At 53.0% G+C, this 71,900-nt stretch overlaps 4 protein-coding genes; 1 reads left to right on the forward strand and 3 right to left on the reverse strand.

Moving 5' to 3' along the window:
- Nucleotides 1-3,495: 3,495 nt before the first annotated feature.
- CHC_T00002967001 (hypothetical protein) lies at nt 3,496-3,594 on the reverse strand. The gene has a single exon (XM_005714025.1). It carries the CDS (start codon nt 3,592-3,594, stop codon nt 3,496-3,498), a length of 99 nt encoding a protein of 32 aa, XP_005714082.1.
- Nucleotides 3,595-3,601: 7 nt separating this feature from the next.
- Nucleotides 3,602-5,566, forward strand: CHC_T00002968001 (hypothetical protein). XM_005714026.1 is given in 2 exon segments: nt 3,602-5,461; nt 5,462-5,566. The coding sequence occupies 1 exon segment, from the start codon at nt 3,602-3,604 to the stop codon at nt 5,459-5,461; it is 1,860 nt and encodes a 619-aa protein (XP_005714083.1). The 3' UTR covers nt 5,462-5,566.
- Nucleotides 5,567-24,976: 19,410 nt separating this feature from the next.
- On the reverse strand, nt 24,977-25,957 carry CHC_T00002969001 (hypothetical protein). The gene has a single exon (XM_005714027.1). It carries the CDS (start codon nt 25,955-25,957, stop codon nt 24,977-24,979), a length of 981 nt encoding a protein of 326 aa, XP_005714084.1.
- A 9,712-nt stretch (nt 25,958-35,669) lies between these two features.
- Nucleotides 35,670-36,602, reverse strand: CHC_T00002970001 (hypothetical protein). Its single transcript, XM_005714028.1, has one exon. The coding sequence runs from the start codon at nt 36,600-36,602 to the stop codon at nt 35,670-35,672; it is 933 nt and encodes a 310-aa protein (XP_005714085.1).
- Nucleotides 36,603-71,900: the final 35,298 nt, after the last annotated feature.

Genomic DNA, 71,900 nt, shown 5'->3' on the forward strand with positions numbered 1-71,900 from the left:
ACTCTTCACAGAATACCAATTGCAGCAGCTTAGTATGCCTCTGGACGAGTTTGAAGGGATTTGGAGACTTTGGAATTTTATGACGGACGTCATGGCCAGAAACTCTGCGATCACAAGCTTGTGATCGCAGAAATGGTCACTCGCCAAAAATGTCGCCACGTGTCACAGGTGGGGCCACGGCCTCGCAAGAACGTGGTCAACGTGGCCACGTGGCGAAAACCCCTCCCCAGGCCACACATTGGCTGCACACTGGCAGGCGGATCAGCCCCCAGCCTTGTTCTGAAAATATCCCTGTAGCCATATACTAAGTCCTGTAATTCTTCGTGATATTCTTCTGGTAGGCCGCCCTGAATGGCTTCCTGAATTCGTTCTTTCAATTGTGAATCTGTGTCTGACTCTTGATCGATTCCAAATGAAATGTTAGAATCTTTGGAGACGGGGCCATCATCTGGAGTGTCCCCATAAAGAATTGGAGACTCATCAGGTGAACCGTTTTCCGAGTCGCTGTAAGAGGTACCGTCATCCGAAGAGAACCCTGAATTTACCTCCTCTGAATCAGTGGAGTTCTGGGTATGGGCGTTAGACGTGTAACCGCGAAGTAGTATACGTGACAGACGTCCAGGAGTTTTTGGGGGAGTATCCTCTTTGGTGGAAAGTGCTGAAGAAAACCCAATGTTCGAAAAGTCTGCGTCGTGGAATTGATTTCGCACACGCTTCAGATGCTCGTCCAAATTAAATCCTATCGCCTGAAGAACTGGGCGAGCGATAAGAATTTCGGGCATGTACTCCTTGAAAACAAGGAATTCCAAGTTGCGGAGACGGAGTGGTCCTTCTGGAGTATTGAGAGTAACAGAAACACGGACCTTTGTGTGGGCGCAATAAACTTGCGAATCTTCTTCCGCATTTGCTCCTATAGCTAGACTCATTCTGATTGGTTCGCGAAGGGTTAGAGTGTTAACATATACACCATCATCAGCGCACTGTTTGACGTGTTGCTCGCTGAGAGCAGAATGGTCCGCACCGTAATCGCCGTTGACGATTACGTTTACACTGTCCGCCAATTTTGCGAAGTACCGTCCTGAACCTTGCAGCGCATGACATGCTTCCTGTGTTTGCGACAGAACGCTTAAACGTCCCTTTTCCGATCGAGTCTTGTAGAATTCTTTTAACAAAGAATATTTCTCCTCGTCTGTTGAAAGAGGGCAGTCCTTCACATAATGTCGTTTCTTACATTTGGAAACATTTAAACAAAAAGGTAACTCAATGACACCCCCCGTGTTTTCAGATCCGGCGCCGTTCGAACGTGAATCTGTGGAGTTGTTTGAACCTCTATTGCTGTTTCCTCGTGTGCCTTGGTTGCTTCGGCCGCCTCTGTTCCATTTCCGCGTGGAACCATATGTATCGTTTTTCAATTTGCCATTTCCGTTTCCTGACTTCGCAGAACCGTCTCTTGTCTTGTCTTGCTTTTCAGCGCCAATCTTCGTAGTTACAGAATCAGAATCTCTCGTAGTCTGCCGAATGGATACAAATTCGTCGCATCGAACGGCTTGATTAACAACGTAGCGATAAAACTGCATCCAATCCTTTTTCAAATCATGCCTACTCAAGGAAAGGTCGTTTTCAATTTTTTCCTTGAGTGCAGGAGGCTTCAGCAGTGTACAAATGTGTGCGGTGGCCTGTTTGGGATTTTTCTGAATGAGGTCTCCCCACCGTCGGACACGAAGAAAAGTTTTGTAGTCCATGAAGAGCGCTTTGATGCGGAGTTCAGGATTCTTTTCGTTGATGTTCATTCGAACAGATGACCGAATAGAATTATCCAGCTCGGTAGTTGTCAAAGTATCGAAGTTCACTGTCTTCTTCTCGTCCAGCCAATTTTTTAACGCCTCTTCAGAGAGTTCATCAACGGAGGTCACCCCGTCAAATTCGTCGAATTCTACAAGCGATAGGAGAAGGTCTGGATCCAGCGAAGACTTGAGAGAAATTGCTGAAATGCTGCTACCAGTAGCTTGGGCATCATTGATGCGTAGCAAATATCGCTCACGCTCACGCAAAAAAGCATGGATGCTCTTCTGTCCAAGCCGACGTAGTTCCGGATGAGCAATGGGCGTAAATAGATGTTGACCCTGTAGCTGGGCCTGGCTGGAGTTTGAGTTCCCCGCCATGTTGAAAATTACAAGCAATCGTAGTGATCACTGTGGTCAGCTCGTAAGTTGAAATGTTGAGAGGTGGAAGTGCTCTATCTTTTTTCTTACTAGCAATGAAGTGTGGCATTACTTATAGGGGATGTAGGGCGGTAGGTAAATTGGGACCTGTAAAGAATAACAGGAACTAATACGGGCTAAGGTTGACAAAGACTAAAGTCGACGGAGCTTGACTCAGAAGGATGCAGCAGGAATCACCAATCAATAAGTCATATTGATAGCAGTGCCGCACACTACTACCACTGCATACCCTTCTTTTCGTGAGTGCTATGTGGGATTCTCACAGTGCCATCCACAAACAAAAAGGGAACGGTACAGTAATACAGTAGTTCCTCCTTATAAGAATGCCTCATATAAGGATATCCTCGGTATAAGAATGCAAAACGCATCCACTGTTTTCGTTCCTGCAAAATTGACCCCAATTTCGAACATTTATTCATACTCTATACAAGAATACAACGAGAAAGATTTTTCAAAAATCTGGTACAGAACCAGCTACTTTTACAACAAAAATAAGGGCCAGTACAATATTCAGAAACCAGTAACGGCAGGAAATCCACCCGTTTCCTTTGGGGATGGCCGAATCCCCAAAGGAAACGGGTACTTACGTCGCCTGAGGCGCGATTTGCAGGCTGAGGAGGCCGCGGCCGGGCGCCAGAGTAGGATAGACGACTTTTTTAAGTTACAGTAATAGCTTAACTCTCCTGTGTTAGTAGGACCAAATCCTCATTAAAGAATATCTATCCTCTATATAAGAATGGAAAACCCGCCCACCGAACATATTCTTATACCGAGGAACTACTGTACCTTCTTATCTTCACTGCTGGAAAGCGGCTCTTCAAATGGTCCCGAGACCACCAAATTCTGTCGTTTTCCGTCTCGACCACGTCCCCCCATGGGCAAAAGGTCCAACCATGGCCATCAAGTGATCAACTCGCTGCCTCACGGGCTTGTACAGTACGCACCCGTATATATGGCGCACAGCCGCCGATAGCCTCCGGCGTAAAGCCAATCACCGCTCAGAATTTTTAGCCATCCAAATAATACGTACTGTACAAGCCCATGGCTGGGAGAGCTCCTGCGCCGGACGCGGCGAATATGTGCTCGGGGATAGGCTCACAGGGGGCAGGTGTCCCCTACCGCAGCTGAGACTGAGGGGGCCGGGAGAGTGGCAGCGCTACCTAAATAAACGACTCTGCCAGCGCTTCTCCAAGATGGAGAAGGCAGAGGGGGATAGACTGTCCCTGTACGACTTGCCGCGGCGGAACTGAGGAGAAAGCACGAGTACGCAACACTACTCTTGCAAACACACTACGCGCGCGATGATTTTTGAACTGGCCATAGGGGTCCCACTGTGGAACGTCGTCCGGTTCGTTTCTTTGAGTTTGGTCATGACCACAATGTTAGCGAAATTATGGTCTTCAAATGTGGCATATAGAGCAGGTTCTCGAGTATCCTCGGGTTCTCCCGTCCAACTACGACCGAGGCCGTACACTAGGAGTTCTCTGGTGACTGAGGAGGATGGGAACGACTGGCGTTTCAGGCTGGTTATAGCTTTTGTCGCATTTATCCTGCTTTCTGCCGATTTATTGATCGAATTCGGCTCGGGTTCGTCTGACGTCGCGTCGGGGAACATGATCGCCACTGGGTACGGGGCTGCCGGGAGGTCACAGCCACTGGATGTGAGAAGGAACAGTGACGGAACGTGGAGCCCGGCATTACGCTCTCAACGTATTGTGAATGCTACGTACCAAGTCTACGAGGTGGACCTGGTACCTGATGAAGCATGGGGAATCACTGAGCGGGACATACAAGTCATTAAGAGCACCAGAAGTGCGGTCGAGGTTGAGGGACGAGTCATCAGTTCGGCCATTCCGGATCAATGGATGCTAACAGGAAATGGCAGAGAGTTATGGTTCTCAGGCCGTGCCGGGGCGGCGTTGGTGAAAGACGACAAGTTGCTGATCACTACTGGCCTCGCATCATTCGTCCTGCTGGAAACAAGCTGGACAGGGGAGGCGTCAATCGCAGTCACTGAGATAGTGTCCAATCTTCTATTTGTCACTTATTTGCAAATTTGCAGTGACTACAACATCACTGTAACTGTTAGGATGGACAAGTTACCACAGTTGATGCTCGACTGTGACGGGAACACCGAATATCCAGCAAGCTGGCAAGTTGTTTGTGTGGACGTCAGTATTAGGCCAAGTGAGGTTGTAAGGCACGATGGAAACCTGTTGCCGCCCGCCTTGACAACCCTCAAAAGCCAAAGTATCAAAATAGACTACGGCAAGAGGGTCGAAATGAAAATACCATGGGCCATATTCGACGAGGTGGACAGCCGCCCGTCTAGTTCTCCTGACCGCAGTATACGCACAGAGACTTTTAACGGGGAGAATGCCACTCTCGTCGTGACAGAGACGGGGGGAATGCTTATGATGCGAGAGGGGCGTCAGGTGACATGTTGCCTTAGTGTGATAGGCGACATGGACAACAAGGGGCTTCCTGCTTGTAGAATGCAGGACGGGCGCAGCGAAAATGAGGCGGATGCCATGTTCAAAGCGTTGCAGTTAGCCTCTGCGGACTACAACAAGATCTGGCGGATATATCATAGTTGGATAAAGGGGGATGAAGAAAGGTCTCAGACTGAGGTGAATTGGATATCGACGGAGCTACAGACTGAACTGGGTAGCCTGATCTCGGACGTCAAGACCGTGGCAACTATCAATATTTTCTTCATAATCGGGGTCGGTATAATCCTCGTTACTTTTCTCGTAGGGGCGTCTGTGCATGTGTTTTACAGGTTGAAGCTGGTGAAGGTGGAACCGAGCTGTCGACGCATCACGCTAGAGACTAGCCGCAGGGTTTTGGCGATGTCAGCAAGTTGCAAATACAATTGCGGCATGGTGCCCGGGGCGCCGCCTCGAACATCAGTAGTCCGGAGCGGTGACAAGACATGTCACTTGGACACGTCATATTCTTTGCAGGACGACTCGATAAGTGCAACCGAGGCTGCAAAGGAAGGGCTAGTGCTGGTGGGACGCAGGGTGCGAGCACGCGACGGAGAAGAAGCACAGTCGGAGGGTTCCCTGCCTCATTCCTGTGCGGTCGGACGTGTGGCTGCGGCATACCGCTCTCGGGGCAGGGGAAGGCGGAACGACGAGCACAGGATTGCGTGGGTGAAGAGCCCAGGTCGATCCAAGACGCTGCTGGCGTTGGTGAGGAAGGATGGGCGGATGCGTCCTTTGGAAAGACTGTGAGGGCGGTAGGGATGATATCAATTGATAGCAAGATTGAATCAATCTTGATCGGGTGACGGAGGACTTGATGTAAGAATTATGAAGTATAAGGCGTTTCCAGTGTAATCTAGAATTATCGGGAACTGTTGAGGACGTGTAAGCAACGGCGCTGTACTGCGCTGTACCTTGCTGTCAGCCCGCACGCGGGTTGCAACCTTAATTCGCCAACGCATCCAGCGCACAGTATCCTTGCTGTAATGGTTACATTTTGTGGTTCCATCCAGATAAGGCAGCCCTCACAGATAAGGCATACAGCCATTTAGGGCTACCATAGCAAACAGAATAAAGTCGCCGTCGCCTCCGCCACCTTCGGGGGTCGGAGGCATCGGTTTGATCTTGGCATCACAGGTTATGGGCACCACACACTACCACTGACAACCGATCCGCGTCACAACAACACCAATCCACACCGCGATAAACAGCAGCGCAACGACTAACCAACCTCCCACATCCCCGCACACAGGAAACCGACATGAAAGATCCACAAACAACCACAGCGGGACTGTTTCCGCGCCTCGACACAACCAACTACACGTTTTGGTTCGACGCACTGGAAATCCACGCACGGACAATCGACGCCGTCGAACAGATCAACGCACCCCACACACCGGACTCCGATCCAGGCACGGAGGCCTCAAACCAACAAAAAGCAGACCAACTACGCCGAACCATCATGCAAAGCCTAACACCGGACATCATCAGGACACTACCACCCCACGTACTCCGATACGAACCGAACGTAATATGCCGAGTCATAAGAGGAATCGTTGACACAACATCAACCGAAAATCATGAGATGTTGGACGCTGAAGCCAGAAGCATCAAATACGAACCCGGAACCCAACTCAAAGACTATGTCAGTCAGCATCGGGAACTCAGGTACAAGATGCAAGTTGCACGCTACCCCAATATAGATGACGAACGCACGACCGTTCGATATATGATACAGGGGCTCACCCAGCACCCAAACATGAGCATCCTCGCCATGATCATGGCAGGGCACCCACCCGTCACCATACAGGCTTTCAACCACCACGCACAACAAGTGCAATTGATGCAAACACAAACCCCAGCAGCACCCGCCACCACAGCACCACAGCACGCACTTCGACACAGAACACCGCGGGCGCGCTTCCCACGACCAGCCCGAGGCAAAACAACATACCCTCCACCAAAAGGACACCAGGGGCCATGGTGCATACATCACGGCAGCTTGACACACACCACAGAAAAATGCTACGCGGGTAGAAAAACACCCCGCACCAACACAGGCAACGCGCACGCAGCACAAGCCTACGACAGCGACGCAGACCCACACCAGAGCGCCTTGCACGAGTTGCAAGAACGCATACACACCCTTGAAGCGACACTTACCGACGTAGACACAACCCATGGTAAGCTAAATTTCATCCTGGACTCCGGTGCAAACCCCACGCATACCGCACGACCCCACGCGAATATGCCACGCAGCACCGGGACACTAACCACGACAGCCACGGGACACCGCGCGCCAATAACACACACGGGACGCATAACCATAACACAGAAGAATAACAAGCTGACAATACCGGCAGTCCACACCCCGCAAGTCAAGGAAAATCTACTGTCCGTGCACGACCTCACGAAGCACGGACAAGTAACATTCGCAAGAAACAAGGCAACCCTCCACCAACCAATCCGCCTCCCGCCGCCAATCATGACAGCTACATTCCGCGACGGGCAATACAGGCTCGACCAAGACGCCACAGCCAAAGGGGCACGCACATACCACCGTAAAAACAAACACATTACAAAAACAAAACCCCACGCCGCCCCGCGCAACAAACACACCACAACTGCCCCCACCGAGCATCGCAGCAGCTACATACCATTGCGCACACCAAAACCACGAGCACCCAACATGCGCACAGCCCCAGCCCCCCCACCAAAATACAAAAAGTCAACACAGGCACAAAAAAAAATGTCGGAATGGCACCTTAAGCTCAATCACGCCAACCCCAAAACAATTGCGCACATGTCCAAACACAGGCTACTCTCAGCCCTACCCCAAGGACTATCAGACACCAGCGCAACAATAACATGCAGCGGGTTTATATACGGAAGGACAGCACGACGACCGCACAAAAGGGCAACGCATACAGTCGACAAAGGCGACAGCCTGTCCTCAGACGTCTGCCGCCCCATCAAACCCACGTCGGCCCACAACGCGAATTACTTCCTCACAATTATCGACACGAACACGAGATACATTTGGGTACACTACCTAAACAACTGCGCACAAGTCCCGCATGCCGTAATCACAGCAATAGATCAAGTGGCCACCGAGAACGGCCAACACGCCTGCCTCCTGATCACGGACAATGCAAAAGAATATCTCGCGAAACAAGTGCAAGACAAACTGCGGCAAAGAGGTATCAACTACCGAGCAACGACGCCGTACACGCCACAAGAAAACGCGCTCGCAGAACGTATCAACCGAACGCTGATGGACAAAGTACGCGCCACCCTCTCGCACAGCAACCTCCAGGCAACACACTGGCAAGACGCCCTACAAGACGCCGTGTAAAAGTACAACATCACGTACCATCATGGAATAGGAGCTCTACCGCACAAAAAATGGCATGGCACAGCACCCCGAATTAAATCGATCATCACATTCGGACAAATAGGGTATATCCCCAACCTCAAACCACACCTTCCTAATCTCCACAGCAAGGCCACACCAGTCCGATACATGTACGGCATGGATGACACGCATATCTGCGTGCAGAACCTCCAAACAAGACGCTACCAAAAAATACGGGCAATCGATTTCAAGCCCTATGTCAAACAAAGAGACCCATACAACACCACCACGGCCGTCTTCCAGGCCAAACGGAAGCAGAAACGCAACACAAACACCAGGAAAATCCCCACAAAAATCACGAGGACCACGGCACCCCCCAAGACGAGAAAGCAAGCCACCAAATTCCCCGACGCGGCCGAATGGCGAACAGCGTATGACGCAGAACTCGATCAACTCGGCAGTATGCATGCGATAGATTGGCACTCCCCAACGCGTAATATTCCCAAACGCGACATACTGCTAACGACGATGACCTACAGATACAAACACAGCTCGGCATCGGCGAACCCAGTAAGAAAAGCACGCTGCTCCATACGAGGGGACCTCATGAAACCGACCGTGCACTATGACCCGGATAAGACAGCCACATACATGGCAGACAGGACGACAAGACGAGCACTCATGGCCAACTGAAAGGGAACCTCTACGGCACACCGGCAGCAGCGAACATATATAGCACGCAACTCCATAACCACCTCAAAAACATGGATACAAGCAGCTACGCTCGGACACATCACTGTTCACAAAAAGGGACAAGCACGACATAATCCTCATAGGGATCAGCATGGATGACTTTTTGCCAGTTGCAACAAACCCCACCATGATTGACGCACTGTACAAGGTACTGCGAGCCAAGTACAAAGTCAAAAGACTCGGACGCCCCGAAAAATACCTGAACTGGACCATACAATACAGAAAAGAAGGGATCCACATCTCCCAGCCACAGCACATTGACAGCGTGGTGGTCATGCTCGCTCAAACCCAGAGCAACCCCCAACGCACACCATACCTCGACGGTGTCAAAGTAGACCCTCCCACCAACGAGGAAACCACACGAGAGGACATAGCTGACATATACAGCAGTGCAGTCGGGGAAATCAGGTACATAGCCGACTCTACAAGACCCGACATCGCCTTCGCGGCGACAACACTAGCGAGAGCGCTAAAAGGACCCACGCAGCGCCACTGGAAACTGCTGCAAAGGCTGGCACAGTACCCCCACGCGACCCGCACGGAAGGAATCCTCATGCCAAGAGGAACAAAACAGGGCATCACAACCGATGCGTTCTCGGACGCCGACTATGCCAACGACGAGACGACGCGAAAATCCGTCACCGGCTCGATCACGCTGTTCAACGGCTCCCCGGTACAATGGCTCTCGCGACAACAGCCGATCGTCGCCAAGAGCACATGTGAGGCGGAATACATAGCAGCAGCCGAAACCGCCACCCTCACAATCTGGCTCGCCAACATGATGAAGGAAACGAGCATACCGACCAGCCAACCCGTCCTGCACGTCGACAACACGGCCGCCGTGTAGATGGCCAAAAACACCGGCGCGACGCGCAGAAGAAAATGTATCGATGTACGATACCATTTCCTGCACGAGACAGTTCAAACCGGCAATCTCAAAGTATCGCGCATTCCCACCACAGAGCAAAAAGCCGATATATTAAAAAAACCGCTCAAAAACACGCTGTTCCAAAAACATAAGCACAGCATACAAATCAACCCACCCCCCGCACCGACAGGAAGCCCTCGCGTCCGGGGGAGTGTGGTTCCATCCAGAACCGCCAACGACGCTCAGACTTCCTAAACACAACGCTAACACAATGGTTCCATCCAGATAAGGCAGCACTCACAGATAAGGCATACAGCCATTTAGGGCTGCCTTAGCAAACAGAATAAAGTCGCCGTCGCCTCCGCCACCTTCGGCAGTCGGAGGCATCGGTCTGATCTCGGCATCACACATTCAGTGTAACTACTGCCTAACACGTAGTTATATGGGTAGTTGTGTATTTTGCTGAGCTGTATAGGTTTTCACCCGAGCTACTAAGCCACGGTTTCCTGTACCAGCTTAGAATTTAGAACTCTATGAAAGTCTGAGTTCGTGTGGGCTTAGAGGACTAGCCTCGCCCATTACCAACCGAACATCAACGATTATCAACGAGAAGTATTTCCTCAGAACGAACTAGCCGATCTAGTGTTCACCTCGGACAGGCTGTCCCCCACGCCCATCGGGGGGTACCTTCGGACATCGGCAAGTAAGTGTCCAATGCGAGTTTCATTTTAAAGGGGTGCTCCCGACGAGCACTTACCAAGCTATCTAATCAGCTTTACAGTGTAACAGCTGTGAGGTGGGGTTTTTGCCACACTTGAATCAGGGCTGAATCCGCATGGAAACGGTGCATGAATGCGCACAATGCGACCAGATGCAATAACAATACTAGTACTCGGGGCAGGCCGTTCCACGCTGACGCGTTCCAGGAAGAGGCGGAGATAGTGACATTGCGTGCTAAAGGGGTCCGGTTTAGCGGTGCGCAGGGTTATTAAAATGAACAGAGTGACTTACTTGTGTTGCATGGTTTTGCAAAGCGTTCTTAAGTTGGACACACTTGAGGTTGCAGGTTGGGTGGCTCTCAGGGTTAGTGAGTGGTTGTGCCTGGCCCCTTTCGCTTTCCCCGTCCGAACGCCGCGCCTTTTATAGAAATCGTAGCTGAAACTTAGAACAATACAGTACCTGCTAGACTATAATAAACTATCCTTTCACTCTACAACTAATCTCCATACAATCGCTTATGTCCTTGCCTTCAATCTCCCCGACCATCCTCTTTAGTACTAGTGGATACTGTACTCCTCCTTTGACAATTCTTTTAGGTATGGAATAGAAATTATGTTGTAGTTCTATGCCATCCTTTTAGAGAATGGAGGAGCCAGTCCATTCGGGAAGGACACGCGCAGTATGTTTATACAAAGTAAAATTACAAAGACATACATACTGTGCTTGTCCTTCAACCGTTACATCCGGGTCGGTGCAGACGTGCTCAGGCTCGCGGCAGACGTGAGCCTCGCGATGCGTGTCAGGTTTTGGTCAGCGGTCGGCGCGCTGACGCATGGTGAACTGAAACTGAAACTGAAATGCATCAGTGGCTTGCATGAGAGATAGGGAGGACGGAAGCGAGACAGCGAGACACCCCACGCTTGCCCAGACAAAAAAAAACCAACCAACCACTCCCGTTTACCAGACAACAGGGAGTGTGCGGCAGCTCTACAGTAGTGTCTCGAGTTTGACGAAAAGTGACGTCATATGAGGCCACTTTTCAAGTTGAAATTTCTTGCCTTGTGCCCGCTGAACAATAAGAAACAAGATACTCTGGGGGCCGCTGTTGAGTCGGGATTATTTTTCACTACCCTTGGTAGACCAAGGTACAGTACCAAGGGTACTGTTGCACCTGCAGGGCCACGGATGGGAAGGGTCGGTAGAGCGCCGTGTGAATTATGGCGCACTATTCAAATAATGATGATATGCATTTATTAGCCCGCCTTCTTGCTTGCATTTGATAGCAAATGCAAGAAGGTACTGTAGTGTTCGTATACTGTAACTGGTAGATGGTGTCTATTTAAGGCACCGGGCCCACGGTCCAATGGGGCCCGGCATCCAACTATCGAGAAGTAAATCAATTGTGTACTGTCAACGGTGTTGTTTCTGTTGTGGCTGTTTGTCACTGTAGACAGCTGCCTGCTGTCGCCAACCTGGGTCGCCTGTCTGGCTCCCGGGTCTACCGTCAAGGCGCTCACGTCTGTAAGACGTGACATAAAAACGTTTTTACCGCGCGTGGCTGTTTCGCCACCGGACGAGCTAGCAAGGTACGTACAGGGTACGTGAAGACATATGCGTCGTGGTACGAGGAGCAACCCGGACAACGGCGGAAACGCCGCGGGTCCCTCAGACGCAAGCGAGACGGGTGTGTCATCGTCAGGGGAGGAGTACGACATCCCCTAGACGGACACTGTTCAGCCCGTTCTCGAGCCGTCGCCGGCAGAGCCAGGTTCAGGGCAGGCCGAGACGACGGAGAAGACTGTCAAGTCAAGCCAGGTGCTCTCAGGACCGGACCCAGCACCGACTGCGGCAGCAACCCACCTCGAGCGCGTCTTAGTCGATATGACCAACGCTCTGAGAGAGGTGACGGCGCGTTCCATAGCGCAGGAGGACAGCATGGGGCAGTTACAGGAGCGGTTGAGCAAGGTGGAATGGGAAGCAAGTCAGCCGCAGGGCCCCTCTGCTCAGAAGGCCCAGGTGCCCTATCAACCGACGGAGGATGGTAACCGGAGTGATGGGGAGTACTGGCACTCGGAGCTGTCGGAGGGGGAACGCGCGCAGCGTAGCAAGTCCGCTCCACAGCCAGTAGCAAGGTCAGCAGCTGCTCGTAGTCGCGCCCATCGTCCTGTAGAGCGCTCCCTGAAAGTAGCAGAGTATGAAGTCTACCCTACCTCGGTCGCCTACAAGATCTACAAGAGCGCATTGGAGCACGCGCGTTGTAAGAAGATTGGCGACGGTTCATTCTTCGACTCCAAGCGTACATGGGAAAGGCTGCTCAAGGATTTCCCCATCATGGAATCGTCCGAACGTCGGCTGCTCCCGTATGCTTTCGAAAAGGACGCGCGTCGGGTCTACGAGGAGGTCGCGAGCATGCACACGGAGGCATCGGCTGCGGAGTTGTGGGGCCTGTTGGAGACCCGTCTGTGCAACAAGACGCACCGCAGCGCGCTACAGGATAAGTTCTTCGAGATGCGCTGGAGTGAGAAGAAGGATTCCGTGGCACAGTATGCCGAGCGTCTCCGCTCCGCGTCCATGGCACTGCCCACGCCCATCGAGGGCGACGTGCTGCTCAACAGGTTCAAGGCCGGCTTACCGCAGAAGCTGCAAGACCAGGCCGTCCTTGTCATGGGAGATTTCGATACTGTAGTCTCATCGGTTTCCCGGCTGTCCACGGCGCAGCAAAATTTGCACCGTGAGTCTATTCGCGAGGTCAAGGAGCACACGGGCCACGGCGCCCCGCAGCAACCCGAGGGCAGCAATGCCAGCAATGAAAGCCGTTTCGCGCACGTAAAGTGCCATTTCTGTCTACAGCTAGGGCACATTGCCCGGTTTTGCGACAAGAAGAAGGCCCTCAAGGGCAAGGAGTACACCGCCCGACCGGCGTCTCGTCCAGAGCAGGGAAACGGGCTGGGGGGTGCAACTCCCCCGGTACGGAAGTAGACTCGGCCGCGGAGACGGTCGGGAGGGGCAAGCGCGAGTCGGTGTGCGCTTGCCGGGAGCCGCAGTGGCGGGAGAAGTTGTCGGAAGACGACGTAGCCGTCAAGGTGGGGGTGTTTGGCGAGGAGGTAATGGTGCCCATTGACACAGCAGCATTGTCAATTTGGGTGGACCATGAGTGGTACCGGGCCCACGGCGGGCGAGTACGGGCCACGGGGGGATCCGCCTGTGCAGCGGACGGACGGGAGATTGGGGTGATTGGAACTGGGAGATTGGAGTTCAGTTTCTGGGGACTACAGTGCAGTGAAGAGGTACGCGTCATGTCGTCGCTACCAGATAAGATGTTGATCGGGAGGCGTTTCTGGCGGAAGATGGGACTGCACCTGGACTTGGAGCAGGACTGTGCTTCTGTGAAGTGGGGTGACAAACGGGTACAGGGACCGGTGGGCAGTCGCATCAACCGGAGAAGGGATGAGTCTGGGGAATCTGTGCGCGCCGTGATCGAGGATGCAGATGTCGATCAAGCGCTCAAGGATATGAATTTCAGGGCATTCTCTTCTAGTCCCGCGAAGCGCAATCACCTACGGAAGCTACTGTGGAAGCGCCGAGACATATTCAAAGGGCTGGGCAGGATTGCGGGAACGCAGCATGTCATTGCTCTGAAACCCGACGCCAAGCCTGTCTGCGAGCCCATTCGTCGCCGGTCGCCAAAGGAAGAGGAGGTGGAGCGTGCTGCAATGCACAAGCTCATCAAGATGGGTGTACTGGAACCAGCAGTGTCCCCCTGGGCGGCGAACAATGTATTCGTCCGCAAGAAAGATGGGGGGATACGCGTGACATCGGACTTCCGACGTCTCAATGATCTTACTGTAACGGACTCATACCCCATGGAGAACGTAAGAGATACACTGGACTGGCTCGCTACTAAGAAGGTGTTCTCTGTATTCGATCTAAAGGACGGGTTCTATCAGGTGGAACTTCATCCAGACTCACGAGCATGCACAGCGATACGTACTGTACTCGGTCTACTACAGTTCACGCGGCTCCCGCAAGGATTGAAGAACTCCCCCGGAACGTTTCAGAGAATCATCAACCTGATTCTGGGAGCACGTAAGGGACAAGATGTGCTGGCGTTCATGGATGACACCAGCATCGGGACCGCTAATGAAGATGAGCATCTGGAATCCTTAGCTTCAATACTGGATATACTGTACGAGGCTGGCGTACGTCTCAAGCTGTCCAAGTGCGAATTCGGTGTGCGTAGTGCGGAGATACTGGGACACGTTGTTGATGAACGTGGACTACGACCATCCGATAAGCACGTCGAGGCTATCCGACGCTTGGAGATGCCTCAGTCAGGAGACGAGCTGATGCGCTTCCTCGGGCTGGTGAACTACTTTGCTGATTTCGTAGACCACTTCGCGGAAACCGCTGCGCCACTGTATGAAGTACTGAAGGGCACAGGGTTCTCTAAGAAGCGTCGGCATGGACAACGGCTGGTGATACCGGATTGGAAGGAGCGATGGGGAGCAGTACAGACGAAGGCCTGGGAGGAATTGAAGGAATCGTTGTGCGACCCGGAGATTCTGGCTGCGCCAGTGCGCGGAGCTCCCAAGCAAGTCATGACTGACGCTAGTGCTTACGGGCTGGGTGGGGTGCTACTGCAGCAAGAGAAGGACGGCAAGTGGCGCCCAGTATCGTTTACCAGCCGGACTCTGAAGAAGTCAGAACGCAACTACGCCCCGACCGAACGAGAATGCTTGGCAGTAATCCATGCATTGCTCAAATGGCGGCACTACCTACACGGCGAACAGTTTACTGTAGTCACGGACCACATGTCGTTGAAATGGTTGCTGAGTCTAAAGGACCCCCGTGAGAAGTTAGCACGGTGGGTGATAGACGTGCAGGACTTCGACTTTATAGTTGAGCACCGTGCCGGCCCAGAATTGGTAGTACCGGACGCACTCAGTAGGGATGCTGTACCCAAGCCGCTCTGTCAGCGCTGCTACTGTCCTATTGACAAGCTAAGGATGGAGGAGCTGGGTCAAGCGGAAGCAGACGAGCAAGTGGCAGCGGTAAACGAGGCTGTCGCACCAACCATCACGGGACTGGGGGCGCCGGGAACGGGACCTACGGACGGACAGCTGCGAGCTGCGCAGGTCGCGGAGTACGGCGATTTGGAGGAGCACGCACGGACTAGCAAGAGATTTCTGGTGGACGATGTCGGGTTGCTACGCAACGCCAAGCGAGATGAATTGCCAATAGTGGTGCCGAGGGCGATGGTCAAGGATGTGCTGACGTTCGTTCATGGGTCAAGACTGACAGGACACTACGGACTACAGAGGACGATGGCTAAGCTGCTGGGTCGCTTCTGGTGGAAGGGCATGGCTCGAGACGTTGCACGCTTCGTCAAGGACTGTCTACAGTGTACTGTAGCCGAGGACCGGCAACCGGGAATCCAGGCGTTACTGGAGCTGAGGCATCCAGAAAGACGGTTCCAACTAGTCGCATTCGACGTGCAGACAATTACACCCCGGACGAAGAAAGGTAACATCAAGGTATTAGCTATAATTGATGTGTTCACCCGGTTCGTACGGGCGAAAGCAATCCCGGACGAGAAAGCTGAAACCATAGCCAGGGTGCTTATTGAGGAGTGGATATCAGTGTTTGGTCTGATGGAAGGGATGTTGTCAGATGGAGGAACGAACATCGTTAGCGATGTAATCAAGGAGCTCTACAGTATGCTGGGAATCGGACGAATTCAGACATACCCGCTGCACCCTCAAGCAAACGGTACAGTTGAACGCTGGAACAGGACGCTGACTCGGGACCTAGCCAGCTTCATGGCGACTGGGGATGCGGACTGGGATGAGCATATGGCTATGGCATGCCTTCGATACAATACTGGCATATGCGCGGGTACCGGCATGACGCCCTACAAAGCTATGTTCGGCGTGGAAGCCTTCGAGGCATGGGGGGAAGTCGACCGGGCCTGCTTCGAGGATGAGCCGGACAGTCTCGCTAAACGACTGGCACTGCTACACCAGCAGCTGCTAGGGAAAGGCAACAAGTCCAGGGCCCGGGCGAAGAAGCAGTTCGACAAGAAAGTGAACCCGGAGGAGTACCAGGTTGGGGACAGGGTGCTGTTGTGGTCGGTCAAGGTCAGCAAGGCGGAGGGCAAGAAGATTGTCAAGCCGTGGATCGGTCCGTACACTGTACTGTATAGGCTGGGACGCGTCGGGTACGAATTGAAGGCTGAGGTGGGGAACAGTGTAGTACGAGTCCACGCGAACCGTTTGCGGAAGATTCCGGATGGTGTGGTGGAGACTGGCAACCCAGAGGACGGGGTGTTTCCTGACAGCCTACGGACACTGGACCGCATCGTCACAACGCAAGTACGAAGGAACAAGGAGAACGGGGAAATGGAGCGTCATTTCAAAGTTCGTATCAGTGGGAGTCGCTCTAGCTGCTGGACTCCAGAGTCAGACCTGCCCACTACCATCATCAAGCTGTACGACAGCCGGGAGGGGGCCGCGACAGGGAGCGGAACGTCGCCAACGCAACTGGAGGCTGAGGACTCAGGGGAAGAGAGCGATGAGGCTACGGAGGCGGTCGCGCGTTTGGTCGAAGCGGTGGGCTACCGGAGGTTGGCTACGTGGGCGAACTGTGAAGGTGGATGACTGATGCGGAGGGCAGACGCGGAGGACCTGGGTGGTGCGTAAAGGAGGACCCGCGAGTTGGGCGAAGCCGCGCGGCGGACTGAGGCTACAAGGCACGAATGTTGCACCTGCAGGGCCACGGATGGGAAGGGTCGGTAGAGCGCCGTGTGAATTATGGCGCACTATTCAAATAATGATGATATGCATTTATTAGCCCGCCTTCTTGCTTGCATTTGATAGCAAATGCAAGAAGGTACTGTAGTGTTCGTATACTGTAACTGGTAGATGGTGTCTATTTAAGGCACCGGGCCCACGGTCCAATGGGGCCCGGCATCCAACTATCGAGAAGTAAATCAATTGTGTACTGTCAACGGTGTTGTTTCTGTTGTGGCTGTTTGTCACTGTAGACAGCTGCCTGCTGTCGCCAACCTGGGTCGCCTGTCTGGCTCCCGGGTCTACCGTCAAGGCGCTCACGTCTGTAAGACGTGACAGTACCCTTCGGAGGGTAGTTGCAGCTGAGTTGTGCGCGGCAGAAGGGTGGAGGTTTGGTGAGATGTGGACGTCTTTTGCAGACATTTTAATTAAGAATATATAAGAAAGAAAGAAAAAAATCGATATGTGTGGGGAGATCGTCGAAAGCAAAAGGCCTTCTATTCGATTTTACCCCTCCGGTCTTGGCACAAGTCTGCCTCGTGCGGACACTCCCTTATGGGGAGAACCGTTGGCGCTGTCATGCGTGTGCCACGTGTATGCGCAACTGAGTCTGGAGGGCCATGCGCACACGCTTGACGCCTGCGCATTTCACTGTCAGCACTCCTGACAGTGGCACAGAGGCGCTGCTGCGCCCCTGTGCCCAGCGAGGGCCAACAACTCAATTTCACACGTGTTCACCACCTGCTCCCCCGTCCTCGTTCGCCCCGCTCGTCCCCACGCTCGTCCCCACGCTCGTCCCCACGCACGTCCCCACCCTCGTCCCCGCCCTCGTCCTCTCCGTTCCCCCCCGCCCCGCCCGACGCCTCCGTCCGGCGGCCTCCGTTCCGCGCGCAGCACTTCACCCCAGCAACTGCGTACCGCCCCTCGGCCACCGCCCCGCCCCTCTTCCTGCCGTCCCACCTGTCGCCCGCGCCTCTGCCTGTCGTGGCGCGCTGGCCTCTACGCGGGGCCTCCAAATCGGCAAAAAAATAAGATGCTCAGCAAGCTCGTGCCGGGAATTGAACCCGGATCTCTTCGGTGACAGCGAAATATACAGCGGCTAAATTAACCATTATACTACACGAACGCTCGTTGCTGCGGTGCGATCTGCAACTTTTTCACAGTATTTAAGCTCTGCTCTGCCCGCCACACGTTGCCACGCATGCCACGGTGCACATCCGCCCGCCGCGATGTGGAAGAAGACGAACGAGTTGCGACCTCCGCCGTTGTCGCCGCCCTCCACCGCTGCCCTCGCCGCGCCGCCGTTGTCGGCGCCGGCGCCCCGCGTCCCGCCGACCACCACCGCAGCCCCGAACCGCGCGATGAATGACTTGCGCTCTCCGCGGTTGTCGCCACCTGAAATCGCCGCTTGCGCCGCGCCGACGTTGCAGGCGCAGACTCCCACCGCTCCGCTTCACGCCGCCTCCGCCCACAGCCGTCCGACCCCGCCGTCACCGGCGCCCCTCGCCCCGAGTCACGCTGCGGGCGCCCACAAGCGCCCGACCTCGCCCCCACACGAAACGGCCCCTCCTGTGGTCGTCACAGCGGCGCCCGCTCCTGCCCCACACCTAGCCGCCGCTCCCCTCCCCCCTCACCCTCCGCGCACGGCGCACCCCCCGTCCTCCCCGGCACACCCATGCCGTGTCCCCCCCCACCTCGCACCTTCCTGGGCCTCCGTTGCCCGCTACGGCGGGTTCGGCTTCGACTCTAGCCCTTCCTCCAGCTCTGCGCTCATGTTCACCCTCGTCTCCCCCCCGACCATCCACCTGCCAAGTGTCCCAGTGAAATCCCGTACTCCGCTTCTTACCCTAGCCGCCGCACACGCCCTGGTCGCCGCACCAACCACAGCCGCGCACGCCGCACATGCGCTGGCCGCCCCCCCAATCCCAGCCATACCAGCCGCACATGCGCGGGCCTCCACCCATGCGAGCGCCACACCCACCCCCCATCAACCGGCCTCCGCTCCAACCCCACCCACACACACCGAGTTAAAGGCCGCACACGACCTCCTCCGCACAGTGGGCCTCCCCGTCCGCCTTGACCCCAACACAGGCGCCCCCGAGGCGCCTGCTCCCGCAATTACCGCGCTCGCCGTCGCCCCCACCTCCTCCCCCTCTGGATCCTTCGCTTCTTTCTCTGCAACCCAACATGCCCTCCGCCTCGGTGGCCGCCTCGCCACCACCTCCCTCCCTCCTCATGTCATCATCCCAGGGGCGGGTAAATGGACATACATATATTTCGCTGTTTCAGACCTCGGCATCCTCACGCGCATCCTCGCTCACACCCGCCTCATTTACGAGGATCTCCAACTTCTCCCCGCACCGCTTTCTACTTTCGTCAGGACGCTGGACCGCTCGCCCGCAGCTGGAATAGCCCTCCGCCTCGCCCAAGAGTCGCAACGCCTGTTACGTCGCAGTACCCCCACCTCAGTTCCCATGCGTCTTCGAACCGCCCTCGCCGGGGCACTCCGTCACACCTCCCGTACTATCTATGCGGCACTCGCCGCAGCCTCGAACGACGGGTACTCCCGTCGACCTACCGCAACGGTTACCGCTCTGCCCGTCGTTCCTGCAAGCCCACCTACACAACAGTGCATCCGGAAATCTGCGTCGCCCCCTGTACCGTAGACCTCGCGCGTTGCGTCCCCGATTCTTATGCATACTACTGCCCCGGCCTTGGACGCCGCCCCCGCTGCGGCCCTCTGCAGCCCAGGGCCGGCACAAGATGCCAGCATGCCCGACAAAACTACCGAGGTCCGTGCCACGACACGCTCGCCCGCCGACGCCGTCACCTCTCAGCCCCCGCCGCCTCCAACCGCTGTCACCGAGCCCCCCGTTCCCGCCACCACTCCCCCGCCAAGTTTATACCGCCTGGCGCCCCTGGGTACCACCCCAACCGCCACTGTAGCTCCCCTCCCCACATGGGTCAATGAAAGTGACCTCCACCCCGCCCAGCCCAACAATGCCGCTCCGTCGCCCGAACACTCGCCTCCTGCTCCTCAAAGCGCACACCATGCACCTCATCCTCTCCACTGACCCCCTGTCTCGGCTCTTAACGCCCCGCCGCGCATCAAAAGAGCTCTGTCCACTAGCGCTTCAGTCCCCCCCTCCCAAGCGCGCCTCTCCCTCTCAGGAGGCCGCAGCACTCTCTCCCCTGGACCAATGATCTCAGATAGCCCCACCGCCGACCCCCCCGCCCCCTCTCACAGCGCTTCCCTTCCACCATCCATGACAGACGCATTCTCGCCCTCCCCTGAAAACCGACCATTCCCCCTCCCGGACGCCCCACCCCTCCCCTTGCCGTCGGTCCACGAACTCCTTTCGACCCCGATTCGGCCCTCGGACATTTTCACTTCTATCCCTGGCCCTTGCCTGCATAGCACGGTTCTACTTCTAATTCGACTCGTGCGCGCTCCCACAGCAGCTAACACCCCCGACGCCACTCATCAAGCATTTATGCGCCTTCACATGCTGCCTACTGTTGTGCTCCGAAAAGCTTTCCGTGGAGAGCCCAGATGGCGTTCCTCGCGTGGTCAAATGCACGCCCTCCGTCTCCGCCTACGTAGGGCAAGCACAGGTTGCGAATGGAGTACCTTGTGGCGAGAAGCCCTTCATGCTCACGAAGCACGGCGAGCATGGCAGCACACACACTCCAAGCTCCCTTCGCCCCACAGCTCTCGCGCCGCGCAAGCCGCCCGCGCCATGCGGCTAGCCTCCCAAGCCCAATACGGGCGGGCGATGCGCACGTTCACCAACCCTCCTCTCGCCAACCTCAACGATACGGCCACGGTTGCAGCACTGCAAGCCCTTCACCCCGACCCTCCTGTCCCCGTCATGCCTCTGCCGCCCTCCGCACAACCACGGCCGCCAGAGGTCTCGGAGCAATCCGTTCTCCGTGCCGTCAGGCGCCTCAATCCCAACTCAGCCGCCGGTCCAGACTGCATGTCGCCCAAGCTCCTGCACCTCCTTGCCCACTCACAAATTAGTCCCGAAGCAGGAGTGACCGGCATCTCCGCGCTCACAAATCTCGTCAGCCGCCTGGCCCGTGGTTCCCTTCCGCCTTGCACCATCCCCCTTGTCAGGGCCGCAACTCTGCTGCCCCTACAGCCATGCCCGGCCAAAATTCGCCCAATTGCAATTGGACAAAGCATCCGTCGACTCGTCACGAAAGTCCTCCTCCCAGCCGCAATAGAGGATTGCCGTGACCACTTCGCTCCTGAACAATTAGCCAATGGTGTTCCGAACGGCATGGACGCTATCGTACACGACGCCCGGATGCTACTTCGTCGGCATGGAAGGGACCCACACTACGTGATGGTGTCAATTGACGCCTCCAGTGCCTTCAACCGTTTCTCCCGCCAGAAAGTGCTGGACCAGCTCCCAACCAGAGCACACTCCCTGTCCCGCTTTCTTGACATGGTTTATGCGCGCATCACCTCCCCCCTGATTCTGCCCTCGTCCCCGCCCACCATGCTAGTCAGTCGAGAAGGGTCGCAACAGGGAGACCCTGCGAGCATGCTCCTCTTCTCTCTCGCTCTTCAGCCTCTCGCCCGCCGCATCTCGCACGAATGTGACGTTCTTATGAACCGCTGGTATGCAGATGACGGTACCATCATCGGCCGTATCGATGAAGTTGCCAGAGCTCTTAAAATCCTTAATACAGAGGGACCAACCCACCAGTTCTTCCTCAACCCAGCTAAGACACGTGTCTTTTGGCCCAGCCTCTCCCCAGACCTCCTGCTTCCCCTCACCACTGTTGCCCCTTTGCACGTCATCGAAGACGGCGGGTTGGAACTCCTCGGGGCCCCTATTGGGTCTGACTCGTTCATGACGCAGTACATCACCCGCAAACTGCAAAACTGCAATTCCGCCCTCGCCCACCTGGACCACATCCCAGAGGCCCGCGTACGCTTTCACTTACACAGGGTCTCCGCTTCCGCCTGTCGCATGCAGCATCTGTTCCGGCTGGTACCCCCGACCTTCGCCCTTTCGTTCGCACAGCAATTTGATAGAGATCAGCTGAAGGCATACGAGCGCTTCAATAGTGTTACTCTTTCACCGAGCCTGGCTGCTCAAGTCCGATTGCCGTTCGTTCATGGGGGACATGGCCTCACATCATTGGCCAATACTTCACACGCCTCTTACGCTGCAAGTCTCATCGACTCCGCCCCGGTACGACTAAAGGGGCCCCAGTTTCCCAACCTCAGGCAATACCAGAGCTTTGCACGAACATCATTGAGGGTGGTTCTCGGCAATTTACCTCCTTCCGTACAACCACCTCACTTCTCCCTTACATCTTCGGATCTTGGCTGCCTCGAACCTACCGCACTTCTAGCGCGTCCTGAACGCATACATACCTTTTTACTTCAGGCGCAGCATAGCGCAGCGGCCAGCCGGTTCTGGGAGAAACCCCTTTGGCAATCCTCTCCCGACCCTCGTCAGCACAGTGCAGCTTCAATTCGTCAGAGGGTACGGTTTCGCTCCCTCCTCGCTCCTGGCGCGACATCTTTCCTCACTGCCCACCCAGCTGCCACCTCCCGCATTCAGAACGCCACCTGGTCAACCATGCTACGTCGTCATCTGGACGCTCCTATCACATTCGATTCTATCTCGCCGTTGCGCTGCGCACATTGTTCCAAGCCACTCGACCCTCGAGGGGATCACGCGACCATCTGTCGCCATGGCTTCGGACTGGTCCACAGACACAATACCGTCCGAAATGTCTTCGCACGACACGTGTTCCGTGGGGCTGGACTTGCATATTCCCTCGACGTCCCTTTCCTGTCAAACTCTGCTGCACGACCGGCCGATATCCTCGTTCAACCGTCCCCCCCTGCTCCAGGGCTCCCTTGTGACAAACCTACGGCCTACGACGTCACAATCTGCAGTCCATTCCGCAGGGGCATGATGTATCCCGCTGCCCGCCAATCTGCAGGAGCTGCGGAAACAGCTGACGTTCGCAAGCGTCAGGCCCTCGAGCGGACTATTCGATCCACCCTGCTCATTGACGATCACCTTCCTCCGCCACCCCTAGACTGGCACTTTCAGCCACTATCGTTTGACGCTCTAGGCGCCCCCTCACAGTCTACAATGCATGTCATCCATGAACACGCGAAGCTAATAGCACTTCGGAGCTCTTGCACCATTGCCTCCGCTCAAGCCCGCATCCACCAACGCCTGAGCTTCGCCATCTGGTCCACTGTCGCTGCTGCGATCCTTTCTCGCCTACCGACACACGTCGCGGACATCTCATATCCGATCGAAGTGTAACTCAGCTTCCTATCTGCTAGTGTATCTGTAAGCGCACCCCTGATGCATTGATAAAATTACCCCCCCCCCCACCGTGCACACCTGCACCCGTGTCCGCTCGCGGCCCAAAAAAATAGTTAAAAAAAATCTATATATATATATGCCACGCATGCCGCCCCCTTGATTGGGCAAAAAATAAAGACAAGCCTCACACACGCCAGCGTGACCAGCTGCCCCCGCGTCTGCATGCGGCGCTCGCCGTCGCCGAGGCGCAGACGGATGGCCCGTGCCGCCGGTACGGGTTCTCCCTGGTTGTAAATATAGTTTTTTATCATACGCGATATGCACCGTGATTTTAATACAATTCCCAATAAACTTCTTTATTTACAACGAGGGTGGGGACGAGCGGGACGAACGAGGACGGGGGAGCAGGTGGTGAACACGTGTGAAATTGAGTTGTTGGCCCTCGCTGGGCACAGGGGCGCAGCAGCGCCTCTGTGCCACTGTCAGGAGTGCTGACAGTGAAATGCGCAGGCGTCAAGCGTGTGCGCATGGCCCTCCAGACTCAGTTGCGCACACACGTGGCACACGCATGACAGCGCCAACGGTTCTCCTCATAAGGGAGTGTCCGCACGAGGCAGACTTGTGCCAAGACCGGAGGGGTAAAATCGAATAGAAGGCCTTTTGCTTTCGACGATATCCCCACACATATCGATTTTTTTCTTTCTTTCTTATATATTCTTAATTAAAATGTCTGCAAAAGACGTCCACATCTCACCAAACCTCCACCCTTCTGCCACGCACAACTCAGCTGCAACTACCCTCCGAAGGGTACCCTTGGTACTGTACCTTAGTCTACCAAGGGTAGTGAAAAATAATCCCGACTCAACAGCGGCCCCCAGAGTATCTTGTTTCTTATTGTTCAGCGGGCACAAGGCAAGAAATTTCAACTTGAAAAGTGGCCTCATATGACGTCACTTTTCGTCAAACTCGAGACACTACTGTAGAGCTGCTGCACACTCCCTGTTGTCTGGTAAACGGGAGTGGTTGGTTGGTTTTTCTCTGTCTGGGCAAGCGTGGGGTGTCTCGCTGTCTCGCTTCCGTCCTCCCTATCTCTCATGCAAGCCACTGATGCATTTCAGTTTCAGTTTCAGTTCACCATGCGTCAGCGCGCCGACCGCTGACCAAAACCTGACACGCATCGCGAGGCTCACGTCTGCTGCAAGCCTGAGCACGTCTGCACCGACCCGGACCCCTTTAGCACGCAATAAGGGGAAAATCCTTAATTAAAAAGGGCTAATAGCCCTTTTTAACTAAGGGAAAATCACTATCTCCGCCTCTTCCTGGAACGCGTCAGCGTGGAACGGCCCGCCCCGAGTACTAGTATTGTTATTGCATCTGGTCGCATTGTGCGCATTCATGCACCGTTTCCATGCCGATTCAGCCCTGATTCAAGTCCTCCGTCACCCGATCAAGATTGATTCATTCTTGCTATCAATTGATATCATCCCTACCGCCCTCACAGTCTTCCAAAGGACGCATCCGCCCATCCTTCCTCACCAACGCCAGCAGCGTCTTGGATCGACCTGGGCTCTTCACCCACGCAATCCTGTGCTCGTCGTTCCGCCTTCCCCTGCCCCGAGAGCGGTATGCCGCAGCCACACGCCCGACCGCACAGCAATGAGGCAGCGAACCCTCCGACTGTGCTTCTTCTCCGTCGCGTGCTCGCACCCTGCGTCCCACCAGCACTAGCCCTTCCTTTGCAGCCTCGGTTGCACTTATCGAGTCGTCCTGCAAAGAATATGACGTGTCCAAGTGACATGTCTTGTCACCGCTCCGGACTAGTGATGTTCGAGGCGGCGCCCCGGGCACCATGCCGCAATTGTATTTGCAACTTGCTGACATCGCCAAAACCCTGCGGCTAGTCTCTAGCGTGACGCGTCGACAGCTCGGTTCCACCTTCACCAGCTTCAACCTGTAAAACACATGCACAGACGCCCCTACGAGAAAAGTAACGAGGATTAGACCGACCCCGATTATGAAGAAAATATTGATAGTTGCCACGGTCTTGACGTCCGAGATCAGGCTACCCAGTTCAGTCTGTAGCTCCGTCGATACCCAATTCACCTCAGTCCGAGACCTTTCTTCATCCCCATTTATCCAACTATGATATATCCGCCAGATCTTGTTGTAGTCCGCAGAGGCTAACTGCAACGCTTTGAACATGGCATCCGCCTCACTTTCGCTGCGCCCGTCCTGCATTCTACAAGCAGGAAGCCCCTTGTTGTTGATGTCGCCCATCACACTAAGGCAACATGTCACCTGACGCCCCTCTCGCATCATAAGCACTCCCGCCCTCTGTGTCATGACGAGAGTGGCATTCTCCCCGTTAAAAGTCTCTGTGCGTATACTGCGGTCAAAAGAACTAGACGGGCGGCTGTCCACCTCGTCGAATATGGCCCATGGTATTTCCATTTCGACCCTCTTGCCGTAGTCTATTGTGATACTTTGGCTTTTGAGGGTTGTCAAGGCGGGCGGCAACAGGTTTCCATCGTGCCTTACAACCTCACTTGGCCTAGTACTGACGTCCACACAAACAACTTGCCAGCTTGTTGGATATTCGGTGTTTCCGTCACAGTCGAGCATCAACTGTGGTAACTTGTTCATCCTAACAGTTACAGTGTTGTTGTAGTCACTGTAAATTCGCAAATTAGTGACAAATAGGTGATTGGACACTATCTCAGTGACTGCGATTGACGCCTCCCCTGTCCAGCTTGTTTCCAGCAGGACGAATGATTCGAAGCCATTAGTGAACAGCAACTTGTCGTCTTTCACCAACGCCGCCCCGGCATTGCCTGAGAACCATAACTCTCTGCCATTTCCCGTTAGCATCCATTGATCCGGAATGGCCGAAGTGATGATTCGTCCCTCAGCCGCGACCGCATTTCTGGTGTTCTTAATGACTTGTATGTCCCGCTCAGTGATTCCCCATGCTTCATCAGGTACCATGTCCACCTCGTAGACTTGGTACGTAGCATTCACAAGACGTTGAGAGCGTAATGCCGGGCCCCACGTTCCGTCACTGTTCCTTCTCACATCCAGTGGCTGTGACCTCCCGGTAGCTCCGTACCCAGTGGCGATCATGTTCCCCGACGCGACGTCAGACGAATCCGAGCCGAATTCGATCAATAAATCGGCAGAAAGCAGGATAAATGCGACGAAAGCTATAACCAGCCTGAAACGCCAGTCGTTCCCATCCTCCTCAGTCACCAGAGAACTCCTAGTGTACGGCCTCGGTCGTAGTTGGACGGGAGAACCCGAGGATACTCGAGAACCTGCTCTATATGCCACATTTGAAGACCATAATTTCGATAACATTGTGGTCATGACCAAACTCAAAGAAACGAACCGGACGACGTTCCACAGTGGGACCCCTATGGCCAGCTCAAAAATCATCGCGCGCGTAGTGTGTTTGCAAGAGTAGTTTGAAATTGTAAGAATATGGACAGAGTACCAGGGTGGTAGGTTTTTTTTTTCTGGGGAAGTGTGGGGTGTCTCGCTTCCGTCCTCCCTGCGTCTTCCGACGCTTCCCTCACCTTCCACGCTTTTATTTTCTCTCCAGTCCTTCTATCAAGGCCCTTGATTCAAGGGTAGCGTCTAGACGACCGGCAATTTGATCTGACGTGAGGGCAGCTTCTTTTTGCAAAAATATATACTTTAAAAATATTAAATCGAAACTTTGTAAAGTCAATTTGGACACCATTTCTTTAACGTATATGCCCTTGGCAATACCATCTTGAGAAACATTGGGATGGCAGTTGTCAAATACAGGCCCTGAAGGAGGCCCTGTGGGCCTCCTTTAAGACAGCATGGACGGGCATGTTTGGACATGTATGGACGTCAGCGTGCACCTGATTGGTCCATTTAATACTTTTCTTAACAGTATGATGGCGCACACAAAGTTAAAATAATGGAATCTGTCACTACCAACGTGCCATACGAGAGCACACCATTGGCTGTCGCCTACCGCATAAGTGCGATTGAATTCAATCTTGATCCAATTTAGCATACATTAAAATTCAATTTAATCATTTTATTGACGTCCCTGAATGCCAGTACACGGGGATCGCGATATAGTGCCTCCCTCTGTCAGTGGGCCGAAAACGGCACTATATCGAACCAGGCACTGTAAGATAATGAGATTTGCGGCTTTTTTGCAGCCACTTCCTTGCATCACTGCTCAGAAAGACCGTTCGCAAGACGCCATCACTCATACTTTGCATCTTCACTACAGACTCAAGTCTAATCAAGCATTTATGTCATTAGTAGCTTCCGAGCCGTCGCATTGACTTCCTCCATTTTTGCAGCAATAAATGCCAGCCTACACTTTTGCAGATGTCCAATGGCATCATCGACCCTGCCTTTTTCCGCCATAGTCTCTATTCTAGTGTCTATTGGACAATGCGCCTCATTTGAGGATTTCGCCTCATATGAGGCTCTTTTGCCACGCCGTTTCTGGCGCAAAGAGGGAGAACTGAAAGCCATAGTTACCGCGAAACAGTAACAGTAAGAGTAACAAACAATGTCCAAGTCCCTTGAAGGCAGCTAGAATGCACGGTATTTAGGAGGGTCTTTCTAATGCTCTGACAGACAGGAAAAATCCTCACAGTCAATCAAATGGCCTCTGCCACTTCAGATCTGCGACTGGTGCGAGGAGCGCACATCTATGCACTGGCAACAAGAGTCCTGAAGCACTCAGTAGCCACAAACCACTTTGGAATATCCTTTCACAAGACCAATGTTGATGCATTAAGGAATACTGTACAATAAAACGCTTCTAAGTAGCATAATATATGTATTGATGGCGACTGGACCGATGGTGGTTTACTTCGTGCTGGAAATTATAGCTGCAGTGAAGAGGCATGTAACAGGGCACTGCAGTCATGTTCGACACTTCGACAGGGCGTAACTAATGTTCTGAACCGTGAGGATGCTATTATTTTCCAAGCCTCAGATGAGGCTCTTTTCGCCTCAAATGATCAAAAACGTCCGTCCAATACACACTAGTAAGCAAGTGCATAATATCTTTCCGCGGCGGCAGCGGGTCTCGGGCAGTACGTCCATCCAACTGCCTCTCTGGAGACCCTTAGTTTTTGGCTCAAAATTCGCGCCACCCGCAAAAGGGTATCACTATATCGGAGCTGGCACTAACAGAGATGGCACTCTATCGCGACCCCCCTGTACACTTGAAAAAAGGCGGGAGGGTGGCAATCGAAGGAGATGCGATTCGTCTCCCGACAGAACCAAACCAAGACCCAAAAACACGTCGTTTCTACCCTCTTCCCTATCGATAGCCCGGTATGATGCACCCTTTGAGCCAATTTACGGATCACGGCGCGCTGACACAATACATTAAATTATTGGACATGTAATATTTTGAAAATCGCAAACATATACATCCAAACATGGCTGTCCATGCTGTCTTAAAGGAGACCCACAACAGGGTCTCCTTTAAGACAGCATGGACACACAGGGTCTCCTTTAAGACAGCATGGACAGCGTGGGTCTCCTTTAAGACAGCATACAGAGAGAGAGTAGGAATGTAAGGAAGTTTCAGTGATGAGTTGACTTTTTAAACAGGCGTTTTGGTTTCGAAGATATCAACATCTAAGGTTTTGAGGTTGGTAAAAAGGCTGCCTTTTTGGGCATTCTAAAAATGGCTGGAAAAGACGTGGCAGATCTCACCAAGCTGTACACTTCCGCAACGCAGAAGTCAACTGCGGTGGGGAGAGTATGTTTTCCATCTTGTTGAGCTACAGTACCCATGTAGCAGGCTGCAGGTTTTCTCGACTTGTGCTACCCTGCTACACCGTACTGTACTAGCAGGGTACGCAGGTCGCGAAAAATAAGTCGAAAAGTGACTTCATATGACGTCACTTGTCGTCTAGACACTACACTGATCACAGCAATTAACCTGGGGCAACTTAATTCTGAAGCCCCTTTTTCAGGTCTATAAACATATTTAAAACATGGTCCGGATTAATAGAGACACTAGAGCTACTGCTGTAAAGTACTGCTTTACAGACGTTAACATTACGCCTACGCGGCATATGACGTCACTTGTCGTCTAGACATTAGCTAGAGACACGCAGCGCCGCTGCCCAAGCCTAACCGCACGCGCCATCGAAGCCCACGGTTGCGACGTGGCGCTCATCGCGCGAGCCGCCACGGCGACGGGCGGAAAGGGCGACGACCCGCGCGGTTGCAGCGCGGCCCGCCCGCAGCCGGGTACTTTGAGTTTTTCAAAAAATTCAATGGCTTCTTTTGCCCCCACTGTAATTGACTTTATTGAGAATTGTATTAAAATCACGGTGCATATCGCGTATGATAAAAAACTTTATTTACAACCAGGGAGAAGGCGTGGAAGCGGCCGCGTGTACACGGAGCCCCTCCGCCGCCCCGCACGCGCGTACAAGCGACACCCCACCCTGCGCAACGGCCGCCCGTATGCGCCAAATCGCTACCGCCACTTTACGTGGAGACGCGCTTTCCCGCGCCCCGCACAGCGCGGCACGCAGCGAGCCGCGCCGTCGCCCCGCACGCCGCTGCCGCCGCCCGTCATGTCCCGCGCCGCGGGGGCGCCGCCCGCCCCGCCCCGCCCCGCACACGCGCTGGCGTCTCAGTGCTGCTGACATCCACAGCGGGCGTGGGCTGTCCGCCCGGCCGCGCGCGCGGACCCGGCTCGCGGAAGACGCCGGGCGTGGCGCGCAGCGCTCGCAGGCCGAAACGCACCTCAGCGCAGATCACACGTCGCGTCGCGCCCACCGCGACACCCCCCCGCCGCCCCGCCGCATCCCCTCCCCGGCACTTCGCGCGCGCACCGCGCCACCCTCGCCGCCATGCGCTCCACGTTGCCGCCGCGTCTTGTCGCCCGACCACCCACACGCCCCCCCGCGCGCGCCGCTCCCCGCCCGCGGCTGCCGCCGCCGCGCTTGTTCGTAGTACGTCCGGTACGGTACATAAAAGCCCCGCCGCGCCCCCCGCCGCTTGAACTTTGTCGCCCACTTACTCACCCTCTCATCCGCAATGTTCAAGACACCCTTTCTCCTCGCCCTCTTTGTCGCCGCCGCGTGCGGCGCCGTCGTCTCACCGGAGGCCCCGATCCCGTCCCCTGATGCCGACGGTATGAGCATGATGGCCCCCATGCCGTCCCCAGGCGACCTCATGCCGTGGGAGAGCCCCTCTGCGGAGGAAGGTTCCGCATCCGCGCCCGGCGGAGGGATGAGCCCCTTTGGGGAGGAGGGTCCCGCATCCGCGCCCGGCGGAGGGATGAGCCCCTTTGGGGAGGAGGGTCCCGCATCCGCGCCCGGCGCAGGGATGAGCCCCTTTGGGGAGGACGGTCCCGCATCCGCGCCCGGCGGAGGGATGAGCCCCTCTGCGGAGGATGGTTCCGCCTCCACGCCCGGCGGAGGGATGCCGGCCGGCGCGCCTGAGGATTGCGAGGACCCGCCGTGCGGGGAGGCCATGAAGCCAGGGAAGATGATGGGCGGGCGCAAGAAGCGCGGACGCATGATGCCCGGACGCAAAGCGGGTCCGCGTATGAGAGAGGACGCCATGCCTGAGGCTTCAGGTGAGGTCGAAGCCGCCGCGCCGGGGAGGATGATGGGCGGACGCAAGAAGCGCGGACGCAAAGTGGGTCTGCGTAAGAGAGAGGACGCCATGCCCAAGGCTTCAGGTGAGGTCGAAGCCGCCGGTCCGGGGGGGAAGATGCGCGGACGCCAGAAAGATAAGCGCAAGAGTAAAGATGCGGTACCCGAGTCTTCGGGTGAGGTCGAAGCTGGCGAGGCAGAGGAATGCGCGGACCCACCGTGCAAGGGGAAAAGTAAGTCGGCGAAGGAGAAGCGTGTCGGAGAAAAGGAGGATGGTGACAAGAAGGACAAGAGTGAGAAGGACAAGAGCAAGAAGGATAAGGGCAAGAGCAAAGACAGTGCCCCCGAGGCGTCAGCCGAAGCTGAAGTCAGCGCGTAGCCAATGAGCAGGGAAAGGTCGGTAGGCAAAGGCCTGGTGGGAGGGGAGGACCAAGGATGGCAAATTTGGCACAGAGTACGAGAAGCTGTGACAAAAAGCAAGTAGATGGATAAATCGCATCCGTGCAACGCGGTACTACCGTAGCAGTAGTGAGCCAAATACCCGTCTTCACCACAGCCTTGGGAACCTTGCTATGCAGAGTCAGCCTCTGTTTTGCCACGGCAACTACATTGAATCTTGGCCTTGCACCCTCCCTCCTAGTTGCAGATGAGGAGCGATTTGCCCCGTTTAGGGCCAACCTCTCTTCTCAGAAGAAGATACATTAAATCGCAAGCGCAGAAACTCATTTTAGAACCGAATAGTTAACTTGCTCGACAATATTTTCGAACCGAATACGGGAGCGGTACTTCCGAAGACACGAAGCACCAACGGTACTGAGTGAGCACAAAAAAAATGAGCCCCTCAAGGATTGACGTCATAGTGAGGTTAGATGTCATCTAGACACAATGCGAGGTTGTATGGCACCAATCCATTTCCTCGAGAGATGCTTTCAACGTTAATGTAGCATTATCCCCTCTTCGCTTGTCGCTATTTTCTGTGCACCTGCACGGTCCTGCAGCAAACGCGAACAATTAGTCTCGCTCGAGAACGCACCGTTACATGCAGCAGCTGTCATGGCGAGAACGAACGCACCCTTTACATACTGTAGCGGTCATGGCGACACTCCGTCCATCCAGAATCAAGACTGGCGGCGATAGATCCACGCTCTGTCAAACGTGGCGGCGATTGCTTCACGCGCCAACACGCAGTCCATGCTAGACCGCCTTCCGCGGTGGGGCAACGCAGTAGCTTCCTTTCACTAGAAACAAAAGCCTTGCAGTGCAGTGCCGTCACAAGAGATGGAGGGCAGGTTTCTTCGGCCCCAACACGGTCTACCGGACCAGTTGCTGGCCATATGGCACTTCACAGACTTGGTTGACTCTTGATGTAGTGCATATCCACACCGTTTCACGGGGCTTTCGACATCGTCGCCTTTAATAGAGAAGAGCTGCACCTAAGTAGCCTTCCTGCCGTAAAAATTTTCTCGTGCGCGCCGCTTCAAACATGATTCTCGGGAGGAGTTGCATGTGAGACGACGGATCGTCTGTCAAAATGGCTCGAACGTAGACAAAAAAAACGATACCAAATTACTCACAAGAGTAACAGTACCTTCATCATATATCTTGAGTTGCAGTTGCACTGTATCTGGAACACAGCACTTGCTTATTACGAGACTGTTGCGATAACGTCTACCGTTACGAGACTGCTGCAATATCGTCTATCGTATCGAGACTGTTGCGATAACGTCTACCGTTACGAGACTGCTGCAATATCGTCTATCGTATCGACAGCGCAGAGCTTGTGAGGTGGTTATTGCACCGTAATTGCACATGGCATCGTTGCTACAGTATCACTGCCTCAGTGTGGACATGTAGTTGCACCACGTTACTGCAGACTGCGGTATTCTGACGACTACTTTGGTTATACAGTTTATCATGGCAGGCACGTGTTCCTACAACAATGCATTAGCGCTATCAAAGCCACAATGTGAACCCCTTCCTCGCAGTTGCTACGCTATCCTTCACTACACTGTACGTAAGTGTACTTTACTGCATCGCAGTTCCACTGGACTACAGCTACACCTCACTTTGCCCTTCTGGTAAAACCACAATGACATGGATACCATATTCTTGGAGAGCGCAACTGCATAGCATCATCCCATTTTCCCAATCTCCCGCTTTCTATTCGTAAGGAAAAGTATACAAGGCTTCTATGCGCGCTCCCTGACGCCATTTATCGCGAATATTACTACGCCTAGAAAACCGCTACGAAGCAAGTCTCGTCTCGGCCAGGGGCGAGACTCTTGCGCCACGCAGCGATTAACATCGACGAAAGGTATACAGTAATTATAAACGGACTCTTTCGCGACACGTTTCTATGAAGACGCTTATGTGTTGGATGCGCTCAGAGTCCATCGATGCATTGAAAATTTACATAACCCGTCAATCAAATTGGGAGTTGTGTGGTAAAAGGAGAGCTCCGAAATTACCTGCTGCAGAGAAATCATGGAGTGCTTGCCCTTGAGACTAGTACTGATATGACCTGCGTTTGGGGATCACAGAAAGGACACTTCTCTGTGGTCAAAGACAACACCAGCCGAAAAGGCATCGAAAGGCGGTCCAGGAGGAGCCGCTTGCAGCGTACGGCTTTGTGCGTTAAGCTTCGAGTGAATTGAGGTCGCAGGCGGAGCTGCCCAACGAAATGATGTGTCCTGTGCCACGTTGGCAAAGCATGTTGAGCTAACACATCTACTTTTTGTAAAGCTTCCTAACGTCGCCTAAAACATGAATCTCGTTGTGCTTCGCCAGCTGTAGTTGTTTTGCCCGGCACTGAATATACCACAATTCCTTTCCGCGTCCACCGTGGAGTGCTTTGATAGACGCTACGGCAGGATAGCTGATTACTTATTACCTAAACAGTGAAGTCTGCTGCTGCCTACTCCATTGCCAGTCTTCGAGCCTTTCGCGGCAACAGTGCCAAACCTATGGCATCCGTAAAATACTCCACGTTTCTCAGTTTGAATGAAGATTGATGGTAATGAGGTTCGTACATCACACGTATGGAATGAGTCAGCACCGTACAAGTGTTATGCAACGCGAATGAGGGACGGAGAGGCGCGAATCATTATTTGTCATGCGTGGAGAGCCACCGGCATTGGAATATCAACAAGGACCATTAATATACCCTCGATTTCCCACTTGACAACGAACTTCGTAAACATCTTGATAACGCAGCATGTATATGAAGCAATTTGCCGACCGGTTGCAAGAAGTGGCGATTCAGCGGCCTTGCTGTTTAGAGAAGAGGACCTTTTCAAACGCATTCTTTGGAGGCGTCTTTCGTTTATGAAGCGACACACACGGTGTGTTCTGTACCTTCGTGCAGCAATGAAGATGATCCAGGCCAAGCACGGCGTCAAGGCAATACGGCTCAGCCAGTAAGAAGATGTGAGATGCCCCACTCGTCAACATATCGGTCGATAGAAACTAACATTACAACACCACCTGCTCCCCTCCACGAATCTCGCAATATCGCCCAGGAATTAATACATCCGAAAACGTCATACAATTCGCAGATCGCCTCTCTACTTCTGGTCCATGCGCGACAACAATACTAGGTCATCAGCACTGTCGGCAACATTTACAGCTGCACGTTCTGTCTCAATGTTATGAAAACCGGCCTGAGGGCAGAGGAGGTGCCCTGGTACTCGTGTCCCCGACACCAACGCAATTAATTATTTGTGTTATGTGTATCCCTGTGCTTGAACGTGTCTATTGGATGTGTGGTATTCCCCTGTCCTTCTATTCCGGCCGACTGTTCAATCTAAAGCTCGCCTTTAGATTTTTAGGAGAGCAGATCGCTTGAGGGCCCAACCCCTCCTAAATACCCCCCGGCTTTTCTCTCTAAGAAGTCTCCCTTCTCAGATTTAACGTTACTTCTGTCCGCATTCCACCACTCGAGAAGAGAGGAGCACATAGATAAACAAGTCCAGAGCACCCAATACGCCAGTGCATTTTGACTTATATAGAGAGTGCCATTCGTCGTAACTGTTGGCTACGACGAATGGCACTCTCTGTATAGAACGTAATCTCATTTGCAAGCATGTTTCTATACCTCAAACCTTCCAAAGCACCACTTGGCACCAGGACCAAATGGCTGAATGGTCCTTCGAAACATCTTGCATCTCGAGCGCTTCATCCCCATCAAGTCCAGCACCATTTTAACTGTGCTTACAGAGAATCCACATGCCCCTCTGCACGTACGGGAATGGGTTTCTCGCCTGCCATACATACGGCATTCGAAAGGCGCCAATTGAATCGTCCTTCATGACGTCAGCACGTGGACTTCTCAGCTGTAGAAACCAGAAACGTCGGCAAAGGAACGCAATGCTGCTGATCTGCTCAATGGAACACCCATGCAGCTTGCACACACTAGCTAGCCTGTGCTCCCACAAGAGACGGAAATTATACATCACCCATTCGCATATAAATGACATGCAAGAACCACTCTCTCTGTCTCCCCGACCACCATCGCACCCTCCTAACTCATCTTCCATCTTCTAACTCGCCACGATGACGTCTAAACTCTTTTTCTTGATTGCCCTTCTGGTTTGCACAGCCTGTTCCCTGTCTGTGGATGCAGACCATGCCTCTACTGCTTCTCGCACATTCATGAGGTCCTGTCCGTGCAAGTGCGTTGCGAACAAGCGCTTCTTCGGCCGCATTCGGCGCAACTGTAGCCGCGCCCGTCGCTTTGGCTGCAGAGTGTCTCTCTGCAAGTCGAGAACTGGGCGTCGGGGCATCAAGTGTTGTGAAAGCAGGATGCCGGACAGTACTCGGCGCCCAAGGCCCATGAAGCCAATGAAGACAATGATGCCGAGAAGGTCCATGGCCCCTGGCCCCATTATCATGACGATGACACCAGTGCCGACGATGCCGATTGGGCCTACCGGTCCCATCACGACCGCGCCGATGCCACCGACGATCACAGAAGACCCGTTTATGATGACACCAATGCCTAGCATGATGATGATGGAAAGTATGCAACCATCAGACATGCCGGGTGGTCCTTCATTCCCGTCGACTGTGCCAGGGTTTCCTTCTCTTTCGCCATTTCCCATCCCTGGCGAGGTGACGCCACAACCATCAGAGATGCCGGGTGGTCCTTCAGTCCCGTCGACTGTGCCAGGGTTTCCTTCTCTTTCGCCATTTCCCATCCCTAGCGGGGTGACGCCAGAAATGTCGGCCAGTCCAGTCGTCGTACCGCCGGTGGATGAATTTCCGCCAGTAGACGAGACGCCGTTGGGATTCTGAAATGCAAGTATGTCGTAGTCAGGACGGGTGGGTGCAGTAAGAAGTTGGCTTCTGCTCTCGGAGACTTGGTCAATAGGTCCACTTCGAAGTAGCTTACACTGAAGTTGCCACTCGACCAGAGCGTTGAGGGAGTGGTAGAAGTGACGCTGCGAAGACTTAGTCCCGTGGCGCCGTTGCATGCGCAAGTCTTGTCATAATGCATGTATGAAGATTTAGATAAACACAAAATGAGTTCGGAATAGCATCGCTTGTAGCTCTTTCGTCACAATTACCATTCTTCAGCTGCTGCGATTCTACTGTCTACTATCTCTGCTCATTCTCACGCACGAATTGCAACGCTATCGACCGTAACTGTTGAATACCACAACCCTTCCCATCCCCACAACGCACTCTCAACCATCGTCGGTCTATCCAACTCTCACCGACCCCCTGCTCGTCCAGATGTGTCGCCACGTCAAGCTGATACATATCTACACCCATTTAGACTTTCGACCAGACACCGCCTCGCCCAAAACACAGTTCGTCTTCGCCTTATCGTCGACGGCTTTCCACCAGATCTGCATGTACTCTTGTGTTCGAGTCAAGTTGGTCATCTCTCTCTGCTGTCTCAATGCGCAGTCCATCCAGACTCTTTCGTAGCCACTAAAACGTATGGAAAGTCCTGTTGCATACCGCGAAGGCGGCAAATGAAGCGGCTCCACGTCAGCGACAATACACTGGTGCAGTGCCCCAGTGGAGAGGTGCAAGTGCCCCCATGTCATTTTGGACCGGCCCGCGTTTCTTCAGACAGCTCCAAGAATGAAATTCAAATCACCTCGCCGCGTGTTGCAACGTACTGGATCACAATACCAGAGCAAGTTCCCGATTCCTCCACAATATTTTTTTTCGTTATGCAGAAGATGTCGCACATTTGTCATCTCCCAACCCTCCCATGCTCGTTGTAACTCCCCTGTTCCACACAGATTTCGCCCCGGAACTAACTAGTTTCCCGATTCCCCTCAACTGTACACAGTTACGCACAGTACGCACATCCCGGGCTGTCAGTGAAGAACCACCACAAGTAATGGATCACGCACAACAATATAGGAGAGGAGAGTGGAAAGCTGGAATGGTCCTTGGCATGAAATGCTGGGGTGCAGCCTCTCTGATACTATTGCCAGCTGTTCCGCTTATGTGGATGATGCCAGTTCTATAATGCGCCTTTGGTTTGAGGTGTTTGCTTGCCCGCTGTGCTTTCGTGTAATTGAGCCAGAGCGTGGTGGCCAGATATTGCCTCATGTTCTAAGTCTATTGCACGCCGAAGCGATCGTCGCCCGCACAGCTCCTTGATCATTCTCAAGGTGTGTTGTATGCTTGTATCGAACTATACTGTCCGTCATCATGCGCTGGATTGAAATGTTGGTCTTATTTCAGGAAACTTGATTTATTTCTTCTATTTGGACATATTTAGCATTACTTGAGAACCACTTGCCATCTCACGAATATCTGCGCCTTGTGATGCAAGATCGATGCCTCTATTTACTGATGCCTAATGCCTGTCTACCCTTTAAAGGGAGGTCAGGGATCCGTGATGCGAGATCTTTACTTCTGTTTACTCAAGCCCAATGCCTGTCTATCTTATAAAGGGAGGCTCTAGTGTCTAGACGACAAGCAATTTGACCTCATATGACGTCAGTCATGGCCTCATATGAGGCCAGCTTTTTTTTGCAAAAATATATAAATTAAATCGAAACTTTAAAACATTCAGTTTGGACACCATTTCTTTAACGTATACGCGCTCGGCAATAACATCTTGCAAAACATTGGGATGGCGGTTGTCAATGCACAGAGAGACTAAGAATCTAATGAAGTATCAATAATGAGTTGACTTTTTAAACACGCGTTTTGGTTTCGAAGATATCAACATAAAACGTTTTGAGGTTGGTCAAAAAAGGCTCCTTTTTGGGCATTTTAAAAATGGCTGGAGAAGACGTGCAGATCTCACCAAACTCCACCCTTCCACAACGCAGAAGTCAACTGCCGTGTCGAGAGTATCTTTTTTCCATCTTGTTGAGCTAGCACAAGTCGAGAAAAATAAGTTGAAAAGTGCCCTCATATGAGGTCATTTTGTAGAGAAACGCATGTGATTGTCAGGGCCAGTCCTAACAGGCGCTTTTCTTTTCTTTTGTTTTCCTTCAACCAGTTGCGGTCACGCTATTGGCCGGATCATTTCATTAAATTAATCGCACGCCACAACGAATGTTACGCAGAACCACTGTAATGCTTGGTAATTCTGCGAACTGGTCGAAATCCATTGGCTAAAGGAAGTACCAATCCACACCCAGTCCATATGCACACTACTAAAATTCCATGGACTCGATGCGGTGCAGTGGCACTTGCAGTACAATGAAAGGGTGGAATTAAATCCAAATACGAGCACATGCAGATCAAAACATTAGTTCTCTCAACATTACAAACCAGACACAGTACCTTCTCCCGCCATTTTATGTGCACAACTCGGCCCTCCCCCGCCTCGACGCCCACGTGAAATTTGCGACAGTCGTTTGCTACTGTAGCATTTTACACTCTGTTTAAGAAACGGAGCACCACCGGACGGCAGAAGGGTACCCAGAGTTCAGCACCCAGAGTTCAGCTTTTTGAAATCAAATGCCTCCTTGGCATCGATCATGAAATGGAGAGAAGCCGGGGAGGCTGCTCTCTAGTTCATGATCGATGATGAAGTGGCTTCGCCGAAATCCCTTTCCAGTGAACCACCCCGCCCTCGCTCCCTCCCCCGCGCCACCAACCCCCCTTCCCCCCCAAATAAGACCACGTCCCCTCCTCCCCGCCACCCCTACCTCGCGCCCGACCACCACGCCCCATCACCATCTTCCTCACCTCCTCAGTACCGTGACCAACACACATCCTCCGACATGCTATTGTCCCCGCCACCGCGTCATCCTCCTAACATCGACACCGACACAGTCTCTCCCCGCACCCTCCATCCCTTCCATATCTTTCGTTTCATATCTCAATCCAGCCCAGTTTTAGTCATGCACATCGAGGGACCTCATTATAGCAACACGTCGTCCAGCTTTGCTTTTGTCGAGCTACAGGGAGTCAGACTGGGCCATGTGCATGCGCGAGGAGGCGTTGCTGTACCTTCCATGCTGCATAGATCTGCAGACCGTCCAGACTCTGTTCCATTTCCGAGGAGTGGAACTATGGGATGGCATTACAGTAAAAACTACAGCAATGTGCTTCCGATTTTAGTGAAGAACTCAATAAAAACGGGGCGAGGGAAAGGAAAAACGAGAGGAAAGTCCTTTGTTAGGACTGGCCCTCAGTCGGCAACACCTGTGTGTGAGCACAACGGACACACGTGGGCGATTTGAGATACGTTGACAGACAGAACACGTGTGGAAGCTACACCGAATAGGGAAATTAGTGTTGGTGCTGAAATAGTGAAGCATCTGAATTAGTGCAGACTACAGTATTCTGACTGCGTCAAATTCCACCCAAAAAACAAATAGTGTTGGCTTCACTATAAAGGAACAGACTGCAATTGATGTAACCTTTATTTTTCATTAAAATCTAATAGAAAATGTAGCAAGGCTCTTGAACTGTAGAACTGTGAGATATTTTTAGGGAAAAATTCCATTTTACTGTAGAGGGAGATTTTATTCTGTAGACCGAGATTTTATTTGAATCTTAGAGAAGCGCACGCGTACGGCCCGGCGGAATCCGGGCCAGACGCGTGGACGCTTCTGGAAGGAATTTCATAGAAATAAAAGAGAGAGGGTGACGGGCGCTGCGGGGAAAAAGGGGGGAAAGGAACACACACCACGGAACAGCACGCTCCCCAGAACCGCCTCCCCCATTTCACCGACAACAAGAACGTATACTATGCTGCACCCACAACCAATCCCTCCACTGGGGCGCATTCGAAGTGCTCAGTATGACGCTTGATTATTTCCTGTAAATGAGGAAACAGTTGCTCGACCCTCCATTGGGCATTCAGGTCCAGTGAAAGACCACAACGAATCATGGCCTTGCGAGCGTACCCAACACCATTCTCGTCGCGCATTTGGTTAACGTCACGCACTACCCTCGCTGCCAACTGTAGGAAGTACCTTTTCCTGGATTGGGCAACCTGCCAGCGCCTTTCCCTTGCAACTACTCAGGGCTGTGCAATAACTCTGCCTTCTCGGCATCCCATAGAGAGACGCACCCGTCCTTGAGCTTCTGTATCACAAAACTGTCACACGGCTGACAAAGATCCGTAGAATTTGCAGGTAAAAATCTCAGAGAGCACTTCAAAGCCTCCAAAGCTAAATTCTGCTCTACCGTTTCCCTATGTCCCGCACAATTATCTAAAAAAATAGTCCTTGTCCTGCCAAAAGGATTTCGCGATATCGCCCTGGCTTCTTGTAGCCACTGTAAGAACACATCCCTATCCATCCATCCTTTGGGCTGTGTCCTGTAACAAGCCCGCAGTACATCATCAGCAATGCCTCGGATAGGATAACTGCGATTAGCATTCTGAAATATCAAAAAGGCTGGCATGATTTGAGCATTTCGTCCACCGGTAAGTCTCACTAGCATAGTCATGCCCTGTCCCCCAGACGTAACATCTGCATACTTCATTTCTTGAGCTCCACAAAGGCCAAATGTTTTACCGTCGTCGAGGTTGATAATAAAGTGCGTCTCGTCGATATTGTCCACCAAATCCTTATTGAGCATACCACTCTCAAATTCACGCTTCACACACCCCAGATGAAAAGCGACCTGCTTCTCGATAAACACTTGCTTTGCCGGGCTGATCATGAGCTTGCCACGTTGTCTCCTCGACACAATATTATGACGTTCCATGAATCGCTGCACCCACCCTGAATTAATAAGCGTAGAAAGTTGCACGCCCCCTCCGTTGACATTCGGCAGCTTGCCTTCCGACTGAAGGACACGGATCCGATCTCGGGCCACCACGACTATCAACCGAGACGAAAACTTCATTCCCACATTCGACAGTCTCTCAAACTCAACCCGCAGAGCATCTTGGAGAGCAATATTCCACGACTCCATTTTTCGCCCACGTCCTTTCCTGACCTTGCACAAGACTTTTCTTCTACCCGCATTAATTAATGCGCTCTCCACAGAACCACCCCGCTGTCTCCTTGTTGCTCGATGAGACAGATACGCATATTCCTCCTCATGCAGTATGACTTCCTTGTCTTTCCACCAGCGCATGGCCTTGATGATGTTGGCTTTCTCTGACGCTGAGAAAAGCGCCGGGAAGTGTCGTACTGTACGTGCCATCAATCCTTTGATTGGCGTACCATCGGTGAGCTGTTGGTCCATCCACTTGACGATATTCTTCCTGTCTCTCTTCGTTACCACCTGTTGCAATGCGCGTTTGCGGTTTGACGGTGGTGCAGACTCTTGTGCTTGCGTGGGCACCAAGGGAGAAGGGACCGTATCTGTGGGGGTAGCATCCGATGGGCCGAGGTCTGGTGTCGGAGCAACGTTCTGGGCGTTTGATACAGCTTGCTGCAAGAAAGCGACAATCGGGGAAGAACTCGGGATCGGCATATTGCAGGATGTTGTCTCGGGTTCTCGATGGGACAGACACAAAGAGTGGTAATGCTACAGTAATTCTTATACGTTTTAGAAGCAAGGTTGCTAACTTTTATCACCTCAGCTTACGAATAAAGAACAGCTATTAAGCCGTTCAGTTGCTACAGTGAACACGTAGATGAGGTAACGGCTTCATTACGGTCAGCTCACTATGTTGTTGTTCGTGAAAGAGGGTGCTAAGGACCTTGTTTGACGTACACAGCTTCCCGAAGAACGTTCGTGTGACGCTTCAGGCTGCCAGTACAATATAGTCGTTGAGACGATAAAAGTCTCAACTATGCCCGTGAGGACTGATTCTTACCCACAATGCCCTGCTTGCTGTGAATTTCAAATTGTGCAAAACGTAACAGCGTTTAAAAGCCCGTATTTTCGAACTTTCGAAAATATGAAGACAATGACGTGTCATTTATGCTTCACTATTTAGCACGTTTTGAAATAGTGTAGACTTCATTATTTTCGTACAACTTGTAAATAGTGTAGTATTTCAAATGGTGTAGGCTGCACCAATAATGATGTGTTCCTAGAAAAACCCCGTACGGAAATACTGTAGACTAGACTAATTACCCTATTCGGTGTAGCTGCTGATAATCAGGGAGAAGCAGACAGCATTCTGGAGAGCAGACAGCATTCTGGAGAGCTGACAAAAATAATGGGAGTGAACGCAATTCTCCTGATTGCATTCGCGACAGAACCGAAACGACTCATTCCCTTTGTGATAGTTATATGTACCCTACCGCTTCGTAGCGGGAGGACAAGAAAAGAGGGACAGACAATAAAACCACCAACTGTGAGTATTCACGTTTCATTAGCAAGAATTTGCTACCGCGTTAGTACGCGAGACCCCTCCGCGCTTCTGCGCGAGACTTCTATCCTCTTGGATACTGTTACACATACTGGAAGACTACCCTTTTGTCTTCCCCCCCGAGATTTCACAACACATTTGTCACCTTGACACTAGGGATTTGTAGATCGGCGGCGAGTGAGGTGAGCTGATCGTGCTGTCGTGCGTGTGCTACGTGTGCACGTATGACTCTCATGACACACACAAAGGGGTCTACAACGCGGCTGATTGTTGCCAAATGTGACAGAGCGTACTGTACTACGTAACCGTTGTCAACCTAATCACCAATTTTTCCGTTACACCGGCACGACCTCCGCAAATTTAATTAAAAGATATGAAAATATTGACGGTTTCTGCTCATTCGAATTTCCTTTTGCATCTGCAAAGAGCCCGAAGAGCGTACGTAGCCACTGTTTCTACCAACCAGCGAACAATGAGAAGGGCTGAACCTTTTTCTAACACTCCAAAACGGTATCATTTTACGAGATTTGCCTAATTGCCAAATACGTCCCAATAATGGCCCTGGGCACCAGAGTCTGTGACCCAGAGCCATACAAATTGGGTCCCAATTACCAGGGCTCATAGCTCCGTCAAATCCTGGTTGACAATTGATTTTTCTGATATTCGCCTCAAACGGCACTCCCATTGGTCCCGGTGGTGGGCCTTGTTGGATCCTGCAAGCAGGCCTCAATGATGGAATATTTCCATCCACCCTCGATCGGAGCTGTAATGCGATCCAGCATCTTTGAAAAGTTGATGAATGTCTCTGAAGTTTCAAAGGTTCCCAAAGTGCTGCCGAAAGTTTGAGCAACTTTTTCTGCGAAACTCAGAAACATTCTGGAGACGTGCACTCTCGCATTACACTACCAGTCTCCTCCATCAATAGCTGTCCGTTTATTGGGGGCGATCATATTCTAGGAGTAAATCATGTAGGAGAATGGATGGCTCCGGTTCATCGGTCCCACCTTTTTCAGCCAATCAGAGCTCTTGGTCCTCAAAGAGCCAGGTCCCACATTTTGAAATGTGACTGTCTCCCCGCCTTCCCTGACATCAGGGAAGGCGGGGAGACAGTCAAAGAGACGCAGGGATGGGACGAGGAGGAGCGGGAAGCTAGTGAGAGTGCGCAGCGTTAATGTCGGGAGGATGGCGGACAGGGCGGGATAATACGCAAGTGGGTGCAATAATTGAAAGAGAGCACTGGGTCAAGTAAGGGGCGGGCGTAGGGGGTGGGGTCTGGGAGGGGTTGGTTGTGGGGATTGTGTGTTGGGATTGTGTATTATGTTTATGTGTGCGAGAGTATCAGCAAAGCCCTCGAGATCGTATCGACGCTGCTCAGCAGCAGCAGAAGCAGCCGCGGCTGCAGCGCTCGGGGACGCCGCCGCCTCTCACGCAAAAGGCTGGCGCCGATGCGAGCGCTTCGGACAATGACTGCGACAGGCATCGTATAGAAATGTTGATGGGCAGTATGAAAGTTATCCTGGCTTCATACAGGGGCGCCGCCACAGAGAACATCAAAACCAATATTTCCCGGTGCTTTGCCCTCTTCCCGGGCACCCAGCGGCCCCTTATGGATCACCACTACGACGAGATCATCATCTCGGCAGGCGTGCCCAGCGGTCGCTATATGATTTTTTATGACCGAGTCTCATAATCCCTACCGAGACCGCTGTTTCCACTCTACCAGCTCCAAACGATTCCATACCAGCTAACTGTTCGTTTGTTTACTTGGATGCGCTTCCAGTGAATTGTCTTTGTCTTCCGGGGGAAAGAAAAGAGCCTCAACGTCCGTGCCCCACCACTACTTGTCTTCCAAATACGCCGCCGTTTCTGTGGGTGTTACCAGCCCATCCACTTCACTCAGATAATCTAAGAGAGACTCACGCGCTTTCGAAGTCCAGAATTGAAGGTCTTTGTGCTCGCACCAGCACAAAGACCTTCAATTCTGGACAGCTGGTGCGAGCACCAGATCATCACCTCGAGGACCTTTTCCATACGTAAGCAATTTGTAAACAGCTCGATTAGCTGTAATGATATCTTCCAACTGAGCCACTTTTCCACAAAACCGAAAAGAATCGGCAAACCATTGCCAAAACGTTTGCGGAAATTTTAGGCGAAACTATAAACGTCCGTGCAAGTTTTGGAAAGACCACTGGTAAGTCATATAGTCAATTTCGTTACTAAAGTAAACGTGTGCATACCCTACGATGCTGACTTTGGAACAATGATTTAGTAATGCTGACGATTATCATAGTGGTCAGAATGAGTCCGAAATCAATCCTCCATTTTTTGGGGTTTTTAACAATAGTAGTATTTTCTCACTCTTTTTTGTTGATGTGTAATGCGCGTGCGCTCGCTGCTATACGTTGTGCTATCGTACATGCGGGGCTGAATTGTGCTTCGTAAGACCATACTGATGTGCCATATCGTGCTAGCCCCTGACTTGGTGCTATTGAGCGGAGTGATGTGTCCGCTAAGTGACTTAATATCTAGTATTTTGATGTTGTCCTTCTTTCGTACTGTGTGTTTGTGTTTCGGGATCTGTGCCTACCATGTTGTCGTCCTGCACACTGATTTGTACTTTGGCTTTCGGTAGGTTTACCATCGTACTCTTAGTCTACATAAGTTGTACCTTGATCGACTCAAGTTAAGTCCGGTCTACGGTGTTACCAGACCCCATCGACGAACTTCTCCCGACTCACATCAATTCATTCACCCCCTGCAAAGGGTTATGGGCGCAGCTCACGCTCGCTCTCCTACCCTTCTTATCTTTTTCGTGCTATTTTACGCCGTTTGTGCTCTCTGCAGCAACACCTTGCATTGCTTTTTTCACACCACGCCGTGCGACTACAGGACGTGCGTTAAAAGTACGTTTATTCATTCTACGGAAGCGTTCGAGTTACTGCTATGGAAGATAGCAAAAAGGTGTACAGGTACTATGGGAAGCCCGGTGAGGACTTCCATCTGTGGGAGGCGAGGACCGAGGCGGCACTTGAAGCCAAGGAAGTGCTTCATGTGATTCAGTCGGATGTATTGGGAGCCGGAGCCGAGTTGACGGAAGAGCTGAAGAAGAATGTGGCGACTGCACGCGCAATCCTGATCCAAGGAATGGGTGATCGACCCCTGCGCTTGTGTTTGAGTGCCAAGGACAATCCATACCGCATGTGGGTACGTCTTCGAGAACGCTATGCAGTATCAAACACTGCAACCAAGGTCCAGCTCCGGTCCAAGCATGCGCGCATGAGCTACTGTGGGCAGCCCATGCAAGATTACATCGACTCCTTTGAAGAGATCTTCAATCGCCTTGTGGCTATGAAGAGTGACATTGAAGAGAACTTGCAGGTGGCTATGGTTCTTGCCTCTTTAGGTGATAAGAACAATTCACCGTTTGGACAAGTGATTGCTTCATTACAGACAATCCAAGAGAAGTTAGATTGGCAGACAGCGACAGCCAGTCTATTGCAGGAGTACGAGGAACATCTCCTGAGGGCTGGGGACCCGAAGGCAATTCGTTCTGGAGATGAAGGTCAAGCCTTGGCGGCAACAGGAAGTTCAAATACTCCATACGTTGGAAGGAGGAACTACGGCGGTAAAGCAGAGAAACGTCGATGCTTTGAGTGCGGTAAGGTTGGAAATCTTGCACGCAACTGTCATTTATTGGATGGAAAGACTCGAAGGAATGTTTCCTTCGCTGGTGAAACGGGAGAACGCCTGGAGAGCGAAATTGGAAGAGCGCAGCAAGCTCAATTGCTCTTGGCACGTCAAGATGAATCCAAGAATGACGAAGGCATGGATGATGTGTCAAACGGTCAGGAAACCGTCCCAAATCTGTCAGAGCTGAATAATAGAGACCAGGAGCACGCTGAGCGGATTAGATTTGATGACATAGCGACAGAATGCCCCTAAGGCTCTACTAGCAAACACACGAAAGTGATGAGCTGTCCAGCAGACGAGATAGCATCCTTGGGAGTTCAAGATGATGAGCATGTATATCTATTGGACTCAGGGGCGTCCAACCACATGGTGTCCTGTAGGGAATGGATCCGTGACTGTCAGCGGATTGCTCGTCAGGGGATTATCCTTGGAGACGGAAACAGGGTCTTTGCTACCCATAGCGGCACTGTTACTCTACGTACAACTGTTAGCAGTCCCCGAGACAAATACGAACGTTCCCTAGTCCTTGATGGGGTACTGTACGTTCCTCAGCTGCAATCCAATCTCATTTCTTGCTCGGAGCTTTGTGCTCATGGTTACATCATCAACTTTGGGCGTGACAAATGTAATGGAACGCACGACGGTGTGACGCAGTTTCAAGGACACCGATACCAAGGCGTATACAGAGTATCCGCAAAAGTTGTGCACCCAGGATACTCATCGGCGTCAGTCGCACTGTCCCATTGGCCAAGGGATGTCGACAACGATGACAGCCCTCAAGGAGGTTCGTCGGGATCTGGAAGTTCTGCAATGAGGCTTTGGCATGCCAGACTTGGTCATGTGAGCAATGCAAGTATCAAGCAGTTGCTAAGGAGCGGGGCTGTGTCTGGAATGAGTCTAACGTTGCAGGGAAACAAGAAGGCCTCCTGTGGTAGTTGCATGAAGGGTAAACAGACTCGCCGGACTCTGCGTCCCAACAAATCGCGTTCGAAAGAGCGTGGTGCAGTCATACACACAGATGTGTGTGGACCAATGTCGGTGGCATCTTTTTCAGGTGCGCGCTACTTTGTTTCTTTCATTGACGATTACACAGGTTTCATCAACATTGTTCCCATAGCACGCAAGAGTGGTGTTACTGTAAAGTTCAAGCTGCATCATGTGTGGATGGAAAGGAAGTTTGGGTGCACTGTCAAGAGAGTCCACAGCGACAACGGAGGAGAGTATGTTGCTCTGAGGCCCTCCCTGGAAGAGAACGGCATCGAGCACACCACCTCGCCCCCCTACTCCCCCAATCAGAACGGACTTGCTGAGCGGACCAACCGCACTATTGTCGAATGTTCACGGACGATGATGGAACATGCATCGCTGCCCAAGGCTTTCTGGGCTGAAGCCGTTGTGCATGCAGCAAAGATCCGTAATCAATTCTCTTGTCCCAGGAATCTACGAGTGACATCGCACGAGCTTATGACGGGTGAGAAACCTAACGTTGCCTACTTCAGAGTCTTTGGATGCTTAGGTTGGTATTATATTCCCAAGGAACTTCGAACGAAGTTGGATTCAAAGTTGCAACTCGGGATTGTTATCGGCTGTTTCGAAAACAGCCAGTATAAGCTTTGGGTACCTTCTCGCAATGTTGCTGTCATAGCGAGAGATGTGACCATCGTGGAGGACAAGTATCTTGCACAAGCGTTGAGCCAGGACGTTGATACTGCACCGTCGTTGCTACCTGATGAGAATTCCGAGGCTTCGAAGGTCACACATACCCCAATCCAGACTACCTAGGTGGATAGAACGCATCTGTCTACGCTACATGAGAACCCTTCTCCTAACAGAGAAGTCCATCAGATACACGAACAAGAGCATCCTATTGACCCGAACATCCAGGATGCCATCACGTATGTTCCTCCACTCATGGATAACAGTCACGAGACAGAGGATGCCGAGCAAGATGAAGGGGAGTCCTCAGGGTCTAGGTATCCACGACGTGAACGACGGCAGACTTCCTACTACACCCCCGGTTCAGCCAGTGTGGCAAGAGCATTTTCAGCAGTCGAAGCTAGGATGCCGGATCCTTCGACTGTCCGGGAAGCTCTATCGCAGAGCGACTCTGAAGATTGGAAAACTGCAATTGATTCGGAGTTGAAGTCATTGAGGCCGCACGAGACTTGGGAAATTGTTGCTACTCCAGAGGGGGTGAGGCCTTTGTCAACAAGATTTGTTTTTATCCGCAAGTACGACGAGAGCGGAAGAGTGATTAGGCACAAAGCAAGACTTGTAGTTCGAGGTTTCCTTCAAGGGAACGTAGATCAAACTTTCTGACCAGTGGTAGACTTTGCGACTATTCGCACTTGTCTTTCAGTTGCAGTCACGAGGGGGTGCAGTATCGAGCAAATGGATATCAAGACTGCCTTCCTCCATGGCGAGATTGACAGCGATGTGTACGTGAAGTGTCCCGAAGGGCTTTCGTTGTGTAAGAAAGTTCAAGCCCTCAAGCTTCGAAGGGGGCTCTACGGGCTGAAGCAGGCACCAAGACTTTGGCATGACAAGTGGGAATCGGTCATGAAGGCGATGGGTTTTGAGAAATTGCTCTCTGATGATTGCGTCTACCGTCGTGGAAGTGTTTGGCTGTTGCTGTATGTAGATGACATCATACTTCTTAGTCTGAGAATGAATGACGCTCAAAGTGTGAAGCAGGAGCTCATGAGACATCTGGATGTTAAAGATTTGGGTTCACTCAGGTCGTTTTTGGGTGTTCTGTTTGGACGAGACTCTGAGGGCGCGTGGTTGTCGCAGCAACACTACATCAGACAAGTGCTACATCGGTTTGGTATGTTAAACTGCAAGCCTGTTGCGACTCCTATGTGTTCGGGAGAGCTCAAAGATATCTCTGAAGGTGGAGGGGTACATGAGGACTGTGCAACTTATCAAGAATTACTGGGATGCTTGCTATTCCTTTCCACCCGCACTCGCCCGGACATTGCTTCTGCCGTATCAATCCTTTGTCGGTACTCGTCTGCTCCGACGGAAATGCACTGGACTTGTCTCAAGCGTATTCTTCGATATCTTCAAGGGACGAATCGTCATGCATTACGCTTACATTCAGGAAATCAAGAGAAACTGGTTGCATTTTGTGACGCGGACTGGGCTGGGGACCGCAATGATAGACGCTCGACAACAGGTGTCTTGTTTCAATTTGGTCAGAGTACAGTTGCTTGGAAGGCGCTCAAGGAAACTTCCGTGGCCCTCTCCACGACCGAGGCCGAGTTCCTGTCTTTGAGTGAAGGAACCAAGATGGTGCTTTGGTTGCGCAGCTTGCTTCGAGAGATGGACTGTACTCAGAATGGAAGTACAATTGTCAATGAGGACAATCAGAGTGCGGTAATGTGGGCGACTGAGGGAATACGTCACGCGAAGCACATCTCAATCCGGAAGAACTTTGTCAGAGAGAACGTCCAAGACGGTATCATTCATCTGTCTTACTGCAACACCGCTGACATGACGGCGGATATCCTTACGAAGCCGCTTCTCCGTATCACATTCGAGAAGCATAGAGAGCAACTCGGAGTAGTACAAGTGACAGCTCGAGGCGCAAGAGGGGGTGTTGATGTGTAATGCGCGCGCGCTCGCTGCTATTCGTTGTGCTATCGTACATGCGGGGCTGAATTGTGCTTCGTAAGACCATACTGATGTGCCATATCGTGCTAGCCCCTGACTTGGTGCTATTGAGCGGAGTGATGTGTCCGCTAAGTGACTTAATATCTAGTATTTTGATGTTGTCCTTCTTTCGTACTGTGTGTTTGTGTTTCAGGATCTGCGCCTACCATGTTGTCGTCCTGCACACTGATTTGTACTTTGGCTTTCGGTAGGTTTACCATCGTACTCTTAGTCTACATAAGTTGTACCTTGATCGACTCAAGAAAAGTCCGGTCTACGGTATTACCAGACCCCATCGACGAACTTCTCCCGACTCACATCCATTCATTCACCCCCTTCAAAGTTTTTGCTATTACACTGCAAGGTCATATCGCAATAGTTTTGTTTATTTTAATGTGGCAACCGGCATTACATAGGCGGGTGGAGGTACTTAACAGGACTGGCAACCTGCCTGCTGCCGCGCTGACCACCCCGGCAGTCATTCGCTTCTCACGAAGCGATCTTCCCCGTGCTCAAGAGCGCGGCGGCTGACACACTATCCCAAGGGTACCGCCCTCAGGGATGAGCGAGCCACCTGTCGACTCGCAAGGAGAAAGTACCACTCCTCCGACCTTCGCCTTCGATGCCTCCACCCGCGCCGCGCTTCAAGACCTCATCTCCGAAGGTGTCGTGGCCGCGCTCGCCGCGCAACAAGCAGCGCCACCCCAGCGCGCTGGAGGAGGGCAATCCGGAGAGGGACCCTACCCCCCCGCCGAGCCGAGCCCTGCAGGCGCGCAAGCGGCCGCCGAAGTTGCCCAGATCGCCGATCCGTCTGAGGCAGCGGCCGCAGAGGGCCTCCAAGATCCGGCCAACAAACCGGCAGAGGAAGGAAGCGGCGAAGAGGACTACTCCGACGAAGGGGAGGAGTCCGACGAAGAAGACAACTTCGGGGGAAACCAAACGGCCGTCTTCACAAAGCGCTGGCACGAGCGCCATCGCAGTGCACAGATTGCACCACGGTTTGAAGTCCCCGCTCGCTTCCGAGCGATCTATCCCATTGGGTTCGAGCCCGACTCTGTCGAACACTTTCGCAACTGCAGTCCCGGAAGTGGCGCGTCAGAGGGAAGAGCAGGAGAAGCATCTAGCCTATATGCTACAGCTGCCTATACCTGCATCGTCAACAATAGCCTCTCAGAGGCAATCGGAGCACTCGCTGCTCACCCGTCAGTATCGGACGACATCCAAGGACCGTTCGTTGAGATACTTCAAAGCTTCTCGGACGCACAAGTCTCCATCCATGGCGTGTACGAGCTTGTCGCCGCTCGCTACGAAGTCCTGTGTGGAAGACAAGGAGCTTCTGGAATCGCCGATCCGGACCTCCTTGAGGCCTTTATCGATCCACCCGCTGCCTACAGTTCAATTGGCCGGGTCGCCTATCGGCAAGAACAGTTTCAGGCGGTCCGCTCCGCTGCGCAACGCGCTGGCAAGAAGGCTGCTACAAGGAACTCTGAGCGTCCCCCGAAGCCTCGCCGTAGCCTTTCGTCAGGTGGCCGGGGAACGCCGTCCGCCCCCAGTTCCCTTACTCCGCCCCCAGCCGCTGCTGGAGGAGGACGAGGAAGGGGTAGAGAGAGAGGGAGAGGACGAGGCAGAGGTGGACAATAATAATAATGCTTCCGGCATTACCACCGTACCAACAGGTGGGGGGCTCCTACAAGGTTTGGGAGGAGATCGGGGCTACACCGTGGCTGGTTCGGCAGCTGCGCTTCGGTCTACAGCTTCCCTGGAAGCTCCCTCCACGCTTCCACCGGACTCGAGCCTACAAGCTCGAGCCGGCACACAGAAGCTTCGCCAGCAAGGAAGTGGGTCGATGGTTGGAGCTGGGATTTGCGCGTCGCGCAACCGCGAAGGAGCGGAGAAGGGTAATCCGTCAAGGCAGTGTCTCACCGAGTTTCGTAACAAGCAGCTGTGGAAAGCTCCGGCTGGTGATCGACTACTCCGAGGTGAACAAATGCCTAGAGGATCGAACGTTCCGGATGGACCAGCTGGGGGACCTGGCCGCTGTTTTAAACCCGGGAGACGCGCTCTTCAAGGCGGATGTAAGCGATGCGTACTACCATCTGCGAATCCGCCACTGCGACCGCGAACGCCTCGCCTTCATGGTGAGGGGGTCGTCTACTTGCCGCTCTGTCTAAACCGTGGACTGGCGGTCGCGCCCTGGTTCTTTACCAAGGCGATGACGCCCGTCGTCGCGCATCTGCGGGCAAGAGGACACCGCGTCTTCGCCTACTTGGACGACTTTTTCGGCACCCCGAAAAGCACCTCTCCTCGTGGCGGCGGCGCAACCGTGGACGACACAAGACTCCTCGGCGAAGAGATGCAGCTGCTGTTCCGCTGACTCGGGCTGCTATTGCACCCGGGAAAGTGCGACTTTTCGGAGGGCACGCGGTTGGAGATTCTCGGCATCCTCGTCGACACCGAGAAAGCCCTTTTCCTCCTCAGTGCCAAGAAGTTGGCCAAGATAGAGGTGGGCGCGCGCAGGCTCCTACGTTACGCGGCACAGCACCGTCGCCACGTGCGCGTCACGGACATCAGGCGCTTCGCCGGCCTTGGAAACTCTGTGACGCCGGCCGTTGTCGACGGCCGACTGCGGCTGCGCGAGCTCTTCAACTCCAGCAAGGCGCCCACGGCGTCACATAACGATTACGCGTCATACATGTCGTCACGCATGACGGGCCAATCAGAGGGCTCTATTACGCGTCGCGTCACTTCAGATGTCACCTCTGAGAAGGACCTGCGTCACGCGAGAGGAAGCAGGCGGCTGTCGCACGCTGCTATGCGCGATCTGCAGTGGTGGGCGCGGCTCAGCGAGAACTCATTTGTTGGCCGCGCCCTGTGGCCCAAAATAGACGCCGTGGTTTTCACCGACGGGAGCATGTCGGGTTGGGGCGCGGCTTGGAATGGTCAAGTGCCCTCAGCCGGCTTCTTCGACGCAGAGCAAGAAGGCGCGCACATCAACGAGCTGGAACTCCTTGCGGCCCTCTACGCTCTGAGCAGTTTCGTGAAGCACGCCCGCCACCGCGCGGTCGAGCTCGTCACCGACTCAAAGGTGACCATGCACATCGTCCGAAATATGACTTCACGCTCACCCCGCCTCCTCGCGCGCCTTCGGGAGCTCCGCGCCCTTTGCGACGAAGAAGGCGTTTCTTTATCAACGCGCCGCATCCCTTCGGTCCTCAATACATGGGCCGACAGGCTGTCGCGGCGGCGCGACAGTCACGAATGGACTCTGCCGACCTCTGCCGTGCGGATTCTGGAACGCCACTACGCGCGACGGCTCCTCACGTGCGACGGGCACGAGCTTCCGTCACACGTCGCCCCTTACCACGAACCGCTTGTCCTCCCGCGTCCGGCGCTACTGCCGGTCTGGGCTCGTTTCATGCAACGACTGGGTCGGGGCGTTCTCGTGGCACCCGCGTGGCGGGATCAGAGCTGGTACGCGAACGCTGTGGCCGCGGGGGCGCAGGTACGCGACTTGCTGCACGTGCTGACGTCCCCCTGGCCGACAATCGTAATTCACTACACGCCGCCGCACGACTGCACTGGGAGAGAGAGGGAACTCGTGCCGCGATCCGAATGCTACCTAACGCGACAGGGGTCGGAACAGCAGCGCTCTTAATGAGCTCCTCGTATGCAGCCTCCACACAGAGCAACTATCAACGCTTGTGGGAGGTCTTCGAGGCATACTGCGAGGACAATTCTCTCACCGCAGCCCCTGCAACGCCAACGACCGTCATTGCGTATCTCGGGTTCATTGTCGATCGCGGCACGGTGCGTGGTGCTTCTATTCGGCCCTATCTGGCCTCCATTGCGGCTAAACACCGCACACTAGGCCTTCAGGACCCCACGGTGGACGGTCAAGCCATCCAAACGCGCCGGGGGTTCCGGGCAAGGGACGCAAGGCGCACTACTGGGGCACCTAAGCGATGTGCCCCGTTACCTGCTGCAGTCGCCTCGTTTGCCCTGACGAAGGCGCTTAGGGCCACTGACTACAGTACATTGCGCCGCTGCGGGCTCCTTGCGCTCACGTTCCTTCTTTGTTCACGTCCAGGAAGCACACGTGAGCTACAGCTACAAGACCTGGATTTTACGACGGCTTCTGATGCCGTCGGCATGCAAATGCGCCGCTTTAAGTATGCCGAGACTGGGGTTGTTCCGCGCATCGCGCTTCGCATCCCCAATTCAGGACGGGACGACCCTATCAAGGTACTACTGCATCGCCTGGCAGACGCTGCTCCGCCTTCTGGGTTTCTGTTCCCAGGCCCTGGCAGGTTGAAAGCGGCCCCGTCCTCGTTGTTAGCAGACGCGGTGTCCGCTACGCTCGCCGCTACTGCTGCCCAAGCCCCTGTGGGGCTGAAGTTTACTCCCCGCTCCCTGAGGAGCGGGGCCATCTCGGCTGCATATGCAGTCGGGCTTCCGCTCCCGCTGATAATGCGCCTCTCTAACCATGCCGACCAAAAGGTCGTCATGAGGCACTACTTAGATCCCCAAACGCCGAATTCGCCTGAGGCACGGCGTTTCTTTGGGCGGTTTAATTAAGGTGCACGGGGGTTGGCTGGTCAACCGTGTTGTCAACACAGTGGCCCAGTCGCGCCTACAGTGGCAAAACAAGGGGCCAGCCGGTACTTGCGACGAAGCGCCGCCATTACGCACTGTATTCTAGAATCACATTGTAATTTTGCGGTCAATTTTAGGCAGGTCACACCCGTCGCGCTGCGAGTGACGCGAGGTCACTCATGCGACGACGGCGGATGGAGGTACTTAACAGGACTCGCAACCTGCCTGCTACCGCGCTGACCACGACGGCAGTCATTCGCTTCTCCCTCCCTGCCCATCCCGTCGCAACGACCGTGGCCCCCAGCCACCTCGGCTTCTACGCTACCTATTTTACAGCGTTTAGTTACATCTATCTGCATCTCTGCATTACATTTCACGCTTTTCAAGCTTATCAATAAACCAAGTGTGTCAACAGGCAAAACAAGGGGCCAGCCGGTACTTGCGACGAAGCGCCGCCATTACATATTGTTTTATTGGTATTGATGTACCAAGTGAAAACGCTAATTTCGGTATCATATTTTTACGAGAAACGCTGTTGCAATTGTGATATTCATATAAAGTATTGCACAATGACAATCCACTGAAACAACATATTGTACTATTGCTGCTGACATGTTCTTTGAGGCGGGGCAATGGTATCAAGAATCTGCTCCGCACCACTTAATGAGACTCTTTATTTATCAATAGATTCAATTCCATAAACGTTAGGTTGTCAGAACACTGTTTCATTATCCTAGCTTCTACTCAAAATCGCAAGCATCACCTCCCCATTTCTTCTGCCCTACACCGTTCCCCTAGCGAATTATCCATTTGCGGTGGGTCTGCAGAGGGAACCCATCTTTATCATCCGCAGCACAAGCAATCTCTACACCCCCGCCCCCCTCCCGTCAACAAAATGTCAAGCAACATGCACTCTGCACCACCAACAAGCATCGATATCGCAGAAGGCGACGATGACAGTGCACCGGTGATTTTGCATCCACTAGTACGGGAACCCGATGGCTGGTGCATGCCCTGTGGTGGAGTAACTTGAGTCAAATACACCTGCTTCTTCACCACCCACTCATTATTCTTCGCTCTACTTGTCGGCCTGGGGACAGTGTCCTCAGCCACTCCATTTCCATCCTCTTCCCCGTTTTCGCTAGCAAAGCTTTGCTTTCTCTTTTGCCTGTTCTCCACCTTCCTCTCTTCCATTCTCCGTAAACGAGCTTCCCACGATGTTTCACCCTCGTGCTATTTTTTCCAGCTTCCATTTCACGATTTCCTCGCCCTTCTCCAACATACCGGGCTCGAAAATAATCTCCATGTCCATGTCGTCTTCCTCGGCATCTCTCCTCATTCACAGCGCCAAGCAGGAGGGTCTGCGTTACTTGTAAAACAAGTCTACTATTCGAGGTGCCCGCTTTATCGGTTTATAAAACGCGGGAGAAGGACGCTTAGCACCAGGTCTTGTAGCGCCATTAAGGTTGTATTTGCCATCTTCATATGACTGATTGACAAGGTCGAGGGCCGTCTTCACCACCTCCTTCGAAACAGCCTTTGGTAGTATGACGAAACCATCCTTGACGAAAGTTTCCTTCTGCTCTCGCGTCAGGCGAAGATCGCCTCCAGAAAACTTTTCTCGAGAAGAGACAACTGGAGATACTTTTTCGGCCTTCTTTGCTGATTTTCGCTTCTCTACAAAGTCTGCTGCCCCTTCTTCTATAAATTCGTCGAGACCTTCGAGTCCAACCCATGGAGTTGGAGAACGTATTTGCTCGTCGACGATATCATTGATCAGGGCATGAGCAACGCGGAAGAAAACGTTCTTCCTGGTTCTCGCTCAGATTTAAGACGAGGTTACGTGCAAGTCGCTGATGTGCTATCAACACATCACCGCGCCGCATAAGGGCCCGAATCGGAGTTCCACAATCCGGCTTCTCTTTTAAAAACTTATGGAGTGCGTTTCCATCAGCATTCTACGTCAGTTGCATAGCATTTGACAAAAGCGAGTATAAACAGTAAAACCATCGGTGAGCAGGGTCAGGGAATGATTGAGAAGATCGCAGGCAACTGAAATCTGGAGACAAATGGGCAACGCACCGTCTCAGCAGCTCTTGCAATTCCGCGGTGCGTAATAATATGGGATCCTATGTTGCAAGTATGAGAAGGAAATAGGTCAGACACATGATTGAAACCAAACAGATGGACGAAACGCGCGGAATGCGTTATGTAACCCAAACTTACCTGGCCATAACATCATCTGCCCCCTATTCTCGTCGACATTCTGGCCGTCCGACAGAGCAACGCTGACCAAAAGCGAAAAGGCTGAGCCCTTCTTGCGGTATTTTCCCTCCCTGGCATCGACATGCCACCAACGCGTCGGGAAGCGGTCATCGACGGGCCTGGCGCGTTGCACGTGTGCGTGACAGGGCGGGATGGAGACAATGTGGCCCTCATTTCCTGTGACGTCGGCGAGGTCGGTGCCGAAGAGATCGCCGACGACGTCTTGCAAGGCCGTGCGGAAGATGAGCTCGGGGACTTGCGGGGCTTTCCTGATGGCCGCGTCAAAGTCGGGGACCGGGATGTCCTCGCCGAGGATCTTGCGAGTAGTTTGCTGGTACTTGCCGTCGTTGGAGGCCTGGTCGATGAAGCTCGTGGCGGCTTCGAGCTTGTCGGAAGGGATGAAATCGCGCAGGACTACGTAGCCGTCGGACACGGAGGAGCGCTGTTGCTCGTCGGAGAGTGCGAGGGTGTCCATTCCGATGCGGAAACGCGTTGACAGAGGTTACTGCTCTCACGGGTGGCGGGATAGATGCCACAACGTGGAGAACAATTGTTTAGCCTGACAGTGTGGAAGAGAGCGGGGTGTGGGTTGGGATGTGGAAAACGGGGGCGGTCATGAAGCGAAATGAGGGGTGGATTCTTGAGACTGGGTGACAGCTGCAATGACGCTGTGATGCCCAACCAGCCCATGTGCGCTATTGACCAGGGCGTCGCTGGCAGTGGCCGGTGATGGATGACCGCAACGAAGTCGACTGCGTTTCGCGCATCGTTCAACAAATGATGGCGTCCAGACGGACGGTGCGATCCGTGGTTCTAGCGAGCATGTCCATCATCCTGAGGCGTTCCCCCTCCTCGGAGTGCTGCTGGGAATTCATGGTTGGCACTTGGGGTGGGTTAACGTGCAGACGTCATGCGCTAATGAGTGTGGGGGTGGGGGCGGGGCGGATGAAGGAGGGAGGGATGGAAAGACGTTGAGAAGAGGGGGTTCGTAGAAGGGGGGTAACGGCTATTGGGACGATGCGGCAGTGACGGAGACATGGCAAACGACTAGATGAATAGATCCGGCCGCTGGCCGGATCTATTGGCTGGATCTATAGCGGCTGGATCTCTTCATCCAGTCGTTTGCCAGCAGTGATCCCCTCTGCCAACTCTCACTTTCTTATTTTTCACTTATTTTAAAAAAGCACAGAACAAAAGTCGCGACCTATTGCAGTCTTCCACAATGTCCAATACGGTGTTTCTCTTCGCAACGCCCGCGGCCTTCGACCACATCGAAAACCCCCTTCGTCATCAACCTGCCCTCAGAGTGTCGCCAGGGACCCAAGACCCGTCATGGACCCGGACGCCTACCGTACCGTCACAACGGGCGTGGCGCCCTTCTGGGCCTCCAAGTACGCGCGGGAGTCGTCGAAGAACTGGGACAAATTCTACCGTCGCAACAAGACCAACTTCTACCAGCACCGCAAGTGGACGACGGCCGCTGCCACGGACGGCTTCGCGTGTCTCGCGCAGCCGTGCGCCACGCCGGACGCGGGCGTCGTGCTGGCTCTGTCACATGATACGCCGCCGCCGACAAACGGAGGACAAATTGAAGACTTCTTCCCATCCCAACCTTCATACTGTAGTATTAAGCTGAAAAATATCTAAAAACCTCGCATGGAATGTACACTTGTATCGCGTGTGTAAGCCCTTTGATATGATATGGCTATCAGAACACGCCTGACTACGGAATTCGGTTACTCTTCACACCCCCCAAACCTTGCTCAGCACGTTTTAGAACACAAACCAACTCTTGATAGTAAGAGCCCTGATCCAAAATGAGCTCTTTGTCGTCGTCTCCGTTGGGACACAGAGTAAATCTACGAAACGGAAACCTGACTCCTGCTCAACTGTCGGATAGTAGCAACACAAATTAATTCACAGTGAAGAAACTTGTCCGGAATGTTACCACATCTTGAATCCAGCAACATTCCCTGCCACCTCATAAACTTGTGCGACAATAAAACAACTATCAAAGCCCCCTACATAACCCCCACAATGCGCTTTCCCAATTCCACCAAATCAATATTGTCAATCTCAATCAGCAACCACTGCGTGAAAAACTCCGGCTTCTCCTTTGGTCTCTTCACCAATCTATCCACCGGCCACCATTCTACCCCCTCTACTTCCTCCGTATCAAATCTCACACGTCCATGCGCCGTCTCTTCATACAACGACGCGTACGTATTTGTAAACATATTATCAATCACGCCGGCCTCCTCATAGAACTGTCTCGACAAGTACGGCTGCCGCACGGTCACCAGCGCGTCTGCCAGAAACTTCAGCCTAAGTTCTTCTTGCAAGCCGCGAGTCGACGACGTGATGTATTCCTCACCCGCAGAGAGATGCTCGGCCACGCTGACATCCCAGAGCTTTGTGCCAACTTTCTTGTGCTCTGAGCGTTGTTGTGGAAGCACCTCGATCGCTGGCGTGGAAGCGCCGATCGAGAGGTGACTACGGAAGAGGAACACGTCGCAGTGGCCGTGCGAATTACGTAATGCACTATTCTTTGCGATGCACGCATCGCGAGTCCTAGACGTTTCCGCGGAAAGAAAAAGGAAACAAAAAGAAAGGTTTCTATTGCAATTCCTGAAAAATATTGAAGACATTACAGTATTGGCGTGTGACTGTACCCTTCTCACAGGCTCAATTTGTGTCGGTTTAGAATTTTCAAAAAATCGGTCATTTTACCCCAGTACTGGCCAGTTTCCCGGTACCAAAAAATCTTTGGTTGGTGGCTCTCCAGGCCATCCGGCTCAATTTGGGCTACCTCCCCGCGGCACTTTCACCGCAGTTGCGACAGGCCGAGCAACGTTCGCGCCGCGGAGTCGTGTCGATCTCCACGACAACTCCCTTTGTTCCCCTGCAACCCAACCGCCGATCGCCTTGGCCACTGTTTTAGGGGAACATCATCAAGAGAAGCCCAAAAACTACTCTCTAAGTTACGCGCAATGCCATCGCCCTTGACAGGCGCCCTGTTTTCTTTTTCACAATTCAAATTACTCGACGAAGCACGACTGCGACATTCGAAAGCCTTTGAGCTTACGTCTTCCACATGCGATACACAGTTAATGTTGTAGTTGGCGTGAGAGACTTCCGAATTCAACACTGCCGCCGCTTGCATTTTGCAACCTTTTTTGCGTCCTGATCGATTCATAACCGCCATTTTTGGAGCTCGTACCTCACTCATCAGAATGTTTTGAACTCGATAATCTGACTGAAGGACACAAGATACCTTTGCAAGCGCTTGTGACGCTGGTATCCTACCGTCTGTTAACGCATGAATTTTTGATTAGAGAGTTTACGCAGTTCGATATTTCGTGGCAAGGAAGGCAATTTTCATTACACGTAGTCCACGATGCCATCTCTTACGAAAACGCCCTCCGAAGCCATGTCATTTTTCGTCCAGAGAGCCGATCTTGCGAAAAGCAAATGGTGACGAATCCGCAAATCCCCGCCAAATCTGGAACACAACTACAAGGACAGCCCTTTCACCCACCGTCTATTCTGACGTCCCACAGACCCAGGGCATGGCGGATTTTCTCCCCTTATCCCCAAAACCTGCTACTGAATCAGAATTTAGCTCTGCTTCTGCACCACCAGAGCGACTGCAATCACTTGCCGCCGGCGAGCTTGACGCGGCAGCCTCTTCCTACCTCCCGAGCACTGCCTCCGTACGGGAAACTCCCACCCGCGAAGCCATTCAGCATCCTGGCCCTTTTTCTCGACGAACCGCAAATCCTCCCGTGCAAGCTCAAAGGGTCCCGATCCGTCCATTCGGCAACGCCAACAATGCCGTCTCCCACAATTTCCTCCCGATCCCAACTCCTTTTTCTCCGCCTCAGCTCTACCTTTACCCTATGATCCTCTGCCTGTTCACCCACCACATCAATCTTCGGTCAACACATCGCCAGCGGAAACCGTAATTCAGGCTGCTCCTCTCCGAACGTGCTCGCGCAATCGACGCTTTTCGTACAGTCCAGCGTGTGATCTACTGATCCTAAAAGCCGATAGCACAACAAGCGCACACCTCGCAAACTATGGCGAGACTACTGCCAGGTTTCAAGAGACAGTTGAAATGATGTCAGAAGCTGCTGCCGGTACCAATCGTGAAGGAATGAGATCGTTAACATGGAAATCTGTGAGAGACAGGTTCAAAAAAATCATTGCAGATCGCCGACAAAAGAACACAAGCAACTTGAATGCATCAGGAATTATTGAGGTTAGGGGGGAGAAAGAGGTACTTTTGGACGATCTGTTGCTCGAAATTGATGAGCATGAAGAAAGCAAATGCATAGAGAAAGAAGACAGAAATGCCAAAGAGCGTAGGTTAATGGAGGCGGGGAGATTAATTCGCGCACAGGCGTTGCAGCGGCATACAAACTCCAGCAGCTCTCGCGGATTGGACTCAGCTGGCGAGGGGAGAGTAGACGATGAGGAAATATCAGCAAACGGCGAACGCAGGAAAAATACCAGTAAACCTCGCCGCGTGTTGTGTGACTCAGACGGAGAGAAAAAAGTACTCATGATACAAGACATGGAGGCACGCAGGGAAGCAGAAAAGCAAAGACTGGATTTAGAATCTAAACGTCTAGAACTAGAGCAAAAGCGCGAGCAACGACAACAAGAAGCCTCTGAACGTCTTGCCAAAACTGAAGAACGCAAAATAATAATTGAGGAACGAAAAATTGGGGTCGAGGAACGCAAAGCGGAAATAGATATCGAGGAACGAAAAGGGGCCATTAAAGTACGCAGTAGTCTAGTCAGCGTTCTCACAGAACTTTGTAGAAAGCTCAACGGTTAGGAATCCCTAAACGAGTTTACTTCTCACTCTTTTCTGTTGATACAAAACATCTAAGCATGATTAGGAGGTTGAAAATATCGCTCAATCGAAGGTTCTTTACAATCGAAATATGCCCACACTTTCCCTTCATGGCCGACACAGCACTTATTATTGCACAGAAGGGCTCCACAAATGTAAAGCAAAGCAATAGGTGACTTTCTGACTCTCAAATTTCTTTGAAAGTCTTGCGATGGCCACATCTGCTTTATGTCTTTGTAAGACCACTCCACCGCCTCCCGGACCGCACTCATAGCTTTATTGTAGAATTGCTGGGCTGGTGTCGCCGTCAAACGTGGGAAAGCAGTATGAAGCCAGGGGCGCATAACATATGCTGCATCTCCATAAATTGAGAACTGCCTATTATCCAAAACCATAGACTCCTGCAAACTGTTTTCGATACCACTGTTCCTCAGCAGTGTAAGATCGTGACGACGCCCTTCCTCTGGACCATACATGTGTAGGATCAGCCCATCAGGTGTGGTTATGGTTTGATACACTAAACAGTGCATACGCTTATGACCTGAGTAGCAGCTTCGTTGCATAGCACCTTCACCTCCTGGACGACATATCTCAATCTTAGTGCAGTCAATAAATCCGATGCAACTATTCAGAGGAGCTCCTTTTTCATGTATTGCGTTTGACCAATCTATCGCCCTCTCTGCTATGAGATCAGTTCTCATTTCGGTAATGATATGACCCTGGTCTTGTACGAAGCCTTCGACGACTTCCCAAAACACCTCACTCATTTCTGATGCCCTCATACCGAATCGGGTCTCTAAATCATACCAACGACAAGGTGTTGCAAGCTTACTTAGGACAATACAGCATGCGGTCACTGTGTCACAGTGATACCGAGACCGAGTTGTCAAGCCGCCGTGCCACCCCATTATGTTCGCAACAGAACAAATTTCCTTTGGGAGAAACCGAAATTGAGTCATTGCGTCTAGCTCGCTGTACGCATTAAGGTTGAAGGTAGCAGACGAAATCTGCAAAGACCTAACTTGTATTTTGTGATAATCTCGCCGAGAAAGTTGGAATTTTCTGTATGCCCTGTACTTGACAAGAGGAACAACATCGGTAGGTAAAGCTGCGTAGAACGCAAGGCGACGTCTTTTCAAACGACTTCGAGCAACGCCAATTTGGTAGTCTTTCTGCCTCATGTCCTCTCTGGTTGTGGGTGGCGTTGTTCAGCGAGTGTGAGCGTCGAAGGGCACCCCTCGTTCTCATATTTGTAGTCACAGACGGCTCTGCGGAAGGTGAACTTCCCGAATTTACACGTGTCTGTTGTGAGTCACATTTCCAAATTTTACGAAGTCATATATGCTGTAATAATATGGATCCTTCCGGTTCGGTGTTAATTCGTCACGGAGGGGGTGTCCACGGTAGCGGTAAATTACAACGCCAGCAACCTCACTAGGAGGGTGGCTTGTGCGAGACCGAAACGGACGAAGGGAGATGCTACCCCTGAAGACGAGAGGTGAGTCCTAATTAGGAAGTTGGGGGCTAGTTCAGAGGGGATGGGGTAGCTGGTTTATTCTCCGGGAGGGAGGCAGTTCCTCTCTAGTACGTCTGCCTCCCTCGGGTCTCAAGCTACTGTACGACTACTGTACAGTAGCTATCATAACTACTGTAAGAGACACCTCCCGTGTACACGTGTGTCACTGTGCGCCTGGCACCACGTGTACACGGACCTGTAAACTAGTACACGTGTGCTGTCACTGCAGCTTGCACGTGTTCACTACGCAACGTATGGTACCTGTAAATTAGGCCACTCTAGCTACTGTAGAGCGTCCGAGAACGGAGTTGGCATACTACTACATTCCCCTCTTCTTGGACTGCGCCACGCCCCGGGGCGCACTGTGTGTCCATTAACACACGTGGCGATGTGGCCACGAGGCAGCTAAATTTCACCTACTTCCGAAACGCGTGTGCGCCCTCTGCGCGCGCAGTGTCACGACAGTAGCATCTACGTGTAGCGCGTGCGCAATATTTTCGCAGATTTTCCGAATCGGTCTTTGCCAGCCTTTCGCGCACGGTGCCACTGCAGTAGCATCCACGTGTCGCCCGTGCCCTATAATTTTCCCAGATTTTCCGAATCGGTCTTGGTATCATCGGGTGCACTAAATCTGGGTCAGAGGACTAATTTGGGTCGCTTTGGCAATTAAAATTATCTACATGCGCCATTTCAAACAGCCTTCGAAACACTGTAGTTCGCCTGCCGTCAGAACAGCTCATACGATTTCAAATCTGACACGACGAGCCTTTTTGGCGGGCTTCATTCAATCGACCACCAACTTTGTGCCTCGATTTCCCTTCACAATCCGCCACAGCAGCCTCGCGACTTCGTCACTTCCCTCCTTTTGTCATTCGCATCCTCGGCAGCCTCGATGATCCCAAAACGCGTACTCGCTCCAAAAACTGATGCACGAAGCGAGCAGTACGACAAAGCCCTTCACAGTCTACGAACCTCCAACATCTCAATACGCAAATGTGCAAAGTCACATTGTGTGTCATATTCAACACTTCAGCGGATGAGCAAACAGACGAACAAAGCACTTCAAAGACGAGGCCGCAAACCCCTCTTTACTCGAGATGAAGAGACCATCATCAAAAATGCACTACTGTCATTCTCACACAGCGGAACGCCACTATCACGCAGCTGCTTCAAGGATTTGGTGCAACATTTTGTAAAGTCACTCCAAACGTGCGCATCAGCTTTGGCTGGCGCATCGCAGTGAGCACACTGTAGTCCTTGCTGCAAACCGCGCCTCTCGCAGAACCGAAGCGAGGCTACGAGCACTTCAGCGCCGCGCGGGTACTGAAGGTGGCCATTAAAATTGATAATTTTTTTTGCTTCGGCACGCAACATTTGACCCATTATTTGTGCGTTGTAGGGCTCCTAAGAGGATACCGAACTGCCTTGTATTGACGGTGTTTATGGGACTTTTACTACGCCGGATTCGCAGTTCGAGACCTGTGGCTTACTTAACCGGCTGTAAGGGGCACATAAACGACTTTTGAAGGCATTTAGTGGATTCCATCCAAAAAATATTTTAAAATCTCTCAAAGTGACCCATTTATTAATACTTGATGATACCCCCTGTGCGGGCGGCGGCACGCGCCGCAATTTGCGACGGTCGTGTGGCAACTGCGGCATACTGTACGCCTGGGCGCATACAGCGCGTGCAGCGGAGACGAGCTGAGGGGGACCCTTCGTCGGGAGGCGCGGTGGTGAGCGCATTTTTCCCAATTGGGCCTTCCGAGTGCCACGGGCGGCGGCGCGGGCGCGGGCGGCGAGGCTGCCGCGGCGGGCCGTGCACGGAGTGCAGTGCGGCGCGAGGGTGCGGGACGTGTTCATGGTCTCCGGCAATGGGGTTCGTCCGTCATCGGGATTGCCTTCCTTCGTACTGTTTGTAGTAGTATGACAATTCCGTTCTCGGACGCTCTACAGTAGCTAGAGTGGCCTAATTTACAGGTACTATACGTTGCGTAGTGAACACGTGCAAGCTGCAGTGACAGCACACGTGTTCTAGGTTACAGGTCCGTGTACACGTGGTGCCAGGCGCACAGTGACACACGTGTACACGGGAGGTGTCTCTTACAGTAGTTATGATAGCTACTGTACAGTAGTCGTACAGTAGCTTGAGACCCGAGGGAGGCAGACGTACTAGAGAGGAACTGCCTCCCTCCCGGAGAATAAACCAGCTACCCCATCCCCTCTGAGCTAGCCCCCAACTTCCAAATTAGAACTCACCTCCCGTCTTCAGGGGTAGCATCTCCCTTCGTCCGTTTCGGTCTCGCACAAGCCACCCTCCTAGTGAGGTTGCTGGCGTTGTAATTTACCGCTACCGTGGACACCCCCTCCGTGACGGATTAACACCGAACCGGAAGGATCCATATTATTACAACTGGTCTCCCGACCTAGAAAGCTTCTAGGAATTCACGAGATCCGATTCGGAATGGAGATTGAAGACGGTTGCAAATTGAGAGACAACATCCTGCAAAGGTCGAGGCCACCAGGCTCAAAAGAGCAGGCTCCATGCCTCCCTTGCAGAGTTCCTGTGCTAGGAACGTCATCCCGTTCGGGAATGCGCAGCCTCCCGACGAAGGCCCGCACGGCTTACAGTGAGAAGTTGACCTGCAAAAGGACGAGATCGCAGACGCGTGCGACGTCCGCCCCTTCGCTGGAAGGGGAGCTCCTCAAAAGACGCCAACACGACCAAACTGGAGCAAAGCCGGTTACAGTGGTGGCCGATTGCCCAGAAGGGATCAGGCAGCTCAGAGGCTCCGCGAAGATCCCAGCCACACCGGGCCACCGCGGCCAAAGGTCCATATTGGAGAAATGGTTAACGTCCGAGTTGGACCGCCGGGTAACGGCCGCCGTGGAGGCGCAATTGGCAAGCACGCTCCGAAAGATCGTTGAGGATCACAGCCGGACCCTCGTAAGGAGCGCCATGGACGAAGTAGTCGGACGCGGCCCCTTTTGGGACACGATCACTTCAACCGTGGGGGACGTTACCCGGGCAGAGGTGCGCGCTCGAGCGCCGCAGGCAGAGCGACTGCCTCAGGCGACAACGGACGTACTACCGCCGTCGCTGACGCGTGGGAACGCTCGGCCGCAGTACCCTCATATGGGACGTGAGACCCCGTGGGGTGGAGAAGAGCGCGATGGCCGACTTCAAGCCCAAGAGATGGGACAGCCACCCACGTTTCCGCCCGGGGCCGGTCGCGTAGTCTACTAAGCATCGCGACGCGTGTCTGCGGAACCTGGAGGTGGGTCCAGATCGCCCGCGCATGCATATTGTCATGCCGTCATGGCTCGACGCCGTCGAGAACGCCCTCGCACGCGTCCCGACGGGCAGTCACGCCTTGCCACCGCTGGAAGGCTTTTCACTATGCTGCTCCGGATATGGCATGGATGAGAAACAGAAAATCGAAACCCTTGCGCGGGAGATGGGTGCCTCGTTTTCGAAAGTTCTCCGCGTGACGTGCACGCACCTCATTTGTCTCAAGCCCACCGGGCAGAAGTCTGATTTTGCGAGGAGCATGAGCTCAATGCGAGTCGTCACGAAGGAATGGGTGTATCAGTGCGCAAAGGAGAAGCTGCTGGTCGAGGAGGACCTCTACCTCGTCAACCACAGATCAAGGGCAGCGAAAACGAACAACAGCGAAACTGCCCCGTCCGCGAGGCGATCAGAGACTTTAGAGCAACGAGGGGGAACAGCTTCAGATGGCCGTGCGGAATCAAGTGCGGCACCGAGTTCAACTCCAAGTGCGGCGCAGACTCGCACTCCAAGTTCTGTTACAAAACATGTATGTGCTAGCCTGCGCGTCTTTGTTGTGCAGCTAGGAAGTGGGGTAAGGGCAGTAGGGCCGTTGTAGAGCGATGCTGTGCGGTAGCATGCCCCTCTTTACTATGTGTCGTAAGAGAAGGAGACTATATACTAATCTATCGTAAAGGGATTCAGAACACGAGTGGAGGCAACGAGTGCTGGAGAGAGATATATGCCATGAAAGAAGTGCAAAATGCAATTGTAGCTGAAGTTGCAGCTGTGCATGACGCGAAAGAGATGGAAGCTCGAATGCTCCCGGAGCGACGGGATGATCCTGGAGTTGCCATATTTGGCTCCACGCCATATTTGGCTACATTCCCCCCTTTTAGAGAGCAAGTGCGGCTCGGGCTTTTGCGACCAGCGCGGACGGAATGCTCTTGCGTTGAAGGAGGCGTTCCAGCATCTGGGGTACGTCGTGTTTGACACGTAGAATAGGTTCAAGGGTATCTTCGGAGGTTGGTAAGCCTTTTCAACGGATGTGGATCTCGAGGCCCTCAGCGTCCTGTACAAGACCGAGAAGGCGGGCAACCGGCATTCCTGTTTCCGAGGACAAAACATGGGACATGATGGCAGTAGTATCCAGAGCAGCATCCGAATAAAACTTGAGGCGAGATCCGTGTATATCTTCGACGGCTCCGTTGCGGAGGTCCTCAACCTGAAAAGTATAATCGTTGAGAGCCTTGAGAACGCGTCGAGGGCCCCGCCAGCGAAGAGCTAATTTTCACCAGCAGTGAAGTCGGACCGGGCGACAAGTACAAAGTCGCCCTCAGTAAAGGTAGGAATCGAACCTTGCGACGATGCTTGGCGGGAACGTGCGCGATTGCGTTGGAGCGTATTCTGCACTATCGGATGCAACTCTTGGCAATGCTCCTGGAGTCTCTTAATGTTAAGAAGACGCTCGCGTTGCGCATCATTGACTGAAATTACGGCTGCCGTAGTAGAACGCATGAACGTAGATATAGGTGGCGAAGATTCCATCCCAGTAAACGCTGTGATAGGGGAAACATTACCACGCTGTGGGGACGGGGCATTATTGAGGGCGCTCTGTAGAAGCGGTAGTAAGTCTGGCCATTCTTCGGGGGGCATCTGGAACTCGGACAGCACGGCACGAGTGACCCTAATAAGTTCTTTGCCCAGTCGTTCCACGGCACCATTGCTCCATGGGCAGTACGGTAACGTAAAGTGATGGAGTACTTTAAACCCTTTCGAAACCAAGCGGATGGTTTCGTTCTTGAAATGTGTGGGTCCGTCGGACATTAAACTACCAGGGACTCCGAAGGCAGCGCACCAGTCAATAATGGCGTGAGCAGCATTCTCGGCTGCTGTGTCCTGGAATGCGAAGAACCACTTGTAATCTGAGTGGTCGTCTCGAAGCATCAAAACATACTTCGAGCCTCTCGGGGTCTGACACAATTCGATGTAGTCAAATTGTAAGAGGTCGTTAGGCTTTGTGCCGTGAATGGCTGGTCCGTACGGGCGTAGAACTCTTTCACCGCCCACTGTAGAAACGAAATGTATACAAGCGCGTACACAGGCCTGAACATCAGCGGGTAGGGTTACCCAAGAAAATCTAGCCTTCAAAACTGACTCAGTAGACTTACGACCACGGTGGCCGCTTGGGCCAGTGTGAGCAATGATGCAGAGCCGCAGTTGCAAGTCCGAGGCATCGTCTGGAATCCAGACCGGACCATCGGGAAATGACCACAGTTCGTTGTGGAACACGAGGTGGGGTGGTCGGGCGGAAATATGGACATCCTGTGTTGCAGCAATGTCGGCACACGATGGCCACTCAAAGTCGGTGGCTGAGGAGGACGGCAGTTCGGGAATGCGCACTAGACGGCGTACAGTAGTCGGTGTCACCGACCAGCGTCCCAGAAGGTCTGCCCACACGTTTTCTTCGCCCTTGATATGAAAACAGGTGTAGCTATACATACTTAAACGGACAGCCCATCGCAGTACTTTGCGTAAAGATGTCTGCGATAGATCTGGAACAACGGAAAGGGGGTCGAAAAGAAAAATGAGGTTGTTGTGGTCGGTGTGTAATTCGAAGCCGTCCGGTGAGGCCACGAGCCAATGCATGCGCTCTAGTGTAGCACAAACCGCAAAGGCTTCTTTTTCTAGGATCGACCAGCCCAATTGTGTTGCGTTGAATCTGCCGGATAGGAATGCAAGTGGGCTATGGCGTTGGTGAGAATGGGACTGTGAGAGGTCTGAATATGGGACCTGTGTTACAATTCCGGACCAGACTGTGTCCGAAGCATCGGTGTAAACACATAGTCTCTTTCGGCGGTCGCGGTGCGAAAGCGTCACCTGATTTGCCAAGGCCTGTTCGCATTTCTCAAACGCTGCTTGTTCTTGGCTCGCAAAACCTAAGGCAGACAACGACACTCGGGAGACAGATCGCTTCGTACGTTTGTCAGCCCGCTCGTAGACACGCTCCAAAAATATCATGAAGGGGTTTGACAAGGTCTGAGAACTGCGGGATGCCCTGCTTGACCCACTGTAACGCACAAAGAAATTGTTGGAGGTGCGCACCAGTGGTTGGGGGTTCCATGGCGAGCAAGGCGGTCATGCGGCGGGGGTCGTACTTGATTCCATCCGCTGACACGAGGCGGCCGCACCAACGGATTTGCGTAGCAAACAAGATGCATTTCAAAGGATGCAGCTTGATATTTCGAGCGACGCAGATAGCAATAAAGTTGCGGATAGAGTGGAGTAGTCCTGGGATGGTTGGATCGTGGAACAGGATGTCATCCAGCCAGACCAGGACCTTTTTGCGCAGTTCCGGAGCGAGAAGGCCGGCAAGAGCAGACTGAAGGTGAGAGACTGCGTTGGTAGTCCCATGCAAAACGCGGGTGGGTGTGTAAATTCCATCGGGTGTGACGAACGATTGACACTCCTGTGAGTCAGGGTGCAATGGTAGCTGCCAGTATCCATGTGAAAGATCGAAGTTGGCGAAAAATTTTGCTTTGGAGAGCTTTGTCAGCTCGAGTTCTAGGTTGGGCATGGGGTACTGGTGATGGGTGGTATACTTATTAACGGGACGAAGGTCGACCGTAAACCGAAACAATGCCCCTGGTTTTGGAACTAACAACGGGGCACAAGCCCAGCGAGAGGTTGGATTTGAATACGCCATTCCATGGCGTACCAGATTGGAGACAAACTCTTCCAAGAACTCCCGCTGCTCTTGGGAATAATTTCGGAGACGCACTTTGACTGGGCGGGCATCGGGAGTGAGGATGATCTTGAGTGGAGTGATATCTGCCGGAGGGCCGGACGAGAAGGAAGTTCGAAATACGTCGAGATTGTTAAACAGTATATTATCCAGGGTAGCAGAGTCTTCCTCAGGTAAACTATTTTTTCGTGCCGTTTTCGATAGTTGAGTGACAGCAGCGCGAATGGTGTCATGCTGCTCATTGTCAACAGGGTCAAGGAGCGATGGATCTGGGAACGGATCTTCCTCCGTTCGAACGGTAAAGTAATTGACGTGCGGGCGGTGCACTCTGTGAGCACTGTCTCTTCTGGTACCGTCATCCGGGAGGCCGTTCATGCGAGCAATCATCAGCCTGCTGACAACTCCCCCGGCAGGTGCGGTCGAGTTGGGAGTCAGAGTGCAGTCAGTACCATCGAGCGACACACGGTTGGTCTCCAAAAGGGTCTTTGTATCTACTTTGAGGTGTCGCAGCACTGGAAGACCAATTAGGAGGTCCTCGCAGGCGAGTTCATCGTCAGCGACCAGGCATGTTATGTTCCGCAAGGCAAGCCGTCCAGATGCCAGATGAAGGACAGTGCGAGGGACGGTCCAGGTGCGGGAAAAGCAGAAAGACTGGGCCTCATCACCAGTTTTCAATGCCACTTGTAACCTAACTGGTGTGATGCAACGCATCTTCCCGATTCCTTGGATGGTGGCGCGTTCAGCCAGTTTTGGTGAGATAATGTTATCATCACTTCCGTCGTCACAACGCCCGAGGATTTCGATTGCGCTGTTGTGTTCCGCGACGGTTATGGTGCATGACGAAGAATTCGGCACGGCTGTGTCGAGGCCTTCTCCGGTCGAAAGGCGGCCAGCTGTCCCTTTCACAGACCCGTGGAGGATCTAGTATAGGAATGGCTTTCTTTTGCTTTCTGCGGGCGAGTGGACCTCGACGGTCCGTCACGGGCTTTAGCCGCAGCAATGACAGCTTTCATAGCGCTTTTTTGGTCATCGCTCGATTTGTCGCAATCATTAATCCAATGATGCATCCCCATGTTCTGACAGGGGCCAAATGGACATGGTGGCGGATCACGTTTGGTCTTAGTGCGGGTTAGCTGCTTGTTACGTGTGCCATCCTGCTTTTCAACAACTGTATTAGGGCTGCTACGGAGTCTAGTTGTGCTGTAGCTTCCTCCGCGGCCGCCGCTGCTTTTTTCATCGCCAAAGACGGGAACTTTGTTATTCTTGGCAGGGGGACCGCTGTCCAACTTTTCAAAAGCTTCTGATAAGGACAGTGCATGGCACATAAATTGACTAAAGTCCCGACGAAGGTTGGCGTGTGAAAATAGGAGATCATTTTCAAGGCGCTGGCGTAGTAGATGAGGCTTGACAGCAGACAAAACATGGTACACGGACATCTTTGGGCTATTTTCTATAACCCATTTGAGACCC

This window comes from Chondrus crispus, genomic scaffold (genome assembly GCF_000350225.1).
Source record: "Chondrus crispus Stackhouse genomic scaffold, scaffold_166, whole genome shotgun sequence".
Taxonomy (NCBI): domain Eukaryota; phylum Rhodophyta; class Florideophyceae; order Gigartinales; family Gigartinaceae; genus Chondrus; species Chondrus crispus.

Excerpts from the sequence above, each read along its gene's own strand:
- CHC_T00002967001 (XM_005714025.1), bottom strand. The coding sequence starts at position 3,594 with ATGACCAAACTCAAAGAAACGAACCGGACGACGTTCCACAGTGGGACC.
- CHC_T00002968001 (XM_005714026.1), top strand. The coding sequence starts at position 3,602 with ATGTTAGCGAAATTATGGTCTTCAAATGTGGCATATAGAGCAGGTTCT.
- CHC_T00002969001 (XM_005714027.1), bottom strand. The coding sequence starts at position 25,957 with ATGGAAATACCATGGGCCATATTCGACGAGGTGGACAGCCGCCCGTCT.
- CHC_T00002970001 (XM_005714028.1), bottom strand. The coding sequence starts at position 36,602 with ATGCAACGGCGCCACGGGACTAAGTCTTCGCAGCGTCACTTCTACCAC.